The 72,089-nt window shown below is 38.0% G+C and overlaps 1 protein-coding gene and 1 pseudogene across 3 annotated transcripts; both read right to left on the bottom strand.

Annotated features, from left to right (window-relative positions):
* Window positions 1–3,951: 3,951 nt before the first annotated feature.
* On the bottom strand, window positions 3,952–20,017 carry LOC310923305 (DNA excision repair protein ERCC-6-like 2; annotated as a pseudogene). Its single transcript, XR_014592766.1, has 3 exons — window positions 19,938–20,017; window positions 6,781–6,968; window positions 3,952–5,188 (listed from the first exon to the last, which is right to left on the bottom strand). The product of XR_014592766.1 is annotated as a DNA excision repair protein ERCC-6-like 2 (transcript).
* A 4,900-nt stretch (window positions 20,018–24,917) lies between these two features.
* Window positions 24,918–66,412, bottom strand: ERCC6L2 (ERCC excision repair 6 like 2; the record flags this gene model as incomplete). Of its 2 annotated transcripts, XM_083884542.1 has the most annotated exons (14): window positions 66,305–66,412; window positions 63,517–63,941; window positions 59,098–59,217; window positions 57,394–57,587; window positions 54,755–54,916; window positions 53,401–53,608; window positions 51,878–52,018; window positions 50,201–50,314; window positions 48,638–48,757; window positions 36,357–36,428; window positions 34,363–34,508; window positions 29,484–29,579; window positions 28,028–28,127; window positions 24,918–25,076 (listed from the first exon to the last, which is right to left on the bottom strand). In XM_083884542.1, the coding sequence occupies exons 1-14, from the start codon at window positions 66,324–66,326 to the stop codon at window positions 24,918–24,920; spliced, it is 2,079 nt and encodes a 692-aa protein (XP_083740668.1). In that variant the 5' UTR covers window positions 66,327–66,412. The 2 variants fall into 2 exon arrangements, 1 of the variants encoding a protein (XP_083740668.1); XR_014592576.1 differs by lacking the exon at window positions 24,918–25,076 and having other exon boundaries at window positions 34,416–34,508.
* Between the last annotated feature and the right edge of the window lie 5,677 nt (window positions 66,413–72,089).

The raw sequence follows: 72,089 nt of genomic DNA, 5'->3' as shown, positions 1-72,089 counted from the left end.
CTCATGCAAACTCAGAGAACAAGACAATCTGTCCTTGAGTATCATGCATATACATCATGCTTACATGCAATTACGTATTTTATTTTAGAGCAAATTCTTCACTTGGTTTTTGAAAAGGAAATTCAGCTTCCTGATGGCAGCTAAACAAAGGTTAGGATGCCAAGCAAACAACTCTGAAGCCCTCCAATCATCCATTTAGATGTACTTTCTTCCCCTTTCAGATTTAGCTGTCAGAATCACACAAGATACAGACTCACAAGGACACTACGATCCACACACAACCTACAGGACAAGAGGCACACCTATCAAATGTTCTGAATCGCTGCCTACTCTCTCATCTGCAATCTAGGCATCCAGTGCCAACAGCAGAAATTGCATCTTTTTAATCATCCCTAGCCAATTATCTACTTTTCAGGTTCCCTCATAAGGAAGGTAGATTCTGACATGATATCTACTTAAGTGGTAATTACTCTCTTTTTATCAAATGGACCAAGTCAAGATGTACTGAACTGTGCAATGTGCAAAAGCAAGGAGAAAGAGTATTTCTAACACTAATACCTCATTTGTTGCATAAGCTGGAAGTTATGCAGTGAATAAGGTATGCAGGATACAAAAAAAAAAATAGCAGCCAAGGCAGTTAAATGTTTCCTTGGAAGGACAAAATTCTCTCCTCCTTCTGCAGTTGAGATTTCTAAGGAAGTAACTTAAGTCATCTTTTTCTTATGCAGTAACTGTATTAACACTTTTGAATTATCCAGTGATACTTTGATTATGTTCTTCTCAATCACCCTTTCCTCTTCCTAATGCTGGTTTTTACTCACTGTGCTGAAGCCATGGCACTGGCATCAGTCTGCCTTCTGGTGCTCGAAGTCATGACCTGCTATAGCTAAGTAAATTTATCCTTTCAAACAGTCTTAATGTGTTGACAAATGTTTGCATCCACACCCTGACTTTCTCAAACATATTCATTACCTGAAATTAAATTTAGTCTCCCTCCCCCAGACCAAATATGAAATCTGTGTACCACACAGCTACTGCCAAATGCAGTTCTAAGTATAGCCCTAGTTTGCAAAACAACTTTTGATCCAAACTACACTACAAATCAAACTCAGAAAATACAGTGTCTTTAACTAGGTCTTGTAAGGTGGTTGTTGGGGTAGCTGTGTTTGTTAGCATAGACAGGGCCAATTTTCTTATGATTTCACTGGCAACCTGGTTTTTTTCCAAAGAATTTCCATTGAAGGCAATACTGGAAATACTGACACCACCTGCAAGGTCATGGACCCATAGCCATGGGAACTCCAATGAGTAAAAAAACCAAAGGAACTACAATAAAGAATAGTAAAACCTACCAAGTCATTTCCATGTGAAAGCAATGACACTCCATTTCCTGCATGATTTATATTCAGATCAGGTGACAACTACCATGAAGCTATTTCCTTATGTCAAGAGGCTGTTAAAAGTTTTCCTATAGTCCACGCCTCCCTGCATGGAACCTGTACATGGCAGTATGAACTCCATGCTATCGTTTTTGTTTTTAAAGCCAAACAAAATGATAACCACAGATTTCTAAGACAGAACTGATCTCTTCAGTTCTAATATTTGAAGACTATGTCTTCAAATGCAGGTAAAATTCTTTTTAAGATTTGTTCAGGTTCATTTTTTAAAATTATACAGACATCTTCACAACAAAAATATTTTACAGACTGATCCCTAGGACACTAAGTTGCAATATTTATGGCTTAAGTGATATTTCCTTGTAAAATACATTACATTTGTAGGAAGCTACAGAGCAACATAAATCTTACTTCAAGACATGTTCCTATAGCTCAGTTCAACTGCATATAACAAATAGACTTCCACAAATATACTGTCAGTATTTGGCATACATGTGAATAAAACATGCACATCTATGTAAGTTTTGATCTATGCATACCATCACCCTGTAAGAAAAACAAAATTTCCTGATTACTTCAGGAAAACAATGACAGCTTTGCACTCGGGAATCAATAGAAACCTTACCTATCCCAAAGAGATTTTGCCCTCTCTAGTACCTGATTCACACCATGACTGACAAACATGGTGCAAAGGTGAAGCCTCCCTTCAGTACACCGAAATCAGCTGAACTCAACAATGTTATTTAGCTGCTTCTGGCCTTCAGGTGGAGGTTATCAGTCCCTCCTTCTGGCCTAAAACAAGGACAGTTTCATCTATGCAGCTTTTAGCAGGTACTTTTCTCTCCTATGCTTGATTATGTCAGATACTGGCACTACTCAACTTACTAACTCCTTACAGAGTTTCTTTCCCTATTATCTAACTTCAATTATCTTTGGTGCAATTTAAGCCACTTAACTCCTCTTTTTGTTGTAGATGCAAAAGGGTTATTCCCTTCCTCTCTTTGAATGTATTTGATGAACATATTTTTTATTCCACTAAACTTTCTCTTTCTTACCTAAGGAGCAGTTTGGCTCTCTAAGCATAAGAACACTAACTTGTAAAGAAAATCAACACTGATGTCACGAACAAAAGGCCTTAATTTATCTTGTATTTATTAACATCAAAGAGGGCATAGGTATTACCTGGCTTAGGCTGGCTTCCTTTAGCTGTACATAATTCAAATGTACAAATGACTAACAGTTCATGGCTTCTTTTACTTTCTTAGTTCATACTTTTTCTTGAAAAACTGTTCCAACTGACCATTATACCATCCAGTAAAATAAAGTGGTAACAGCATAGATTTAGAGCAAGAAGAAGTTAAAGAACACATTAATCTTACTTATGTTAGCAATCTGTAAAAGTCAAGGCTTTTATTACTTAACATTTATGTTAAATACTCAGCTCCTTGTTTCAGGTAGTTAAGTCAGATTCAAAACCAATAGATGGTTTCCACTTATAATATGTGCACAATGGTTACCACAGAGACAGAGTTGTGGTAAGACAGATCCAATTCTGTAGTCTACAACAACTTCCCATAACCTAAAGTAGAAGCTGCTCCAGCTCAAATTTAAGCTTATTTTCCAGTCGGTAGTCTTCCAGACCACAAAAACTACCACCATTCACAGACTGCTGCCATGCAGGTTCAGTGTCCAGGGTTTTAAAATTTTGTAACATTTACCCTTCACATAAAACAATTTATTCAGTATACTCAATGTAAACCTGTATACTAATGCTTATAAAAATCAAAAATTAGGGTTAAGGTTTCCAGAGCAACATGAAGCCCTGGTCTCTTCTTGTTATGTGTTACAATGTACTCTTCACATGGTCCTGTAGCACTGAAAAATGTGACAGACTACTTGGCAAATGAGATATGACACTGAATATCTTACACTCTTCCAATCTGTGATGATTAGTTTTCATTTGGAAGTTTTATTACATCCAGCATTCCACATTTAAGATGATAACCTGTTACAAAGTTGAAATTCCTTACTACAGATACAGTGTACTGCATATTTCCAACACACATACTGTGCTGCATATTCCCTGACAAAGACATGACAGAAGTCTATAAAAATTAAAAAAAAAAAAAAAAAAGAAGATGATAGTGTAATGAGATGAAATTTGACATCTAACATCATTTAATGAGAAAGATCCAATAAAAAAACCTATGTGGTTCTTCATATCAAATAAGCTGAGAAACCCACTTTTATACGACACCATGAAGATTTGAAATAGCTATAGAGGCTGAGTAAAATCATGGAGGATGGGAATCCTCCATGATTTTAAAAAATGAACGCAAACAAAAGATACTAGACACAAAGACATCATCCCTGTCTCAGGAAGTCCTCCAGTCTCTAGCACCTCAGAAAATATATGAAATATTATTGTCAAATCCTTTATCTCTAAACTGTGTTGAGATGACCGACAATGTCCAAATTTAAGTAAATGGAAAAAATTACTTAGTACTTCCACTGAGCCTAGGAAAATAATCAAAATAAAAGAAAGCAAAGTGCACACAGAAAATTTTAGAAAAGTTTAATATAAAATCATTATGTATCATAGGTTAAAATATTACATATGCACAACTATGCACATATATACTATACACTGCATATGTAATTGCATACATATTTGCAATTGTAAAATGTAGTTCTGTATCACTATAAATACAAATTCATCATTTTACCTTTAATTTCATGGAATTACCATGTATTATGGCACAATGCTCTCAAAGTTCAAATAAAATAGTTACAGTGCAAATTACATAGAAAACTTTCATTTTACTACATTACAAGATTTAGCAGTGGATAGTTCATCTCAATCATCTGCACTGTATTTTTTCCACAAAAAAGTTTCATTTCTTTTCCAAAGTGAACTTTCACACACTTTTCTCTCTTCTGTCACTGTGGAATGAGGGGCTCTTTCACAAAGCTTCTCTATTACTGCTATATCTGTGAGCTTTCTGATGCTCTCCTCATTCTGTTCATTCAGCATATCCCAGAAATCTTTTGGTCTCCCCTTTGATTTTTCTGCTTGTCCTGAAGAGAATCTTCTTGGTGATCCTGTAGACCCATTTCCATCACTTCTGAAGATTTCATTGAGAATAGAGGTATCTCCAAGTAAGTCCACAAAAGAATTTTTCTTGCAAATCTGAGCTTTACTTTCCCCATTTTCTGACTGAGACAGGGATCTTTTTTTTGGCAGCTGCGTTCCTTCTGAGACTGGCTGTCCTTCACAGCTTTTTACAGGCAGCACCTCAATAATTTCTGATTTACTGCTTAATGAGCCAGATGCCATAAAATCCTTGAATGCCTGACTGTTTCTTCTTTGGATATGTTGAGTAGCAACAGTGGGTGATTGTTTATATTTTGCATCAACAAACATATCTTGCAAGTAGAAGTCCTTGTGAAGCTGTTCTGCTTCTCCTTTATGGCTCTCCCGGGTCCGTGTTTCTGTAGTTCCACTCAGAAGTAGTCTGCTAGCTGACAAAGGTCTAGACTTAGATCTTCCAAAATTAACAATGGATTTTCTTTTTCTGGAGTGTGTTGTAGCCATTTCTCTTTCCTCACAGTAATGTGAAGCTTCTGTTGGTACTTCAAGTGAGAAGAAAGACTCCATCTCTGGATGCTTGGAAACATAGAAGTCCTTCAACATCTTCTGCCTGGTCTCTGATGTAGCTTTTGCAATATGTTCTGCAAGGTCTTTTACTGATTCCATATTGAAGTGGGGTACCATTTCCTCAAATTGTCTCCTGTAATTATCAAGAAGGAAAAATATGTTATACTGACATCCTTAACCAAGCGGTGTGAGAAATGGAGAGGAAACAGTTTTTCCAAGTCCTTTTAAAGAAGACTTGAGAAACAAAAATTGGATAAATGCATGCACAGGAGACAAGCATTGTCTACCTACCCAGACCATCCTACCCGGACAGTTACAGAATATTTGTTTCTGCTAAAAAGCCAAGCTCTCATTAAAATAGATCACTCTAGTTGAGGTAATCCTAGTCTGAGATCAGGGAACCTCACTGGAAGGCTGGGGAGGTACGTTTCATATCTTTTCTCCAACAATCCCAAGTTGGAGAAAGGGTATGAAACATTGCCTTTCCTGTATGAGGGCTCCAAAAGCCAGTAAGATTTAACCCTGTCTGCCTCAAATACCACTTGACTGGCTAGCTCCAATTATTTGAGCATGGTGACTCCCGACAACTTCCCACTCTGCCCTACAATTACAACAAACTGAGGCATGCAATTATCCTCATTCACCCTGTGGCATGTCCATGTGTACTTCTAAAGTCTAACTGCATGCCAGGTGCTAACAGATAATCTGCTCAATGGTAAAGCATTGTTAAAAGCTTTTTGCTAGATATAGCTTTAGGATCATGGAATAACAGCCTTAGTCACTTCACTGCCCTTGAAAATTTTACCTCAATGAATTTTTCATAACTAATTACAATTTTGAACATTTTTATAATGAAAGGCTATCCTTTACCTGCCTCATAAATATTTATTCAGTGTTTATAACAGTAAACAAACCCAACAATTACTGGCACTTTGACAATAACAGTATGGATAACTGAGAACCAGCTAGCTAGCTGATATGACAGCTTCTGAATGCTTACAGCATTACCTAAATACCAACTTTCATATAGTAATTTACTTGTCTCGAGGCAAATTAAAAATATATACCAAATATCTGTTCTGTAGGTTTTCTTAGCTAGCTACAGCTTTTCACTCTCTATTTCCACAAACCACCAGGCTATTTTTACTGAACTTACATCTACATAACATAGGAATTTAATATTCATATTAATAATACAATCATCTGGGAAAAAAGAAAACAAGGAAACAAAAAATTATTATCCCTCCAAAAATAAGAGGGGAAAACCCCTAAAAGAGGTATCGAAAAATATTGAGCCCCAAACTAAAAAAGAAACATGAAGCCCAGTTTTTTTAATAGCAGTACAATGAAATCTGGGCAAAATCAGTCGGCAGTCAGAAACTAACACCACAAAATGCCTCCTTTCTGTACAGTTTAAACACTGTTTTGTAGTAGCCTATGATGCAAATACTACAAACACTCATGGTGATGACATCTACACAGTTATGACAATTGAATCAACATGTTCAAGTAATTTGTGGGTTTAATTCATGTTATTTATCAATTACAGTACTCATAGAGTAGTGTGAGTTGAAGTTTCCCACTAGCTTCCCACTAGTTCCACTCTTCCCATAGAAAGTAACAGCGTTCCCTGAGTAGGGTTGAAACAAAGATAAATGCAACTACTCAAAGGGAAGTTTGTTTCAACCTTAGAATTTTACTTCCAACTCATGAAAATAATCTCACCTGCGTATTCCTTTGGGTGTCTTTCCAATCAAGAAGGTGGTTGAACCTACTCTGTGTACTTTTTTGTTTCTCTGGGTCACAGGGTGCGTAAGATACAGATGATGCTGCTTACTGTTCATCAACACTTCTTGCTTTTCCTTAACAACTTTCTTCTGTGAAGTATTGTCTTCTGGGACATCATAATTTTTCTAGTAAAATGAGACATTGAAATCATTAGAACAGCTGTGCCTCTGATGTAACAATGCACCCAACTGCACCCAATTCTGTCCCTTATAATGAGCATTACTGGACTGAACAACTAGGATTGGGATTCAGAGCTGAAACGCAGACTCCTTACTCAGTCACAAACCTCCAGGAACATTGAAGGGAAGACTTGGCTCTCTGATATCTTGCACAAAAATATGATCCCATTTAAACCTGGATTAGTTTTCTGAAATTCTCACAAATTCTCATCAAAATTTCCCCTTTGCCAAAATATAGCTGCTTAATGATATCCTCAGTCTCCATACTAACACTACCTTAGAGATGAAATCACAAATTGCATTCACACCTTGTCATTGGCTGTTCAAAATTTGGTTTCAGATCTACACTGTTTCTTTCCAATGTTTTTCCAAATTGATCTGTGTCCATTTCCTTTATTTTCATGGGCTGTTCACAATGTTCTTGAGCTTTAGATTCCCACAGGCGTTCTCACCCCACTACTGTGGTAAGCAACCTCAAGCTAGCACACAGAGAGAGATGTTAATATTACAGAACCTACATGCATATATTTTCACTTAAGACAAATGTACAGCTCCAAAGATTAAAATTTTACTTCAGTATTATGTTACTCTACGCAATACTGAAACCCATCCCAACTGAGATAAAAAAACCTATTTTCCCAATAATAGTATAATACTAGTAACAAAATTAAGATTGAACTAGTAGATGTTACCTACAGCATAAATATTCTACAGTTATCTTGCTGGTTCTGTATACATTTGTTAACCTATTTTTTTTTAAAGTATGATGGGTAATACAGAATTTTACTTAGAAAATGTATTTTCAGGGAAGAAAGAAATCATAGTTTTTAAAAATATTCATTTTTATGTATTTTTTGCATGAAAAATACTCATAGTATTCTGATCTCACAATAAGACAGCACTGGCAGGAAATCAGGGCTGTATATTTTAGTTCAAGGAAGTATAACTTGAATAGAACAAAAAACTAACCACGTCAATGCTTGTCTTAAAGTTATGTTAAACCCCCATAAATAAGCACCAATCTACCTCTCATTAAACAAGACGAAAATATAAGAGGCAGTAATACACATCTGTTCAAACATAGAAGATTTTTAAAATCTTTGGGAAAAAAGCCAAGTGTTGCAAACACACTGGGAGTTATAAAAACGCTTGTCTTTGCAGAGAACCACATTTAATGTTAGAAGTATTGCTAATTGCATATAAATGCACAAAAGGCAATTATTTAGTTCTGGAAGTATAAAATTTTAGGTACACTGCACCACCCAAAATAACAACATCAAAACACCACCAAATACATTCAAAGAACATCTTTTCCTCTATTTAAATAAGTTGTTTAAAGGTGGGGTTTTTTTAACTCAAGGCAGAAGAAGTTATTGTAAAAAAAGTTATTTCAAGAACCACAGGAGCTAATTCCAGTGAAAGTCTACAGCCATTGTGAATTCCTCCTGAAAAACTTCCCAGCTCTCCAGAGCAAAGGCAGTTCATTACATGATACCCAGTTAGGCTGAAAGACAACAACTGACTCTGCTGAACTGGTGAACATTTTAGAAAGCCCAACACCCAGCGCCTAAATCCAGGAACTTCTTTGTTTAAGAAATAAACATTTTTAAAATAAACCTGAAACACTTAGGTTTTTTGGATGTCTCCATGTTTCTTAAAGGTCAAATCTGATGTTTATTACTCTGGATGATACAATGGATGACAGGGTCTATGTACAAGTAAGATTTGCAAAATGAGATGAAAATATTCTTTCCATTAGCATTACTATCAAAAAAGTAAAACTTCAGTCAATATTCCAGTACTGTCAACATTCTACGCTATTTTGCTTTCTTTTGACTTCCTGTATTGCCCTCCTAAATTCATCTCTCTCATGGCCAGTATCTTTTAAATTATCTTTCAATATATGCCCTCTAAATCACTGATCTCATAATGAAAATTTCTTTTCAACAGCTATATATATATATATATATGTTTCTGTCCCTCAAGCCCTTTCACTGACAAATTACTGTGTCCACACTCCTCGCTTCTACATGAAATGCCATGTTGACTGTGTAGGGCTGGTCATGTTTGCACAAATTATCTATCAAACTTATCACATGCATAAAACACAAAGAAAGACTGAAATTAAGACAACTTGATTTAGCTAGGAGCTTCTGATTCCCATAATTCTACAGACATCAGCACATTTAATCTGTTTATATTATTGAATGTCACACTCCATGTGACATTCAATATGTCATATTTGGATACTGTACAATGGAATAATAAAAGAAACAAAAATACTGTATGCTATAGCATACAGTGTCTGCTGTATGTTAAAAGAATATCAACAGAAACACATCAATGAAGAAAGTCTTTACTAAGTATTTAAATACTTTAATATGCCTTTGCAGTGCACGTTCTAAAATTTTTACAGATCAAAGTGGAGAAGTTTCACTTAAACTTGACCAATACTTGTTGGTCATCTGACAAATTATGTTTGTCTATATTGAATTATCAGTAACACCATTATACATTTCTGTTTTCATAAACTTGGCAGGGAGGGATAGGAGGTGCAGCAAAATAATTACATTGACATCAAAGATAAAAAAAATTTGACTGAATTATTGAATGCAGTATTTTTATTACTTCATTAAACTTTGCGCATTTCCATTATGTCAAGAAAACTTTCACAGCAAGTTCAAAAGAAATGCACATTTTATTTACTTTCAAAGGCATACATACAAGACAAAGACTACGCAAGTGGTTTAGTAGAAAGCAGTATTTTTTACCCGAAAAAACTAAATGAGAAAAAGTTGCACTCCAGAAATATCCCACTAAATGCAAAGAAAAAGTTAATGAAAGTACAATAAAATGAAGTTATGAAGTGCTATTGTGAACTACGGAAAACCCTACAAAATTGTAGCCAGTCCTTCCTGTCTTATCCTTGTTTTCTTCTCCTATTGCCCCTTGATCTACTACACTTACTCTTAAGACATTTTTTTTATATTGCAATGGGAAGGAAGACAGATAATTAAGTAGTTGTGCAGAAAATGCTTTCTAAAGTATTCACAAATCCCAGGAACTCTTAGTACAACTGAAAAATACCTTTCATGTTCCATTTAATCTATGATGGTTTCAATCCCTTCTTTCGTTACATACTTCCCTTACTCTTGAAAGTATATTGGATACCAATAATGAGTTTTGATTTCTTTGAATTATATATTATCTAAGAGGATGCAGCAATCAAGAGTCTAGCAAAAAATGCTAGACTATCTTCACATTTAGTGTCACACAACTCATTTAAGGGTAACACTCTTCAAGAAGAATGAACATTAGGCACCAAGCAAAAACTTGTTACAATGCAGCAGTAACTTCCACTTCAAGATTCCATCTTGAATCTACAATTCTTGGACCTGTTAGCTCTGTACAGCAATCTGTCTCCTGATGCCTAGTGACAGCCGTTATTTAAAAACAGTATATACCTACCAAACTAAATTTTCGTCTATCTGACAGTACGAAACTTCAGTATCTGTCCTTCCTATAACAGGCATAAAGAGGCAGCTCTATACTCTGGAACAACGAATGCTAATCCATGTATATGCATCACCAGACACGACTGAGACAACTGGAGACCTTTAGGCAGTAACTTCCTTTTCTTTAGTCCCTTCAAGCAAGGCAAAAGTCCACAATGTTTCACCTTTTTAAATACAGAAAGATGAAAAGATATGGGAGAGTTAGTGGCCAGAAGCTGGGAGTAAGATGAGTAGAAAAGAAAGGGAAACAGAGATTCATGGATACTTGTTTTTCAAGCTGTCTCATGTCTGTGGCAGTTTGTTAAGAAACCCGACTTGGAAGATAACGAACATCCTTCAGAAGCCTGAATCTGAAAATGTCTGCAGATTTATTCTTCAGCCATAGCTGCACTGTGTTCAAGCACGTTCCTTTTTTTAGTGCCTCATTACCCAAAGTATCCCTACAATAACCATCGTGCCAGATACTGAATTCCAGTCATCAATAATCCCTCTGACTTGCACCCAATGTTGAAACACCTTTCTCCTTAGGTGTGTACGTAACCACTGCTGCCAGATATCCAGGATACTTATCTTTGCACAGTTTCATTGTTTACATTTCTATAATAAACAAGAACAGCCTTCTAAAATGTCTAGTTGCTTTGCAGTCACTCCATAAATATAAAAGAAAGAAACACAGTAAATTCAGTATGATTGACTTCTTAAAATGCATCTTACAAGCAAATAACAAACCACTATGCCACATGCAAATTGTTATTTTTCCACTTCCCGCAAAACCTGAGAAAACTCAAGACTTTCCCAATATACTGTGGCTTGAAGTTGGTTTTGCATTATTGCTATTAATTTGATGATTTGATACTGCATTCCAATGCCTTTATCTGCACAAGCTAAAATTTTAAATTATTTCAAATAATCTTTTTCCCCTTTGCAGTTTTCTTTGTGGTTTTTTTGGTCTGGTTTGGAGGTTTTTATTGGTTTGGGTTTTTTTCCCCCTGGCAGCTTTTCCGATTCTATATTAATGATTATGATCCTTCTATATGCTATCGCTACATACTGGCTTCATTTTACCATGGATCTCTGCTGTCAGGACATACACAAAATATCAAGAAATGTTTGATAGCTGACTGTCCATTCTTGGTGTTGCTTCCTTCTTTTTTCTATACAGACTGATAGAATAGTTTGAGTTGGAAGGGACTTCTTAAAGGCAATCTAGAACATGGTCATGTCACACAAGAACTCCTTCCTAAATTATTTTGTATGTCAAGGAAGATAAATTGTAATAGTGTCTACATAAAATTTTATGCAGTTTCTTTAAAAAATGAGGTCTACATGGTGAAGACAATGAATACCATTAGCAGAAAATGCATCCTGGCCTGTATCAGGAATGGTGTGTCCAGCAGGAGCAGGGAGGTCATTCTTCCCCTGTACTCAGCACTGGTGAGGCGACACCTCGAGTGCTGTGTCCAGTTCTGGCCCCTCAGTTCAGGAAGGATGTTGAGATATTTGAGTGCATCTAGAGGAGGCAACAAGGCTGGTGTGGAACTTGGAACACAAACCCTGTGAGGAACAGCTGAGGGAGCTGGAGTTGTTTCGCCTGGAAAAGGAGACTCAGAGGTGACCTTATCACTCTCTACAACTCCCTGAAAGGTGGTTGTAGCCAGGTGGGGATTGGTCTCTTTCTCTAGGCAGCAATGAGAGGACACAGTCTCAAGCTTCACCAAGGGAAATGTAAGTTGGATATCAGGAAGAAGTTTTTAATGGAAAGAGTGATAAAGTACTGGAATTGTCTGTCTGTGGAAGTGGTGTAGTTACCATCCCTGGATGTGTTTAAAAAACGACTGGATATGGAACACGGTGCCATGGTTTAATTGAGGTGTTAGGGCTGGTTTGCACCCGATGGTCTTGAAGGTCTCTTCCAACCTAATGGTTCTGTGATTTATTACGAATCCAAATCACTCCTCCAAAGTATTTTGCGAACTCCAAGAGAACAGTAAAATTAAAGCTGATAAAATTACATAAATTTTAGAGTAAAATGTAGTCATTTCCCCATGTATGTTACATGCAGCTTTACTGCATAAACAGACAAAACGACTTTGCATAAACTCTAATCTTTTGCTTGGCACTGGGGAATTGACTACTATATCATGAGATCAGATTGCATCCTCTCTATTTCACATTTACTTCTGAGTCTGTTTCTTCTACTCTCAGGTAATCTTCTAAATCAGGCAAGAATTTTTCATTAGGAGCAATCTTACTTAAGTTTTTGAAACTTTACATGAAGTAACTCCTGTAAGGCATATCATTGTCTTTCACCAAAAAGCTGACCTTGCATCAACAGAGTTATTAGTACTAGTGAGAATGAGAGGAGGTACACAGTCTGTCTCAGAATTCAAAGCTTAAGGTAACTGCTGTTCCAGCAGACGCTGTGGACTTGCACCCATCTTCCTTCACCCTCTCATCCTTCCATCAAAGAGTAGCAAAACCAAAGGCCATGCACATACATCATAATGAAAACTCCACTACAAGCTTCAAAGAATGACACATATTAACTCACTACATTATAAAAACACAACCAAAAGCAGAACAGTGGAATGGTGAATTCCACTGCAAATTGAACCAGTAAACTCAATAAAGCAGCATTACAGGGCAATTATTTGGGAACAATTACTTTAAAGCTGAGTATTTCCCCATCCTAGAAGAGCAAGGACAAAGGCATGTTATCTCCCAAAAGCCTACTCTTTGTAAACAACTATCTAAACTTGTTGAATCTAAAAGCTGTGCAAACACACTGCAATCAGAGTTCCTACAATTGACAGAAAGTCTTTGTTTAAATAATCTACAAAACGTCAATGTAATACAAATAAGATAAAACAGAGTTCTTAATGACACAACTTTTGTATTTACAGTATTCTCAACAGTACTTAAATCTGCATTGGATATACAAAGGGCATGTTTTTTCCTAGGCTGACAGCATGCTTAGTTTTCTCATTTACACCACATTGCAATAACATAAAGAAGGGTTTACCATTAATCCAGGTTTTACTACAAAGCATCTCGTTATTTCTCTGTCAAACACTGGCAATAGTGCCAAATGTCTGTCATCCAATTCAGGGGATTAAGCCTTCCTTTATAGTGCAATTCTTGTACAAATTTATAAAAATACAGATAAAGTTTCTTAGAGCTGGTCACAGTCTATATTTTGGCCTGAATTCATGCCGCAGAGGTTGAATATGACAGCTGGCAGGAAGCTGAGGGGAGAATACATCCTCCCCCTTTTCAGTCACCACATTTCTGTTGCCATAGTGATTAATCCTCAATTGAATGGCTGTCTTTGTACATTTCTTTTCAGTAAAACTTAAAGTAAACTTAAGTTGAAAACATGCAGTTGACAGAAAAAAAGTCTTCACGTACTAAACAGGAATAGTACAAAGTCTTGCAACTAATACTTTTCCAGATATTAAAAAGTGCAAACTTGCTCTAATGTGGGACATCATCACTTTTTCAAATTACTTAGTATGTCCTGTTCTCATCTTGTGTCTTTTTTTGTGAAAAGACAGAAGCCTTCTCCAAAGACTTCCCCATGATCACACAGTCCCCCCTCCACACCCTGGACTCCTATTGAAGAAATACTGCACAAATTCAGCTCTATAAGAACTAGAGAAAGACTATCCCAGACTTCCATACTGTGCAAAACATTTCACATAAGCTGGTTTTGCCAATTAACACATAAATTAATCAGGAAATTCTTTAAGAAATGCAGTCATTTAGTTCAGAATAGACTAGAAACATTAGAATAAGATATTTAAATCTTGCCTCTGGGAGGTTTCTCTTTCTTACAGTAGCTAAGAAGAAGTTTCACAAATAAAAGTTTCAGTGCAACTTACCAAAAAACCTAAAGAAGTAAAAACCTTCTGCACTGAAAATCAGGTTGCTTTGGAACCTGGAGTCCACCAAGAAAAAAAAAGACCACAAATTCAAAACCTCTAAAAATACTTAGTAGATGACTAAGGCCTTGCAGAGTTTGCTAACACTTTCATTCTTTCCCCAAAATTAATGTCAGAATAATTTTGAGCAAAATATCACATGAATTACTCAAGACTTTTTTTTTCCTCTCTGAAAGGCTGAAGTAAATATAAGTCTGCTCGGAAAATTACAGTCTGGCTTTGCACTATGCACAGTCTACAAGTTCATTTCACATGTTTGCTTTAAGAAGCTTTTGTTTTCCATATTCTTTCTGTGGTTACACAAGATAGCTCTTTTTGGTTTTCATCTATGTTCTTAACATATGGTGACAGCAATATAATATATATAGAGACAGCAATCTTCCACTTGTTTAATGAAAATAAAATGTTTAAAAAGTCCATTTGCACAACACTTGAATTTCAGCGCAAGTGCAGAACACAGATTGCCCAATGTCATCAAATCAGGCTAAACCCAACAAAAAAAAATCCTGGAAAAAACCAAGTTTTTTATTCCAGTAGACTAACTTGCAAAATAACCTTCCTCCCTCACACATGTATACAGTAGACTGGAAAACCCTTCCTATGAATAACCTTCAGTGAAGCAGCACATCAAGTGTGTTTTGTTGTCATATAACAGCTCTCAGTAATTTTTACTGGACTGGCCAAGTGCCACACTGAATGACACACATTTTCTACCTCAAGGTGTTTACTATAGCCTTGTGTGATTCTCCCTGCATCACAAATAGAAATGAAACTCATGCTTTAACACTCATGAGTTCTTAGTAAAGATTATAAGTAGCATGAGATCTCAAACTGCAGAGACACATCTGACTACTTTCTGTGTCACTTAGGCTCTGGGGCATGCAAGCAAAGTTTATAACTATAAAGGAAGATGAGATGTACTATTATACACCCTAATCTGTATCTCCACTTCTTCAAAAACAGCTGTCTGCCACACTTCTGCATGGAACAGAAATCCCCAGATTTGTTTTGATTACTGAGGCTCTAAGCACCTCCAAGTATTGACACATGAGTTCCTTCTGCATAAAAAGTACTCTCAGAAACATCAACTCTTTGAGGGAAGGTTATCCTACTGTTCCGTGCTGCATCAAAAGAAGTGTGACCACAGCTCAAGACAGGTGATTCTGTCCCTCTGCTCTTAGTGCAGAGGAAGGCCACAAAAATGACTGGAGGGATGGAACACCTCTCCTACCAGGAAAGGCTGAGAGACTTGGGATTATTTAGCCTGGAGAAGAGAAGACTCTGGAGATAACTTCCTGTGACCCTTCAGTACTTAACAGGAGTCTCTAAGAAAGATGGAGAAAGGCTTCTTAGCAGGGCCTGGGTTTGATCTAGATAAGACACAAGGAAGGTGACTTTTTGCAGTGAAGATCACAAAACACTGCACCACATTGTCCAGAGAGGTGGTGGATGCCTGTATTGGGTCTGACTGAGGTAAAGTTTACAGCCCTTACAGTGCTGTGCTCTGCACTGGTAGCTGAATGGGTGTTGATAACAGACCAGTGTTTTGGCTACCGTTGAGCAGAGCTATCCCTCTGACATTCCTTCCCCCACCAAAGGGAATGGGAATGGGCAAGATCCTGGGAAGGGACACAAGAAGGGCAGCTGACCCAAATTAGACAAAGTGATATTCCACACCATATGATGTCAGCTCAGATATATAAGCTAAGAGAGAGAGGAAGGAGGGTGGGCATTTGTGAGTCTTCAATGTTCGCCTTCTTCCCAGCTTCCCAGGTAGTGTATGAACATCACTGCTGCTGGGAAGTAGAGACTGATCTTTATCCTCTCTAGCTCTTGAGCATGCAGATCTCTGCTTCTTTCTTTCTTTTGCTGTAATAAAACTGCTTCATCTCATCCTGGTGGTCATTCTCCATCTTATTCTCTCCCCTGTCCCAGTGGGAAAGCGAGTGATAGAGTGACTGAGTGGGCACCTGGCATCCAGCCACAGTCAACCCACCACAATGCCCCACCCCTGGAAACAGTCAAGGTCAGGTTGGATATGGCTCTAAGCAACCTTATCTAGCTGATGATGTCTCTACCAATTCCAGGGAGTTTGAACCAGATGAACTTTGAGAGTCATAGTCTATCGTTCTTATGTATTTTCTTCTCAAAATCTATGGCAATCCAATACTGACAGTCGTGGGCCATGGTGAGAATACAGACAATATTCACACAAAGGGTAATTACATTCAATACAGGAACTATTAATATTACAGTATTTTTATTATAGTTCTAATTCTAACCATTCTACATTTAGGAGGTATCATGCCACGTCTGTCAAAAAACTCTAGTTAATTCTAGTCCTTCAAGTACTTCCCTCATCACATTTGCAAAATAAACTATAAATGAATCTCCACCGCTGTAGATGACTACATATGAAAACCCATTCTGTAACAACTTGACAATGTCTTTCTTCACTGAGAATGCTGCTTCAACTCACTTGATAGGCAGAATATATTCTATTTTTATGCAATCACATGGACTTCTGTGATAAAACGAGTATGTTCCACAATTTATCTTCCTTTACTCAGGATGATGTGATAAAATACCTTTCCACATATGTTTGTTACTACTATTGTCATACACAAACTTTCTTTAATTCAGGTGCTGGACAGCAGTTATTTTGACTAATCATATACAATCAAATTATGGTTTTCTTGCTTGTAAAATTAATGCATAGGTTATACTGTTACATTTATTACTTCTGGATTTTATCTCACCTTTCATAGCTGCTACATTGTGAGAGAGTTGTGATTTCTTGTTTTTGTTTCTTGATGGCGTACCTTATATTCTGGTTACCAAACTGTTTTCCAGAGTCATACAGTACTTGTAGAAATACAGACTAAAAACTCAGTATACTATAAATGCGAACATTCTAGCTAAACTAGCCAGTTAGCAAAATTCCTTTAAAAACCATATATAGATAATATGTCTGCACTCCCCGTCAGCTCTGGGGAAAGAAGAGTAAAGGGCTCTGCAGTCTTGAATCCAGGATTGTTATGGAACCTGGAGAACAAAGCAAGCAAGAAAAAAGAAATAGTAGCAAGATCTATTTCTCATAAAAAGCATCAAAATTTTATTTCATTAGGCCTTTAAAGGGACAGAGCAATAGCAGATTAAAATAGTATGTTCCACCTGTTCAGAGAAAACGTAGCTAATACTAGACCAGGTAAAATTAAGGATAGACTGAATACTTATTCCTGGATAAAAAAATAAGCTTGATTGAAGCCTACAGTTTAAAAGATTAAGAGAGACTTGACTGAGAATTACACTAGTGCCAACTGTGCAGATCTAAACTCAAGGAAGGAAAAGATCACCAAGGTGAAATTTGAGGTAAGAAAAGGTGTTCAAATATTACACTTTTTTTATAACCAATTTAAATACAAGCTTGTTAGTCCCTCATGTTCTTACGATGTTCTACATACCTTCAGTTATCTTTTGAGCAACCGGACTTGCTGCCTCCTATCCCTTCTAACTTGAGTCTCAAGGATCTCCTTTCCATGGAACCTCTCTCACTTTCAAAGAAGAAATATCACAGGTTTTGCAGCCTGCTCCAGCTTTAAGCAGCTACTACAACTTAAGGAACTACATTAGTCTCCATGATTCAACAATAAATGAAACACTAATAAACCTAATTTATACTTTTAGCTACTATCGGTAGACAACTAGGAAAAGAAATTCTTTTGCAGTGCTTTCCAGCAACTTTTTTCTGTTACTCGTACTTAAATAATTTTCATAAATTGGCTACTGAAACTAAAGACCTTCACCTAAGCTCTAAAAGTTCAAGAGAAATACTGAATCCAAAATGTGATTAGATTGCTAGTCAATAACAAGAAATCAACATGTCAATGTTCTTACAAGGGGTTTTCTTTATTAATTACTTTAGCTTACTATACTGCTTATTATCCCTGTCATTCCAGATTTCTATGTAAGCTTGAAACAGAAATGTCATTTTCCAGCAGGATTTGTAGGAATTTTCTATTTCCCAATTTACAACTCATCCAATTCAACAGAATACTTCTAGTTTTTCAGAATTCTTGAACCCCTTTCACAGAGATTTAAAAATTGCTTGAAAAATGTATTTAAAATTTATTAAGTCAGAAATGTATTATTACAGACTGCTTACTGAGCGAAATTGTAAGGTAGGAAGACAGAGTTGGCATAAGTAAAATGAACAGCACAAAGGACATTATACTTTTTGGTCCTTAGCAGACCTGTCTATGAAATGAAAATCACCTTACTTGATCGCTTCTAATTAGAAATTAAACAATTCAATTAACTGTGCTTAAGAAGGGACATATATATTATCAGAGCATAAATATAATTCAGGTGCCTACACGATGTTATCACATAAAGCTTCAACATAAATACTTTGTAAAAAAAGCTTCTAATTAAGAATCTAATACAACTGATACCCACAGCCAACAGAAAGAGCTACACAACAATTTCTGAGAAACTGCTAGACTAATGACACTTGAAATCTACATCAATAGGAAATTTAAAAATTTCTCACTAAACTTCATATTTCTTTCAATAACGATCAGTTTCCAATTAACATTCCAACATTCAAAACTGTAATTTTATTTACCTGAAACAATATTGGAAATTTAAGTGACTCAGCTGTATTTTTAATATTACACATGATGCTACTTTAATCTACTGATTTTTTTTAAAGTAGCATTGTTTGTGATAAAACAAGTAGATGCTCAGACAGTGAACATCCTAACTTCATTTGATGGCAAGTAAGTGAAAAATGACCAGCAAAGCCTGATGGCCAGAAGCTTAACAGTGACCACATTTTTCTACCAAATGCCTTCTAAGAAAATACAAAGTAATGAATAAAGACTGTCAGTAGCAGTAAAATTCTAAGTAGAGAACCTTTCAAAGTTGTCTAGAAAGCTCTCTTTTTAAGCAGAGCGCAAAAAGCTCAACATGCCACATGTAAGATTAGGCTGTCATCTAGATTTTATCTCTACATTAGTGCCTTCACACAAATGAATAACAGGAAGTGAAAAAAGAGGCAGCCTTCTCCATAATTTTTTATGTTGTTCTTCCTACTTAGCCCTCCAAGAGGAGTGATACTACTGTTGCTTCTGCACGAAAAGTGCATACCTTAAAAAAACTGACTGACAAGTTAATCACGAGAAGTTAATTTGCATACTTGCAGTCACATAATTCTACATAGCAAGCTCTAAGTTACATAAACACCACAAACTAGTTTTGAACAGAGACGGCTCAATAGACACTTAGTCAAAGTACTCTCTTCAAAGTTTTCTTTCATTTTTATTTGGTTTTAATAATGTTGTCAGCCATTGCCAATTAATAAGTACCTTCTTACGGTACTCTTGAGTATTTTTGACCAACTTTTCTGCTAATGAGGGACATTCTAATCAAACGTGTTACAATTGAAAAGGCCTTACTTTTACTGGTTTGCCTGTTTTGATCTTCCCAGTATAAAAATTCTTGGCAGCTCTGCTACTGGCTTAATTAAATACAGTTCAACAAAGCACTGGAAGAAACTCTTCTACCCACTGCGGATGTTCAAAACCCCAGAACAACACAGTCATATGTCTACAATTTCTGTAATGATAGCTAACATGCCTGTAAAGACTAAGCTGCACATTAATCAATTACTTATTCTGTCCTTGTGGCTAATCTTGAAAATCAGTCTAGAAACTGCAAATGTTTATTACAAAGCAAGCAACCAAGTACCCAGATAATGAGAGCAGATTAAAACCACTGTGTAATAAGAACAAAAACCTGGAAGCTGTACCTGAATTTATTCCAGATTTGCATGTATACCAAATGCAATTAAACAAGCTACAGGACCAATAAAAAGCATTAAACGTATCTGTTGCTGCAAATAAGAATTCCTAGTAAACTCTAGTTCTATATTTAACACATTAAACATAGATAGTTTGACTCAACTATAGCAACTGCAAATGTTCACCTCCCCAAGAGAGTCTGCAAAACTGATTTGTGTTCAAATATTTATGCTACAGAGTTTCCAGAATGCACTGTGACAACTGGATTTTTATTAACTGGATCCAGGACAAACTGAAGATTTTTTCAAGGCTTGAATCAGAAAAACATGGCACAGAATTTGATTTTAAAACCCCAATCTTTCATCTTACCATTTCTTTCACGGAAAAACCCCACAGAGGGTGCTGTTTAACTCCCAACTCTTTCAAAGCTGGCTAATGGAAAAGCCACCCCAAAAACACCAAGTAATTCATCAGACTTCCAACTGAGCATTCTCTTCCTCTCATCCTCAGTGTCTTTGATCATTCATGGTGGCCAGTAACAGAAAAGCAAGTTTTTTAGACCTTTTAAGATGAAAAATGAGGATAAAAAAAGTTCAAATGACATTTCCAAAAATATCTCTTTACCTTGGCACTACAGACAGCTACATTAGCAGGGAGCTGGGAAAATTGCTTCAACTCAAATACGTCTCGCACTGCCCACCGGCTCAAGTGATTTTCAGCCTTGCTGGATCCAACCACATTCTGATTTGAATGAATATACGCCACTTCTTGAACACCATCTGATACGTTATGAGAAAAATACAAAGTTATTCCAACCAACAGTTATTCCAAAACTCTCAAGGTACACATTTGCACTGAAGGATACCATAATTAAAAGAAAAGTTTACATTAAATTTGTAAAATTTGTTATGATTTCACTCAGCACCAAATTTCTCAGTTCTGTAAAATTAAAAACAATCATTAGACTTATCTGGATTTATCCAGATGGTTTAATACAACAATTTCAGTGTGGTTATTTTCAGATGGACAAAGACGTTCCAAAGCATCTATGGCTTAATAGCTGCAGCATCAGTGGTCAAAATTAAAACTTTAGGAATCAAGTCAACCACATGGTGTTTATAACTCCCACACCACTTCTTTTTCTGTACCTTTACCAGCCCTGTCAAGACTTTAAGATTTTACAGTTCAAATATTTAATCTGTGAACTCTTAATAAATCTTCAATCTCAGCGTATTTCAAGAGATGGTAAGAGTTTAACCAAGAATTACAAAGCAGCCTGTCACTCTCTAAGGCAGAGGAGTAAGACTAATAAAGAGAAAGATATAGAATGATATTACTAAATAATAACTTAGCAGAGCATTTACTACAAGATTTACTACATCTTGTAACAGAAAAACATGTACAGCAAGAAGAACTTAAAACCAGATGATAATGGTAAATTAGACATATGTTATTACTTTAGTTGAAATAAAAGATAATTAACTTAATAGTTACCTAAGTATTTGTCCATTGATTCCACTTCTTTCTCTTGATGATTAAATTCAGTTTTATTTGCATAATTTCTATGCATAGCATCATTGCTAGACTTCATTTGTGCACCAGAGGTATCCTGAACAGGACACAGCATTTTAGACCCAAACTGAACTCTGCCTCTCTGTTGTTTACACCTATAGCTTTGCTTCCTGGCATGAATTTTCTCAGCCGGAAAGTTATCTTCAGAGGATGAGAATTCATCTATATTCTGAGAACCACTTTCCTTCCTCAAAGTTCCTAGCTTTCTTGATCCAGAATTATGGGGAAGTTCAATATCATCAGACTCATCACTTATATCGCTTGCTCCTTTCAAATCTATGTCATTCTTGACATCTTCAAAGGACATGGCATTGCTAAAATTTGACTCAGTACAGTGGAATCCAAACTGTCTACTGTTTCCCTTAAATACACACCCAGCTTTTTCTTTTGTTAACTCTTTACAATTTTCAGATATTGAGCTATGTTTTTCAACTTCTTCAGTTAGCACTGGTTGCTGGCAGACTTGAACTTGGGTAGGAAAGATGACATCATCATCATCATCATCTGCTTCAGAACTACTTTCAGTTTCCATGACTATATCACATTGTTTTGAAATGCCTTGATACTCATTTTTTCTGTCTCCTTTCTCCTCAGAGCCTGATGGACCAAGCCAGTCTGTACTATGCATATCTTGTTTATCAGTTCCATTTGGAGACAGAATGGCTTTCTCCTGCTCCAAAACAGGCACACTGGTTTGACATTTTTGAAAACCACTATGCTTGCTATTTACATTTTTTCTTGGAGTGTGATCATCAGAACTTGAATAATGAGAGCTATAATTATCATCCCCTTCTTTGGTAGTTTCAATTTCTCTCTGCAACAACTTAGAGAATCCACACTGCATTAAGGAAAGCTGTCCTTTTTTCACTCTACAATTATTTTCATTGTGTGGCTTTCTGCCATCACATTTTTTCACAGAACTCTCCAGAATATCATCATCACTGAAATCATCCCAAAACTCAGTTTCTTCTCTTTTTAATTGTGCCTGAATGCTTTGGGGATCTCCATCTTCTTGACAGTCTGGTTGTTCATACTAAAAAAAAAGAAAACACATATTATTTAACATTAATAGTAATACACAACATGTCTAATTCCTAAGCAGTGTAAAAAAAAAAGTGGATTTGCCATTACTCAAGCAAAAAGATACGCAAAATAGTATTACGAAATGCAAAATAATTCATAATGAGAAATTAGTGAAGTCTCTGGCAGCAGAATATTTGTAGCAGAACAACACTGAAAATAACCAATAGTATTATGGACTTGAGACAACATATGCTTGCACACTGCTAAAACAACATATGCCTTCCTAATCCACATCCATATTTTACAAGTTTGTACTAACCTCATTGCTACTTTTCATCTTTCAAGGGTATTTGGAAGGTGACTTTATGATTCGAACCTTAATATTGTGTATAATGAGACTCATAACAAAAATAAGTATCAGTGCAGTGGTTAATCTTCTTGTATATGGGGGCTAACATTCCACTCTAAAATTCATCAAGGCCTATTGTAATCAAATAAAATTATGCCCAGCTAATCTTAAAATATTTTTAAGATTAACTAAAATCCAGAACATAGCTCTGAAACTGCATAATACTGAGGTAAGTATTATGACAGCATGTAAATGGAAGTCAGAACAGTAAATACCAAAATGTTGCACTCAGAGAGACATTTTAAAATTTATATATTAATGCTGATATAATTCTGCTTATCAAAAACCATTTAACATAAGCTTAAAAAGTTGTTGTTTGTCAGCAAGTCATATTTGAGATCAGGACCATCCACTAATGTATTATCGATATGAGACTGAAATCAATGTAAGGGCACACATTAAATATTGACATTTACTCACAGAATTTACTTCAGTGCAATCTAATCTAATGATAACTTTACTTTAAATACCTGAACATGGTGCTCAGTCAAAAACATTCCTACAAATGCAATGCTCCTATTAAAAGTGACCTTTGCTGGAGAAAAATGATAAAATAAGATCCTATTCCAGAAGAAAACCATAAGATAATTACATCTATTAAAAATAAAAAAGACAGTATTGAACAGACCACTGGTCTCTGATTGTCTGACTACAACAACTAAATAACGCATGTCTTCTAGGGTTCCACAACACCTGAAGCTTCAATCATCTAAACCATCTAATCCTTTCCACAATTCCCTAAACAAAATCTTCAGAGCAACAAGGCAAATGTATTATCAGCCTAATGACAGACTGCCCACATTTGCCACTGCAATACTGGGAACTAGAAGCCTGCCATGCTCTGTTCTACAGTCCACAAAGACATCTCACCTTTTCTGAGCTGCCTGAACGATTCTCTTCCTTCAGCCATGTAGTTGCAGTCATGACTCCTGCTTCTACCTGTCCTTCCCTCTAAAACAATCAAATATGTTAACATAAACAGATACAGTTTCTATTACACACAACAGGAAGCACAAGAAAAAGACATTTGCTTCTCTTTTCAGACGTGTAAGCACCAAAAGTAGAATCAGCAAGATCCAGACCAAATTCACAGCAGAGGAAAAATAACAAAATATAGGGAAGGATGGAAAAAAAAGAAACATGGAATAAAGCTGCAGTAAATCTGAAGATGTAAGCTAGCTGCAGGAAACATATTTTTAAACAGTTATTGACACCCCGGAAAGTACTCTAAAGAGGTTAATGTGATCATAAAAAATAATTTTATGATAAAAATTCTGCCTTAAAAGATCAGTCTGAGTAACTGATGAATAAAAGATATTATCTGTGCACAAGGCTGCATGAACACATCAAATAACAAGTTATGTAGTTTTTATAAAAAAAATATATATACTAAGCAATTTATGAAAAATATAATCCAACCTTTTTCCTTTCTTGGAGTTTGAGACATTTTTCTGGTCTGTTATCAGAATGAGAAATTAGCATGCCTATTTCATTCAAGTTATTGCACACAAACAAGAATTGATTAAGTTTCACCATTGTTTTATAGTGTTTCCATTAAAAATTATGACTAAAAAGTCTCATGAAGAAAGGAAAAATGTAAAACTAATATCCAGAAGTAAAAGGGCAGTACTTCATACCTCCAGTATGTCTTTGGTAAGACAGGACCCATGAGTCCTAAGTTTGAAAAGGTTATGAATCCCGAAAAGCTCTCCTTGATGTTCCTTTGATCCTTGCACTGCCTCGAAATACCGCCTGGCATTTTCAGTTCCGATCACTGCACAGTGAAGTTGCTAAAACAGAACAACACAAGAGATTTCAGAAGTGTTTGCTACAACAACATGTCAGAATTTCCTGGCACACACATTATATACACAGCTTTAGCTGGAACAAGCAGAAACTCCTAAGAGAGGATACTTTGTTTTAATTTCTCTGGCAGAGATGTTGGTGTAATAGATTGTGATATAATATGAACCTGCTTGGCTTTACTGAATAAAAAAGAAAATTGACTATTTGAAGACTTTTACTGCACTGTTGCCTACTATCAGACATCTACTATATGTATTACTAACACTCCTCTGTATCTTGACAGCTCAGCTTCCACTATATTAAATAGTATTTTTTGCACCTTCCTTTGCACTATATATTTACTTGCTGAGGGAAAGCAATCCAACTACAGCAAAAAAAACCTCCAATCATCAGACTTCTAATTACTTTGTTTATTGCTGCTTATTCAACTTAAGAAACACAAATCAATTTAAAAAAAAAAAAGAAAGAAAAAGGAGAAAAAAAAGGAGAAAGGAGGAGGAGAAAGGAGGAGGAGAAAGGAGGAGGAGAAAGGAGGAGGAGAAAGGAGGAGGAGAAAGGAGGAGGAGAAAGGAGGAGGAGAAAGGAGGAGGAGAAAGGAAAAAAAGGGAAAGGAAAAGAAAGAAAAAAAAACCCCATTTATACATCCTTTCAGGACTCATAAATGCATTTTGGAAATTCAAACAGACAATATCCAGGTCTTCCTTTTCTATGAGATCACCAACTCCCAAGAGCAGGCTCCCCTTCTTTAGGATTTTAGTGAATATAGTTGGTTTTAATCTTCTATTGCTCATTTTGTTAGCCTGCGACTTTCCGAAACTTCTCCTATTGATACTTGCTGCTTAAAGGAATTCTCAAAAGTACTTTGCACAATAGAACAGGATCTCTCTAAGCTTTTCCATGAATGTGCATGTAAACAATTAATAAAGTTTAGAGGTGTTTTTGCAATGTACACTCTTTTAAACCTTATTAATGTCCACAGAGCAGTACAGTTTAACAGTTTATGCTTGTGATGTATTAAAGAAATAAACTATCAGCTTTCATGTTTTTAGATCACTGTCACTCAAATATCGTTTTAGGACTTATCATGAATTATATTTAACTTGCCTTTCTAGTATATTATTTCAACTACTAAAGGTCTTACTCTCAGCTTTCAATATAGAATCTCTGAAAATTTCCCAATTACCTGTACAGTCCATCACCTACTTCTTTTAATTTTTCCATAAGTCTCCTCTTTCTTATTTAGATAATTTTGTCAAAAATAAACAGAACTCTAATGGCTTTTTGGCTTTTACAAAACACTGACTTTAAGTGAGATAAAAGTCACTGTTACATTTCCAAAAGTAGCATTACAAACCATACACATTATTTAACAGCAGCTCAAGATTTGATCTTCCTGAGGATAAATTCTCTTTTATGAGACTACTGCTCTCTGAAATCAGATGATCTTAGAACCGTTTTTTAATTTGTCACTTATTCAGATCTGACGAGTCTAATGACAATCTCTTTACTGCTACATTTCCCACTCATTCAGCCTCCAATTTCCTCCTTGTAAATAACTCAGCTACAAGAGCTTGTCACTGAAGACTCATTAACTTTTCATTTTTATAGACAAAATTTCAAATTTTTAGGTTAATTCCTCAAGTCTAATGAAGTTTTCTCCAATGTATATCATCATTACCCCACTGAGTCGACCTACTATTATCTTTTCTATGCAATGCATTCTTCGTGACAACTATAACCTGATGGCTTTCATCCCTTTCTCCAAGTTTACATGCCTGTAACATCAGAATGGAAAAAAATCAATCATCTCATTTCTTAACTTGTAACTTTTGTTGAGAGAAACATGTTCATTATTTCTTCTAATTTCTTACTATTCTGCAGACTGCTCTTTGTTGATCATGTTTGAGTTTGCTTATTTTTTGTTTCAATTCTGATGTCATCAGGAAACAGTTCCTAGGTTGTGTTCCTCAAACCCCACACTCTTCTTTCCCTACTCTTAAATACTTAACCCTGTCATGGTTTAGGAATGATATTCCCCCATTTAGATATTCTGCCTCCCCCTGCAGCAGTCTGAACAAGCTAATTGGAGGTTCAGGGTGCAGATCAGGGGTTGTGAGAAGAACAATTTACCGGAAACAACAATGAAGTAAGAACCGAAAAGTAACAGCAACTATACGAGTAACAGAGTGTACAGAGAGGTGAACAATTTGTACACAATTGCTCACCACTTGGAAACCCCCAGTACACCCAACCTCTCCTTCCACCACAGCACACAACCCAGGAGACCACTTCTCCAGTTCTCAAAAAATGACGGGAGGTGTTATGGAAAAACTTTCAGGCCCTGGCCATACCCCCTTCTGGCTACGGCAAAAATTAGTCCTGGCATGGCTGTAACAAGAACAAAGCCTATCAGTACAAGTCAAAAAATCTGAAAAGTGCAAGTGATCCAGGCTGAGTGTTCCAGCAAGCAGCATCACTTCTCATCTCCGTAACAGAACCAAAAATGTTCCTTCTCTTTTACACACAAATTTACAGAATCAGAAAAGTTGTAATGCTTCTTGCTTTTCTTCTATAGCATCAGCAAGATTTCTGCTTTACTTTCTACAGACTTTCGTGACAAAAAGCTGCCTGAATCACATGGCTGCAGATACTAACTACAACTATCACAGTTGTATTTCACAAGTCTTCAAATGAAAAGTTCTCTATATAACCTGAATATTGCATAATTAAATTGCATAATGTTAACTGCATAACATTGCATAATTAAACTGTCAATAGTTACAGAAAAACTTGAATACCAATATAATTCTGTTCCATTCTTTAACAATACACCATAATCACAAGGTAAACTACAATTTTACTATAGGCTAGATTAGCTTTCAGTCCCTGAAACTGCTAGTAAGAGCTCCCCATTTAAACAGTTTGTGAGCTTTACCTGTTTATAAACTTGTCGCAAGTACATCATCTCTTCCACAGTTCCCAAGGATATCAATCTAAACACTTTAACAGCTCTGTGTTGGCCAATTCTATAAGCTCTGCAAGGACATGACACATCAAAAACATTTTAAGAAATGAGAGCTCTTAGGTCTGGTAATAAACAACAAACAAACTAAATATATAAAAGCATTCTAATAAAACAGGACTATTGTAAATCATGCATATGTTGATTGTGTTGTTTTCCTTACTTTTCTAAATTTTCCTCAGTAATTCATTTCCTTTTCCTTTACTATTCCATATTTCTCCCCAGGTCTATCCAGTTTAAAAAGCTTTCTCCTTGTTTTTTATCACAAGAACTGTCTCCCACCTCTTGAGAAAACATATCCACTCTGTTTATCTCAGGTTTAGGGGTTTTTTTCCCCCATCTGCGTCTCCACCTACTTTTGGTTCAAGTATTCTCCTATTTCCATTATACAGGAATTAACTCATGGATTACTTGGAGCAGTCTGTTCTTTCTTAACTTTATAAATCACTTTACAAGACATAACATAATAAGAACAGCTAATGAACTGGTAGTGTTCTCTTCAAATGGTAAATTCTGAGACTTCTAATGGACTATATTCCACAAAATTCACAGGAGGCTAAAACAATTCATAGTAATCTTACAAGATAGTCACCAATACGTGTTTCTGATACATTTCTCTAGAAAAGGTGATCATAAACACATCCTAGAAATCAGTAAGACTTTTAAAACAGAATTACTTAATTGCATGAGATAAGAGAAACAGGTATACTTTGGCATGAATATATATAAATCAACTGAATCTTTAATATTCTTTTATATATTTTTAATACTCTTTATAGGTTTTTAATATTTTTTACTTCGGTTACTAAAAGGTCTGCCCTGGATTCCTTGGGAAATATTCTACAGTCAAAAAACCTTGAAAGGAAAATCTGTATTACTGGAAATACTCCAGTATACTGTGATATCAGAGATAGATGTGAGTGCTAAAAAGACACTAATCTCCACAATGATGAAGCAGAAGAGAACATAAAGCACTGTTGGCTTTTAGGGTTTTGGAATTCAAAACATCATTTGAACTAGCGTCAACTACAATGTACTCTTCATGGAAAACAGAAGAAAAATGTCATCAACATACACATATTCTAGAGATGACAGGAAGTTATAGTAACCACAAGGAATTTTTGTTGAGTTTTTGTTTGGCCCACTGCGGCCAAAAAGAAATAAAAGAAAATAAATTGTAAAATGGAGGATTAAAAATAATCACATCAAAGCTACAAACTAATTTAGTTGGACTTTTCCTATTGTCTTGTGGATGAATCAGACAATGTAATTTTTTTTTTACTTGAGGAAATGTTTTAGTTGGACAATCAGATTACAGAATGAATTGAAGACTGCAACATGGATCAAGTTCTGTATTTTGAGAGTGTACCTGTCAATCGCTTGAAGATCATTTGCTGGATTCCATGTGGGATCAAACAGTATAACAACATTGGCACCAACAAAATTAAGACCTAGTCCACCAGCCCTGAAAACATAAAAACGAAAAACCAGAACTATATGATAGTAAGAAAAAACTGCAACTAGATTGTTCTGTATTAGGTCCATACTTGCCTACCATTCCCCAACTTAAAAAAAAAGAAAACATTTAAAGATACTGAAAACAGTGCAGTACAGCTTTGTGTTACTGCTGTATTAAAATAACCACCAAGTACTCAAATAACCTCTGTCACAAAATGCAGTTTTCTCATGTAAATCTCAAGATCGTTACGAATAGTTGAGTCATAAGCAACTGCTATCAACTTACTTAGTAAAAATCCCTGTTGCTACTACATTCCCATTAAGTCTTACATAAGACAACCTTCCCAAATACTATAACGAAATTCATAACCAGTTTTATGCCAGTTAACATTATAGAAACAGGAAAATTACAGGTGAAATTTTACTTCCTCTAGTCCCGGTACATAGTTTTTGACAATAAAGCTATGCAGCTTCCACTAAAATGGTCACAATCTCAGGTAAGTCATACCTGTAAGCATTAACAACTAGCACAAGTGTTATTTGTACAGCAAGTTACTCCACTATTAAAAACACATTTGGCCACACAGCTGCATATGAGCAAATTTTGTATCAGTTATTAAAAGGAAAAAAGTCATACTCAAAAATTTGTCTGCTCTGCAGGTTAAGCATCACAAGGGTACCAGCTGCATCATCTTATAACACTCAACAGCTGTAGAGTGTTTTCAGGTAAAATCTGCAAGCCAGGGAAGAAATTGAGCATGTATTTAACCTGTGGCAACTAACTGCTGAGCCCTACAAAACTGCTCAATTATTTGGAGTTTGGCATGTGCAGAGATAAATGACTTGATAGGAGCAAAGTGAAGAAAATACTACTTCTACTCCAGCTGCAAAGCAGGCAAACACTGAAATTATTTTTTCACTGGCTCAACCAACTATCATACAAGGGACACAAGTTCCTACACAAGCACATGCTAAATACTACAATTAATAAAGTATTATAACAATTATTCACACTGGCATAGGCATCACTAATTCCAAGTGTGCTGTTTCTCTGAAAGAGGTACTGCAAAATTGAAAAAGTCAATCCCATTTAATTTATCAAGTGCCTGGTTTAACAGATTACTTTAAATTTTGCTTGTTTGAAGTAGACAAGATAGATAAAGTTTTCAGGTATAAGAGTGAATGGAGACAGAAAAATCTCATGGAGCCCCATCACTTTTTGGTTTTCATGGAATCCATGTCAAAGTAAATGTAGTTGTGGCCCCTACCTTTTAAGTTAGTTATATGTGGAAAGGGAGGGAATATGGAAACCTACCAACATTAATGGATGTTCCTAGATGATTTGCATTCTCAAACTCTGAAATACTGAATAATAATATTTGGGTTGGGTTTTTCTTTCAGAATACATTATGGTATTTTTGAAATTTACTGTGTTTCAGCCTCTCATCTTTCCCAACTAGCTCGGCAGTTGGACTGAAACATAAGTCAAGATGTAAAACCAACTGTCCATAAAAATTAACAAAACAGGATACCTAGCTTTATAATAATTTAACCTTTCAATGTTTTTAGGTATGACCCGAAAATTCAGTTATTCCAAAACAGAAAAGAATGGCTCCTATATCCTTCATAGACAGAACAAATGCAACAGTTTATGCACTGTAAGTTGTCTTCCATTTTACCTTTCATTTTAACTAGATGTTAGTCATTAATGCAATTTGGTCCAGGCAAATGAGTATGATATAGTTTAAATAAAGAGTATTATTAAAAAGGATAGTTTTCAGAAGATACTCTTACTTAAAACTTCACAACCTAATACCTCAAAAGGTACAGAACAATACTACATGAGGAAAGGTTCTATGAAAGCTTTGATTATGTAGTTCTGTTTACCAAGATAGGTTTTCTACAATTTCGAAGCTCTTTTTCAGAGAGATTTTGTGGCTGAAAGTTCTTTGAATGTTATCATATGCACACATAAAAGTTGTTCAAAACACTGCTGTGAAAGAATTAAAGCTAAATGGAGCCCTGTAAAAGTAAAAAGTAATGAACAGCAGTCCACTAAACAGTAACAGAGAATGCTGCAGGTAGAATGGAAGTGGATATGTAACTTTCCATGATAAAAACTACCTACAAATTTATCTAGATACTTCTCTTTACATAAAAAGAAAACTGAGAAGCAGAAATGGATTGTCTCTAGCAATTAATTCTGACAGAATTAATCTAGAGAAGACTAGCATAGAAAAATCCAGAAACAGTGATTTAAAGGCAGGCATATTTGCCACCTTTATTTAATCCAGAACACTAAGATGGAATAGAACTGTGCTGACTCTGGTACTGTACATACAAAATTTTTCTTCTTCTGGCTAAGCAGCATCACTGGAATTGAAAGCTTTGACATTCTCCTATCAAGTTACAGCAACTCCAGAAATTATTTTAATGTTTCTAAGCATGACTAAAAATCTTCTTCTCTTCTTCTAAATAATCATAAGTATTTTCAAACAGGTATTACTTCATGAGACTTTTAAGTTCCAACAGGTGTATACCTATTTTTTCCTAGTGCTAAACCTGAAATTCATGATCTAATGGTCTGATGAAATGTACAAGCTCTGAATAAATCAATTACATTTTTTCTCAACACCTATAAAACATATTTATCCATAAAGCTGTATTAGTCACAGCTGTCAATAAAAGCATTAGGGATAGCCACAGGACTATGCTTGGTCAATTAACTTAACCAATATTAACTGCAAGACTTGAGGTCAAATCTACAGATAAACAAACTTTTATTTTTTAATCTTCAATTATTCTATTTTCTTTTTTAAGGTGCCATTTCTCAAAAAACTTCATTGATCAATTAACACCAGGATTTTCAAAGCTCTACGGGACACTGCAAATTTAAAAGATGATGAAATTATTATCACTGCTGCACCATAATTCTTTGATTGTTGCTTTATGTTTTATAAGTTGCATGCTAATTGTACCAGTGAAAATAATGACAATCTCAAGATTATTGTGCAGAGAATTCATCCTTTGCAGAATGCATTTACACATCCAAAAGACCGTGCAAGTATTTTCAGTGAAAATCAGTGTTTGGCTCTCTGAACAATGAGACTTTCAGAACACACAAGTTGACTACACAAAACAGTCAGCCAGAAACTTTGCAGGAAAGTACATACAGAAGAGTATAAACCAATTCTGTTAATGTACTCTGTACTGAAAAATATAGATTATACATATATGCTCTAAAGCGTATTATTATTGTATGACTGAAATCTGAGTGAGAGGAGAGATTAATCTCTTGTACAGTAGAACTGTAAATCACTTTCTAATTTCCAAAGGATTACAAATGTAAAGATGCTTTTATTACTGTGTACCAAGGAAAAAATATCACTTCCTGTTATCTGTAATAAACTAGGCAAACAATTGCACCCTCCGTTTTGCTTACAACATACTAGTTATATTGACTATAATTCCATTACAGCTTGCTCCTTTCACTTGTTTCTTAAGATAAGTAAAATGAGAAACAACAGAATCAAGACACTTCTCCAGCACCATCAGCAGGCAGAGAAGGCTCACTAGTCTCTATACACAAGCTCTCAAAACAGAGAGGAGAAAGTCCATCTCCGTTTAGTTGACAATAATTTTTATTTTGATGTAAATTCATGAAAGCAAACTAATAGAGCTATGATTACAGTACTGACGTAAACAAAAATTAGTCCTTCCTAATGATACAGATTCTGAAATTTCCCTCTGTCTTCAGGGACAAGGGGTATGGACTCATGAAGATCTTCGAGAAGCTGATGACCAGATCCCACAGTTGACAGAGATTACAAGCCAATGTATATGACCAGTATCACAGATCCCTTCACAATGCTGTATGTAAGCACCAGAGCATTTGAAGACTGCTCTGATATCCACCTGCAATAGTCTTAAAGACAACATCTGACTCCTAGTTAAATAGTGGTAGTGTGGATCCTCCTAACTCAAAGACACCCATTTCCAGTAAATAAGAACTACAGTTACTATATACTCAACAATATTTCATTAAGTTTCACTGAGTTTTCCCCTCTGGGTGGGAGGCAAAAGAAACAAAGCTACTCTTTGCTTCTTTTCTGCCTTTGCCCAGCAAAAAACTTCAACCAAGATGAAGCATGGAAGTAGCCTGAATAAAACAAACAAATAGTCATTGCAGTAACAATAACTTTAGTTGAACATAATAATCTTTTTCAAAATAATTCATTATCCATCATAAAATGATAAGCAAATCTGATAGGCAAATCCATTTTAAAAAGACAATCAAAGATCATCTTCTTTCTTCTTTTGAAATGCTTTAAACAGACATGCTAGCTAGTTAACGTGATTAATAGTGAGAGAATTTTTCAGTTTAATATGGCATTTCATGTTCATACTCACTTGCTAGTTCTATTAGTATAACACAAGAAACTGAGTCTGTCTACAATAAAATTAAAAACCTTTTGTAGATAATGACATAATAATAGTGTTTTAATAATAGTGTTTAAAATTGTTTCCTCAACCCTACGACAACCAGAAATTTAAAACTAGGATCCAGAAGACACATTTCTTTCTGATCTTAGAAATCCTCATGAAGAAGGAAGGGGGGAGGGAGAAGGTGTCCATTTATTTTAAGAAGCTTCAGACCAAAGCAGTAAGTCTATACTTTCACTTTCTCAAAAAGTAATCCCTCACAAGCTCAGCAAGAAAAATGCAGAGTAACCAATTTACTGAACACTAGACAGATATATTGAAGCAAACTACAAGTTAAATTTTCTTACATTGTAGATACAAGACATATGTTAATTTCCTGAATGCTGTTGAACTCTCTTACAATTCTGATCCTATCTTCTGATTTTGTATTTCCATCAAGCCTTCGGTAATCTAGCCCAGATGCCATGCAGTACTGTTCCAGCACATCTAGCAACTGAGTAGAAAAATGAAGAAAAAAGGAAAAGAAAAAGTTAAGTATTTAATAGTATCTTTTTAATTAAATGATCACAGGGACCATGTTTATTGAATATAATTTCAGTATACCACCCATTGCTAACGACAGTAAACCTTTGCCATTTTGGTATCAACATTCATGATTCCCTCTGGCCATGACTTTACAGCACTCAAGGTGACTAAATATTGGTCTGCTGTGGTCTGACTCCATCATCCAACGCTGGCTGCCTGTTTCGTCTCCTACTGACACTCAATCCAACCCAATCCGCAAGCATCCCCCATCATTCCATCCCATGTTAGCAAGCTGCAACTACTTGAAATACGGTAAGTGAGCACCACAGCCAGCACAGAGTGCACAGAGTTTCAGGAGTGAAAGAGACTGCAGCAACCAGCACTCAGTCTGGTACTGGGCACTATAAAACACAGCCAAAGACACATGAATAATTCACTACTGCATCTAAACATTAAACTTGCATTCTTTCTTAAAAAAATGACGTATTTAAGACTCCTGAACTACCATTCAAATTACTATTTTTAAAAATACTTTTTAGTGTTATTATTACAAATATTTATATTTACAAATATTTATTTACAATACTATATGTTGGGGAAGATGAATCAGGGAAACCTTAGAAATATGATTGCTTAGCAGAAGATTCTGAAAATATGAAACCTATAATTGACATAGAAATGAAAGCTTACTTTGAGTTGTAGGATACTGAGTCTTAGTTACTATATAACCTAAAGACAATAGCCTAGCCAGCTGAAGGAGAATCCCTTTTGATTGAACAATACCTTTCTGCTGGCTAAGGGATCCAAAGGTCAATCTAGCAAAACAGAAAAGTCTAAAGAGTAGTTTTTAGAGTTTAAAATATAACACAGTATGGTAATGTAGTAGTTCTTATAGGCTGTATGTAGATTCTACAGGATTTTGTGTCTTGTACTGGTTGGTCACTGTAAATTAGAATATTCATCACAAAAGGAGATATAATGTATTGTAACAAAGACCTTGCTCTCTTGCTCTTTTCGCTGCTCTCATACCTCTGCTCTCTTCCCCCTGCACTCTTACCCCCACCACCTTGCCCTCTCACTCCCTTCTTAGCTCCTACCATCTTGCTCTTTCTCCCTCTCTCTTTGCGACTTCCCTTCAGCAGAGGCTGGTGGCTGAAGGTAAGGCCCTTTCTACCCACAACCCTTGCAATAAAACCACGTATTCTAGAATATCTCAGGTCAGTAGAGTTCCTTGTCCCTGTAATCCAAAGATGCTCCTACAACTATAGAGTGCACTATTTTAGGAAAAATGTTATGCTCTAGTAAGGCAACCAAGGAGCAAGTACCTTAAAAATAAAATGTACATATATGTCTTCATATATGGCTCCAACTAGACAGTTTTAAATTCAAATCAACTAGTGTAGTAAGAATTGAAGTTTCATTGCTGCTGATGATCAAAAGTCAATAGAATGAGGAAACAACAACTTTCAGTGCTAACACAAAGGTTTTATGATTATGGCAGTGATACTGAGCGGTGACAGTGCTCTAACTCAAGACATTCCAGCTGAATCAGCTATCTGCACCTGAAGTGACACAACTATTTCAAAAAGCTCCAGGGAAGGGAGAAGAGTGTTATACTTCTTTTTCTATTACCATTTTTATCATGAGGTAACATAATGTTTCAATATGCTTGTGGAGCACAGCACACCGTCCTCGTAATTATTCCTCACAACAAAGTAGAAGCAATAAGAAAATGTGGCTGACAAGATGTCAACTTTCAGATTCATGCTCAGAATTTACTGCTGTGCTTAACTGATAAAAATCACATGGAGCTCACCTTTGTTGAAAAGGAGAAAAGAAGAACTTTATCCTTATTTTTTTGGAAGTGATTTAAAAGCTGCTGAAGGACCTGTAAATGAACCACAGGAGAAAAAGAAACTTTTATCTACAGGTCATCTCACATACACTTACTCCCATTTTCAACCGCCGAAGAGGCTACACTGTACTTAATTATTTGCAAAGCCAAACAGAGCCATAACAAAATTCATTGCTAACATATTAAATGGGCCAAAGGTAATGGAGATGCTGGAACTTCACATTTTTCAATGATGTACATGGAAATCCTACTGTGAAAAAGTCATCAGACCAATAAAAGGTAGATTCAGAAGCTACCTCTGTCAGTGCGTAGACTGCAACAGAAAGTTACTTATGTCACACACTAGCTCAGATTCTGAGTTTTTTCATTTAAAAAATGTCCACATTTATCCTGAAAACTCCAAGGTCTGTTTAAACTTTCTGTCCTACATCTGAGTTCAGAGCTTCTTGGAACTTGTCTTCTTAAAATAATCAGTGAGATGTATGCCCCTCCCTGCTCCTACTCTCATCTGTTGCTCTGTTTACAGTAGGATCCAGCTTCCCAGACTCTGCACAGACCTTGAAATGCCAATAATCCGCCCACACACAACGTTCTTCTGATGGGGAAGCAAATAATCCCAAGCTTTGTGTATAATAGTGATACTGTTATTTTCAAAAGAAGCGTGTCCACATCTGGCAATGGCAGCTCCAGAGCACTGTGCAGAAGCCATACAAAATGGGAAAAGAGGAATTCTCTGTGCCATGACTTTAGCTGTTTCCCAGTGGGCAATAAATATTTTGAAATTGTATTCATTCACTGATAAACAGATAAACTGTTAATCAAGAGTTATTTCACTCCAAGCCCAACAAATCTTTGACAATCAAATAATGATGAATGTTTGTATTAATGTTACAATTCTGGACAATATCTAAAACATAAAATGGTAATTATATGTCACTTACCATCTCCTTAGTAAATGTTAACCAGCTTGTTACAAGTGAAAACAAGGTACTAATAACAGATTTTTGGCCTTGTTTCATTGTACATGAACATATAAACTAGGATTTATTTTATTGTGGAAAAAATACTCAACAAGTAATTTAACAAGAGCTATATTACCTATATTTGCATTTATTAAGCTACATTAAGAAAATAAATAGAAGTGCCATTCTTTTAAACTAGAAGGAATTAGCTTCTGTGTTTTTGTTGTTATTATTAAAGTACAGGTCAAATAATGAATTTCCTACAGAAGAATAAAAAAATAAATCCACACAATTCACTTAAATAAAATGGATTAATTTCATGCCCATTGGGAATTTAGGTATTTTGGAGTAAGAAACAACTCTAACACAGAAAAGTAATGAATGCTTTTGCAACGAAGAGAAGTAAATTCTAAACTTGCATATCAGAATATTATCCTGTATGTTTTTAGTCTGAAACAGAAATACTTGACCAAATTCAACCAGAGGTCACATGCTCTTTGTGAGATCCACATAGATTTAAACATACATCTCCCCCTTGCTACACACTGGGAGTAGTCTGTATGTGATGAAATTTTACCTCTTGCTTTTGAGAGTTGTTTTTTTCTGTAGAGATGTTCAAGTTACCCTATAGTATTTTTTAACCCTTCAAAGACAGGTCTGCCTTGGTCAGGCTTACGTTTCATGCTAGAGGTTACAATTTCTAGCAAAGTGCTCCAATAGACTTCCATTTTCCTACTGAATGATGAAATCCCAAAAAATAATTAAATCAATACAACAGTTACTCCTAAGACATTTGTATTAAAAACAGTATTCCAAAACCCCACAAATGGATGTCTGTGTGCAGTTAAAAAAAAAAAAATCTTTAGTAACCCTTTACTCTTAGAAAGCTTATAGAGTCTCTCTGAGACACAATTTTAACAAAACTGTAAAAATAATCAAAGAAGGTAGTCTGAATAAGAATTACTGCAGGATTGTAAAGCTATTATTCTCACTTGTCTTTTTTTCCAAGCAGTCCCCAATACTTCTGCGTGGACAATCTGAAATCATGGCATTTCAAAAGCAATGAACCACTTGTGCTTACACTTTGCAGGTCCCCAGTATCTTACGTCGACAGAAAAACAGTGGTTTCTAAACAAAGCAGGACGCTCCTTTCACTCAGTTCTCATATATTCAACTGCTTCTATTTAAAAACCTAAACATGAAATTCACCTTGTAATAAAATGCGTCAGCAAAGCTTGCAAATCCTATGTTCTGCAGTATGAGTGAAAAGGAGGGGATAATATCACAAAAAAAGCTGAAGCTTTTAATCACTGTGTATTACCCACCTCCCGCTATAACAAAAATATATTAATGTCCTTGTTATACCATATTTGGTACACCATCAATGATTATACATACATTTTGATTGTAGGGACTGTTTTTTCCAGGCTCTTGTTGTAATCCAAAATTAAGAACAGAAAACCTGGGGTGGCATGTTGTTAATGCTACAGCTTACCAAACAGAGAGATGACTGCAGCCACAGCAACAGGTAGGACACAAACACCACATACAGGCAACTCTTTAACCCCTGTGCACAAGCAAATCTAGTTTTACTGGTGGAAGGAATCTATATCCCATAATAGAATGATTCCCTGAGTGTTTTATCTCTGGTTGGAGAACAGATACACTAAGCAGATGGAACCTTTTCAACTCAGCAAAACAGTTACAGCTGCTTAGCTAATAAACTTCATTAAAAAAAAAAATCACAGCCTTTCCCCCTCCATGAACAAATTTTTTAAAAATACCACAAACTATTCCTTTGCAACTAAGATTATCTACAAAAGCATAATCATCTGTACCAAAATTTGTGTTGTCTGTACTGAATTTTAAGTTAACAAAGTAATATTTATTCAGTCTACACTACCACATGAATATTACAAAAGAATTTCACTTAGTTTCTAGAATTTATTTATGAAACAGGAAAAGCAAAGTAGTACAGTGCAACAAGCTTATTAACTGATTTTACTACCAGTTGTCTCAGTTATTTCCAAATAAACATCTTAAAAACTGATAAAGCCATTTCCAAGCTCTAGTACCAGTTGACTCTTCTGTGATTACTTTCTTATGGTAAGATAACTTTCTAAATTAAACACCTCCTGAATGATTTTTCTTTTCTACTATAAAATGCAAAATCATGACAAAGAGCTTCCATTTTATAATTAAGAATACAAAACAAAAAAGCAAGTCACCACACGAAAAAGGTACAAACCAGAAGTTTTTGGCACCATGAAGTTAAAATTAATAGACTCAAACCCCAGGTTATTTTCAATGATAGCTATATAGCCCCTTATCCTCCTTCCAGGCACAAAGAGCACTGAATCGTACAAGAGTTTTAGTTAAAGATCATTTAGTTTCATATCATGCCATCATGGGCAGGGATGCCACCTACTAGATTCGAAGTCCCATCCTAACTGGCCTTGAACACTTCCATGGATGGGACATCTACAGCTTCCACAGGGAACGTACTCCAGTGCCTCACTACCCGCAGTGAAGAATTTCTTCCTATTATCCAATCTAAACTTATTCTTGTTCACTTTGAAGCCACTATTCCTTGTCCCATCACTGTAAAAACTCCCCCTCCAGATTTCTTTAGATTTCCTTCATCGGTGAAAGGTGGCAGTAAGATTACCCAAGAGCCTCAACTCTCTCAGCCTTTCCCGATAGAGGAGGTGTTCCACCCACCTAATTATCTTCATGGCTCCCTTCTGGACTTGTTCCAACATGTCCATATACTTTTTGTGCTGAGAAAAGTGGATACAGTACACTGTAAAAGTGGAGCAGAGAGAAAAATTAACCTCTCTTACCCTGCTTGCCATACCTCATTTGATGCACTCCAGGACACATTTGGCTTTCTGGGCTGTATAAAACAACCCCTTGGCCATACCTGCACCACTCCAGGCACTGCCTCCTCACAGCTACTCTGTCCAGAAAATTAACTCTGGCCAGGATCAGGATAGCATTTTACCACAACCTCATTTCAGGCAATTGTACAGAGTACTAAGGAGCCTCAGGGGAGACCTTTTCTCCAGGCTAAACAATCCTAGCTCTCTCAGCTGCTCCTCATAAACCTGACACTCCAGATCCTTTGCTCTTCTCTGGACATGCTCCAGCAGCATATCAGCCTCCTCCATGCGCAGTGGGGCCCAGAACTGGATACAGCACTCAAGGTGTGGCCTCACTAATGCCAGGCACAGGGGAAGAACCACTTCCCTGATACTGCTGGACACAAAATTCCTAACACAAGAAATTCTTCTTGGCCACCTGAGCAAACTGCTGGCTCACGTCAAGTCATCGTTGACCAGCACCTCCACATCCCCTGTCACCTGGCAGCTTTCCAGTCTATAGTACTGCAGGGGCTGAGGCCAAATGCAAGACCTGACATTTGGTCTTGTTGAACCTCATACAATTGGTCTCAGCCCACTGATCTCTCTGCAGAGCCTTCCTAAACTCCAGCAGACCAACAATACCACCCATCTTAAGTGTACAAACCTACTGAGAGTGCACTTGATCCCCTCATCCAGATCATCAGTAAAGATACTACACAGGACTGGCCCCAACACTGAGTCCTGGGAGACACTTCTGGTGACTGGTCAACTGGATGTGGCAACATCCATCACCACTCTCTGGGCTCAGCTACCCAGCCAGTTTTTAATCTGGCAAAGGGTACACATGTCCAAGCCATGGGCTGCCAGTTTTTCCAGGAGAATGTCATGGAAAATTTTTTAAAAAAAATTAAAAAAAAAATGATAATAACAAAAAAGTAAAATATTAACATGAATAATATCATGGTAAAATAATCCCTAACAGAATTGCTTCATAAGCAATTCTTCAGCTCCTAAAGATGATGGACTTAGTTTTTAAAGCTATGTATTAAAAATTTGCTGGTAGCTCATTTAACTAAATTCACCTTATCAAAATAATTAAGTGTATACAACAAAGTTAATACACAGGCATTTCATACATATGTATCAACAGTAAAGAAAGATGTTGCTTACATGGTAACAAATCAGTGAAATGATAATGGCCATTCCTATTACAGTAAGGTAGTCCTCTCACTGCCACCAGTCCCAAGAAGAAAATGTGAGTATCCAGGTTTACGGAGAGCCAAAATTCTGTATAGCTTCTAAGCCTCCCCCAGTAACTCTCAGCTCCAGAGCACTACTAAAACTAGTATGGTTTTTTTTTTTGTAATTAGCTATATTACACATACTTTCATCTACATTAAAAAACATCATCACCATCATCATCTACACTATGTCATCATGTCACCTTTTGTTCCTCTCTGAAACCGGAGAAAGACAGTTTCTGAGATGAGGAGTTTTGTAGATTCACACTAAACACATTTATTTTGGTGATCTGTAGCACAACTACTATTATTTTCATTTAATATCCAAAGGGTTCAAGAAGTTAGTGTGGACTCAGTACATCTTCACCAGGCCCATTTGTCGTGGTTTGAAAGCAAAACGAGTGAGAGGCTCCAAGTCAGAAATACAATTCAATAAGAAGAAAGGTAAAAAGGTAAGAATAAAATAAATGCAATAATACAAAAGACCACTGACAGAGTCAGAATACAACTTGAGCAGGATGGTGGAAACAGTCCAGATGAGGTAGTCTTCCTGAAACAGTGATCCTGTAGAAAGGTCTGGTAGCTCTGGTCCTCTGGGAATCCAGTGGGTAAGGGCTGCTTGTACTGTCCCAAATTGCAGATTATATCCGGGTGAGAACGCTTGGCTCCTCCCCCTGGGTGGAGCATATCACAACGGGATGATGAGCTGTGAAGTGAGTCTTTGATGGCCCATTAAACAGAGATAACTCCTGGAGAGAGTTACCTGTGAGTCATGGGCAAGGCACTGATGACAGCCCAAAGGCAGGGGGCCTGGGAAAATACTGCCCCATTTGATTTCAACAGTTCATGAAGATGGTGATAGAATAAATACTTTGTGTACATCCTACACTACAACTCAAGATATAATCCACCCCTTACAACCCAAGACATAATCCACCCCTTATTCTATTACCATCTACATCATATCCAAATCAATACATTCTTATAATGATATACATATACATACATAGATATAGGTAGACATACAGAATAAAACCTTACACGCTGTTCTCACTTAAAATTGTCTCCCTGTGGTACACAATGGGCTTCCCCATCTTTCTGCATTACCCACCAAGTGTGACCAGGTCTTTGAGCAGAGACAATCCCACGGACGGGTCTGCCTTTTCCTGAGGTGGGTTTAATCCAAACAGTCTTCCCTAAAACGCCTTACACCTTTTATATGTACTGCAGGGACTTTGTCTCCATCTACTGTGTGCAAGGGTTTAGACTGGGCAGGACCACCTCGACTGATAGACCCTCGGGTGTTGACCATCCAGGTGGCTTTGGCTAAGTTTATTTCCCAATTCTTGAAGATCCCCCCACCAAGTGCCTTCAGGGCAGTCTTTAGTAGTCTATTGCATCGTTCAACTTTCCTGGCAGCTGGTACATGATAAGGAATGTGATATATCCATTCAATACCGTGTTCTCTAGCCCAGGTGTTTATAAGGCTGTTTTTGAAATGGGTCCCACTGTCCGACTAAATTCTCTCAGGGGTGCCTTGTCTCCACAGGACTTGTTTTTCCAGGCTCAGGATGGTGCTCCGGGCAGCGGCATGAGGCACAGGGTAGGTTTCCAGCCATCCAGTGGTGGCTTCCACCACGTAGCGCTTTCCTTGGCGGGTTTGGGGAAGGGTGATATAGTCAATTTGCCAGGCTTCCCCATACCTGTACTTCAGCCATCGTCCACCATACCACAGAGGCTTCACTTGCTTGGCCTGTTTGATTGCAGCGCAGGTCTCACAGTTGTGGATGACCTGGGAGATGCTGTCCATAGTAAGGTCCACCCCTCGGTCACGGGCCCATCGGTATGTCGCATCTCTTCCTTGATGACCAGAGGCATCATGGGCCCAACGAGCTAGGAACAGTTCTCCCTTGTGCTGCCAGTCCAGATCCACCTGTGATACTTTCACCTTGGCAGCTTTGTCCACCTGCTCGTTGTTGCGATGCTCCTCATTAGCCCGGCTCTTGGGTACGTGTGCGTCCACGTGTCGAACCTTCACGGTCAGTCTCTCTACTCAGGCAGCGATGTCGTGCCAAATGTCAGCGGCCCAGATGGGTTTTCCTCTGCGCTGCCAGTTGGCCTTTTTCCAGCGATTCAGCCATCCCCACAGAGCATTAGCTACCATCCATGAGTCAGTGTAGAGATAGAGCCTCGGCCATTCCTCTCGTTCAGCAATATCCAAAGCCAGCTGGACAGCTTTAAGCTCTGCAACCTGACTCGACCCATCTTGTCCCTCGGTAGCCTGTGCAACTTGTCGTGTGGGGCTCCAACTTGCAGCCTTCCATTTCTGGTTAGCGCCTACAATTCGGCAGGAGCCATCAGTGAAGAGAGCGTATCGTCTTTCAGTCTCCAGTAGCCCATTATATGGGGGTGCTTCTTCGGCACGTGTTACTTGCTTCTCTTCTTCTTCAGACGATAATCCAAAAGTCTCACCTTCTGGCCAGTTTGTCATAACTTCCAGAATCCCAGGGCGATTTGGGTTTCCAATATGGGCACGCTGTGTAATGACAGCAATCCATTTTCTCCATGTGGTGTCCGTGGCTTGATGCGTGGAAGGAACTTTTCCCTTGAACATCCACCCCAGCACTGATAATCGGGGTGCCAGAAGCAGCTGTGTTTCAGTACCAATCACTTCTGAGATAGCTTGAACTCCTTCATAGGTGGCCAAGATCTCCTTCTCTGTGGGAGTGTAGTTGGCTTCGGAGCCTCTGTAACTTCGGCTACAGAATCCCAACGGTCGGCCTCGAGTCTCCCCAGGCACCTTCTGCCAAAGGCTCCAGGACAGACCGTTGTTCCCGGCTGCAGAGTAAAGCACATTCTTCACATCTGGTCCCGTCCTGACTGGGCTAAGGGCTACTGCATGAACATCTCTTGCTTGATCTGAACAAAGGCTTGATGCCATTCAGGGCCACAGTGGAAATCGTTCTTCTTGCGGGTAACCAGGTAGAGAGGGCTCACGATCTGACTGTACTCAGGAATGTGCATCCTCCAGAAGCCTATGGCACCTAGGAAAGCTTGTGCTTCCTTCTTGTTGGTAGGTGGGGACATGGCAGTGATCTTGTTTATTATCTCTGTGGGGATTTGGTGATGTCCATCTTGCCACTTGACTCCCAGGAACTGGATTTCTTGAGCCGGTCCTTTAACCTTACTTCATTTAATGGCAAAACCAGCTTTCAGCAGAATTTGGATAATCTTCTCTCCTTTCTCAAAGATCTCCCCTGGGGTGTTCCCCCATACGATGATGTTGTCGATGTACTGCAGATGGTCCGGAGCCTCACCCTTCTCCAGTGCAGCCTGGATCAGCCCATGGCAGATGGTGGGGCTGTGTTTCCACCCCTGGGGCAGTCGGTTGCAGGTGTACTGCACGCCCCTCCAGGTGAAAGCAAACTGGAGCCTGCACTGTGCTGCCAAAGGAATGGAGAAGGCAGCATTGGAAATATCAATGGTCACATACCATGTTGCTGCCTCCGACTCCAGCTCATATTGAAGCTCTAACATGTCTGGCACGGCAGCGCTCAGTGGTGGCATGACTTCATTCAGAGCACGGTAAACCACTGTCAGTCTTTATTCTCTACTGGACTTATGCACGGGCCATATTGGGCTGTTGAAAGGTGAATGAGCCTTACTGACCACCCCTTGGCTCTCCAGTTTATGGATCATCTCGTGTATGGGAATCACAGAGTCTCTGTCAGTGCGGTATTGGCGGCGGTGTACTGTTGTTGTGGCAGTTGGTACTTGTTGTCCTTTGACTCTCAGCAGTCTCACAGCAGAGGGGTCATCTGAGAGAGCAGGCAAAGTATTCAACTGTCTGATGTTTTCTTTCTCAACTGTGGCTATCCCAAAAGCCCAATGATATCCTTTTGGGTCTTTGAAATATCCATTCCTGAGACAGTCTGTGCCGAGGATGCATGGGGCCTCTGGGCCAGTCGCAATGGTGTGTTTTTGCCACCCCTTCCCAGTTAAACTCACTTCAGCCTCTAATACAGTCAGTTCCTGGGACCCTCCTGTCATCCCAGAAATAGAGACGGATTCTGTTCCTACATACCTTGATGGCATCATGGTACATTGGGCCCCAGTGTCAACCAATGCCGTATATTCTTGTGGGTCAGATGTGCCAGGCCATCGGATCCACACAGTCCAGTAGATCCGATTGTCCCTTTCCTCTTCCTGGCTAGAGGCAGGGCACCCCTGTTCCTGGTCATGGCATACATCATTCTCCTCCTGTACGTATGTTTCTGAGGTCCCTTCCAGAGGATCAGTCATATCATCATTCCTGTACCGTCTGGAGTTCTGAGAGACTGGGGCAACCTTGATTCTAGATGGGCTTCTTGTGGTAGGTGTTCCTCTTTTCAGTTCACATACCCGGGCTGCTAAGGAGGAGGTGGGTTTTCCATCCCACTTCTTCATGTCTTCTCCATGCTCTCGAAGAAAAGACCAGAGGTTACCCTGTGGTGTGTATCCTCTCTCCCTGGCTGGGGGACGCCTGCTCCTAATGGCAGAGACTCTCGTTGGCTCTGGTGAGATATGATAAATTTCTTCCTTAAGTTCTTTTAATTTCTGATGGCCTTCTTCAATCAAGCTCCGGACTTGCTCAGCCAGTCTTGTTTCCACAGATGAGACATGGGTACGAACTGGGGCAGTGACAGTGTCCTCGTAAATTCTTAATTTATTAGCCAAGACACCCACCTTGTTCTCACCTTCCCTCCATTGCAGTGTTGCCAGGTAACGTGAGTGCATCTCTGGTCCAAGCTGTGCAATTCTCAACCACATCCGTGATGTGCACTGGACATCATCTGGGCTTTTAGGAAACCTCTCGTCTTCTGAAAAAATGATCTCCAGCACAGCCAATTCTCTCAGGCATCGGATATCTTGTTCTATTGTGCTCCATTTTCCTTGGTGTACTTGGAGGTCTTCTTTACAAAGGTATCTGTCTTTCACACTTGTTAGCAGTCGCTGCCAGAGGCTGAGAGGTTCTTTGGTTTTCCCGATCCCCTGGTCAATGACCACATCCCGGGACAGCGATCCCAGTTCCCCGGCCTCAATTCCATCCAGAATGGTGTCATTGGCTGCAGCGTCCCAGATGCGGAGTAGCCAGGTCAGGATGGACTCGTTGGTCTGGCGGGTGAATTCCCTTTGCAGGTCACGCAACTCACCCAGGAATAAAGAGCGAGTGATGATCTCTATCTCTGTTTCTTCTGCTGGCTGCGAAGGTCCTGCTGCATCCTCATCAGTCACTACGCGGACTGATTTGCTCCTTGACTTCTTTTTCTGAGTGGTGGCAACTGCTACTGGTTTAGGTGGTTCCAGTTCAGTGACGGTTTGTGTGGAAATGCTGCCGGCACCTTTGGTTCCCTTCTCCTCTGTGACAGTCTGCACAGATGTGGACACTGTTGATTCACTTTTGGCTTCTTTCTCCTCTGTGACAGTCTGTGTACATGCTGATGCTGTTGCTTTGCTTCTCTTTCTCTCTTCCTCTTCCTTAAGAAGATGCTGCATCACACCATGTAGTGTTTTGATCCTAAGCATGGTATGGGCTGTGCAGAGAAGACAAAGCAGGACTAACAACAACATCACACTGTCCTTGGCATCCAGAGGGTACTCAATATTTTCAAAAACTGCTGTGTTATGCCTGAAAAGCTGGAAAAAATCATTCTTTACTCCTCCCCACAGGGGCTGGGTAAGATTGTTGAGGCCCCAGATGTAGCATCCTAGACCAGAAAACGAATCCAAAACTGGGTATATATTCTGAATGCTGTTCATTGCCTCGGAGTTTATCAAGCAATGGACATAACAGACCAATAAGGCAATTTTAGTACCACACCCTGGTCTATGCAGGAGCATTAAGACCGGCAGACAGTGCCCCATGTGTGGAAAAATATAGAGAGATAGATATAAGACACATGTAAGCATGTTGAGCATCATAGCAAACAGGTGTCTTCTTCAATGTAAGATTGGAATTCTGACTATTCTCAGTGCCTCTGCCCCACATTGGGCACCAAAAATATGTCATGGTTTGAAAGCAAAATGAGTGAGAGGCTCCAAGTCAGAAATACAATTTAATAAGAAGAAAGGTAAAAAGGTAAAAATTAAATAAAATTAAATAAATGCAATAACACAAAAGACCACTGACAGAGTCAGAATACAACTTGAGCAGGGTGGTGGAAGCAGTCCAGATGAGGTGGTCTTCCTGAAACAGTGATCCTGTAGAAAGGTCTGGTAGCTCTGGTCCTCTGGGAATCCAGTATGTAAAGGCTGCTTGTACTGTCCCAAATCCTAGATTATATCCAGGTGAGAATGCTTGGCTCCTCCCCCTGGGCGGAGCATCTCACAATGGGACGATGAGTCATGAAGTGGGTCCTTGATGGCCCATTAAACAGAGATAACTCCTGGAGGGAGTTACCTGTGAGTCATGGGCCAGGCGTTGATGGGCCATGAGCAGAAGAGCCCAAAGGCAAGGGGCCTGGGAAGACACTGCCCCACTTGGTTTCAACAGTTCATGACGATGGTGATAGAATAAATACTTTGTGTACATCCTACACTACAACCCAGGACACCATTCTATTAATGATTGTGTAGATCCCACTTACATTTATCCTTTGACATTCTTTACAGTCTGGAGTGTCCCAGCCTACTTGGCTGCTTCTGAAACACATTTACTAATCACCCTTGTGGCCCTTCTCTGAACCATCCTCTGAGCCTCTTCAAAGTCTAGCATATGCTTTTTGAGAGGAGAGACTGGAACTACACACAAAATTGAAGCTGTGCACAAACCATTAAGCCCATAATGATTTTGTTTTGCTTCCTTTTCTTTGCCAAGTATTTCCAACTGTCACTGGAATCCATGGTTTCATGAAACAATAGTTCTGTTGACTTATACTGGTAATTTCCATGCTTACCATCAAACACGTGAAGCTAAAATCACAGAAAATTTTAGCATCACAGATTACTCTTATTCAGTCTTTGCCCGGATAAATACTGATCCATGACAGGAGACACCTTCTGTTGTATGATCAACCATAAACAGAATAATTAAAACCTCCAAAACTATTAGGTGTGTATTTTCTTATATCCATATAATATAAGCCAAATCTATTACTATTAACAATATTTATTTTTCTTCTAAGGAATGGGTTTACCTTCATTTTTCCACTATATTTTGGATCTGAAATTGTTTCAAAGGCTGCATCCTTGCTTAACTGCACAAAATCTGGAAAACTGGAAAATACCTGGCTGCAAACTCGTTTGATATGCGCTTCCTGGAAGAAAAGCAGAAAGATTTAACAGGTGTTAAAAATCAGAGCTATATTAAGGCATGCAAGGAGTTAAACAGGTTGAAACATGATCTGGCAAAGTATCTCAAGCAGAGTTATGCAGTTTTCAATTTAGTTTACTATAAAAAGTGCCGGATAAAAAACTGATAAAATATATCCTGTGTGTTTTGCTTTGTTTCATTTAGAAACAGAAGATATTCTTAATGTAAAATTATGGCTCATATTCAGAATTTCTTCTCCTGGCCAGAATTGTCAGTTTCAAAAAATTCTGTTGCCTTGAGGTTTGCATTACCCAACAGTTGTGCACCACCATTTCTCTTGACCCTCTGGTGTAACAAGCCAGTATGGGAATTACATATTGTTCCATAACAAAAACTGTACAAGAAAAGCACTTAAGCTCTTCAAAAGCCATATAAAGCTCCACTGCTAAATTTAGTTCTGAACTTAAACATGACCTCACAAAGTCCACTTTTCCAGAGAGAAAGAAAAGATCACATCTCTCACCTAAGAATAACACATGTAAGGGCCTTCAACACCCAAGGTAAAAACCACTACCAAATATTAGTTTATTTAGTAGATGTTGGCAAAAAATAATAATTATGCATCATGCAGAAAACTGTAACTCACAAAATATTTGTATTCTGTTATTTCAGATGTTATTTAAATATCAAATGTTATTACAACAAAAACTACATATGCAATACACAAAAAAGCCCACTGAAAACATCAGGGTGGGTTTTTTTGGGTTTTTTTTGGGTTTTTTTGGTTTTTTTGGGTTTTTTTTGCTGTATGCAAAACTGCTTTAATGGAACAAATTTGCAAAATTAACTAGGACATTCTGATTTCTCTTCTTTCACAGATTCTAAGAGAAAGTGGTAACATCCCTAAATTCTTTTCTGCACTCCTGGGTCTTAAGGCTCACAAACTAATATTTCTAAAACTGTTTTCTCTTGGTCTTGTTGCTTGACATAGTAATAAGATAAGCTGATACTGACCTTTCATTGAGTAATTTCTTCTAAAACATGTTTCTCATTATTTAAACAAACTCAGCTCTAATATAAAGTACAAGAGAAAAAAAATCTAATTATCTATTATTTGTTTATTTGCACAAAGACATTCCTCTTACAGGCACTCTTCCTAAATGTAACAAAAATGGCACTATTAGAAATCATTAAAAATTACTCTCCCTCCTAATCTCTTCAACGTTTTATAATCCTTACTTTCAGTTATGAATCAACTAAATGAACATGTTGTTTTGTATAACATCTTTATAAGGTACGCATTCTGTATGCCTGAATGGGAAAGGAATTTCACAAAATATCTTAACTGCGGTTAGTTAAGACTTATAAAGGATGCCAGTAGCAATTTTCATCGAAAAGATTTCACCCCATTCGTTTTCCACAAGTCAATTTTTAGATAGAAACTAACCTGCAGCTGGCTAGTGTTGTCTGTCTGCAGCAGTGCAGCATGATTTGCAACCTTTTGCAGGATCATTAGGTAACTGAAGCGCAACGACTTAATTGTTTCACCATGTGCATTTACCTATGAAAAGAACCTCCAGTTTATGCAAACAAATACTACTGAAAAGAAGTAATAATTTTAAATAAATGCTATTCTTACCAGGCTAAATGCATTAACAATTCTTAGTACAATAACTGATCCCCAAGAAATGAATACTGCATTTGTGATAAAAATGAACCAAGTTTTGTTTTTCCTGAAGCTTTGCGACCCTGTTAATAGAAACATCTTCTCAATAAGAAAAAACCCTACAGCTAGGCTTATTGCTTGCTAAACATTTCAGATAGTAACTTCTACAGACTTCACACAGAGATAACCAAGAACTCTCCAGTAAACAAGAAAATGGTAACTTTTTAACTAACTAAATCAAGCAAGAGTAGTCAGAATGACCTCTTACCTTTCAACTGCTAAGTTTGCTTTTCTCTCCAGCAAAAGCTTTACAAACATCTCAAATAGCATAATTCAAGCTTCAGACATTCTACAGTGTAGCAGGACCTCATCAGCTTATCTTCCTAGTTATGGTTGCTGGCTTGATCAGTATTTGTCTTCCTTTGCCTTCTCAAAGGCAAAAAATTAAATAAAACTAAATAAAAATTAAATAAAACTAAATAATAATGAAACTAAATTTTACAGTTAACTTCGGAATAAGACAGTCCATCAGAGCATTCAGCTATTTGCAGGCCTGCCTCCTACCCTTTTGTGAATCAAGTTCACCAACATTTATTATTTTCTACAAAACATCACTAGAAACAAAAGCCTGCAAAGAGGACTAGTATCCATGGAATATTAAACAAAACTGAAAAAGGGATTGCCCATAAAGAAAGATACAGGGAACTGAAGAAGCTACATCATCTGGAAAAACCCCCAAAACACTACACCAGAATCAGAGCAGGCCAGAGAGATAAAAGGAAGAAACAAGCATGTGACACATGCTTCTAAATGTTTAAAAGTTACACTTAATCTGAGCCTACTGAGTGATGTAGGAAGAACAAATACAAAGCTAGACTAATCAAATCTAGCTTCTTTTAAGAAGTCCAAAGAAGACTGAAAAATTCTGCAAAGCTGTTACTCATGGACAAAGTTCAGCTTGTGCTCTCTGGCTGCTGTTACAGTTCTCCCCTCATGAAGCAAGGCAAAGTAAATGTTTAACAGCACAGAAAGACACAACTGCAGTTAGAAGACAACAAACTGTCTAGGCAATCTGCTGAGTTCAGGGCGCCTCTCATTTGCAGCTCCTGCACAAACCACCTGAGCCACCTGGGAGCAGTATGCCTGACACACATACTGAACATCTCAATGCAGTTCCCTTGCCAATATTAACTAAATCACAGATGCATTTATGAATACAAAAGATCCAGAATTTACTGCATAGGTAACAATCACCTGCTCAGGGCATGCAAAGTAGCTTTACAGTAACCCCAAAGTGTCTAACTCCATCATGTTGGTGATGCAGCTCTCCATGTTTCCTGTTGGAATTTCCCAAACAGATGGGCTACAAGTAGGCAAACAGTTCAATCAGCGCTTAATCAGCAGAGAGCCTCTTGAGAAATTCAGAAGACTATCCTCTAAAATCCAAACAGTTCTTACTTTGTAACAACAGTTCTTCCTTTTCCGACCACTGTTACAGCTACAGGGCTCTCCTGCTCTTAAGACCAAGGTTACATCATCTGTCTCTAGCACCGCCTGGTACACTGCTTTCTGGAATTCAGTTAGGGAACAAAACACCATCTGCCAAAGAGAAAACACAAGAAACACTATCATGAGCAGCATACAATGAAAGGCAAAAAACCACTGCATCAAAAAACATAAGTCACAGATCACTGAAAATAAAGTAGAAATTACAGGAAATTATTCTATCACCAAATGAAAAAACTGTGGATCTTGACACCAAAAGAGCATGAAACTATAGTCAAAATGTATGCATACTTATTTTATTCCACCCCAAAATTCTACAAAGAATATCAGTATCATTCTACAGGAATGTGCTGTTATTTTGCTTGAAACCTTTAAATATGGCTTTTGTGACAGAAAAGGAAGAGGAAATAAAAGTGAAAGAAGTAAACACATAATGTTAATTACAGATTTCTCTCTGTTTTGCAAAGTGCTTAATTTGCCCCTTCTTTCCCCTTTTTAGGCATTAGCTGTTGTAGGGCACTACCACAAGCGGGACAAACAGAATAAACAACAAGAAGGCAAGGATCTACACAGTGCTGTGGCCAAAACTCTGATCCCTCTTCTTTAAGACCATGGGTGGCATCTCCATGACATCCTCAGTCTTAAGCAGCAGGAGACAGAAATCCCAAGATCGTTCCTTAACCTATGCTATCCACACAGTAGCAGCACCATGCTGAGCTATAATAATACAGCAGTAACTTGAACATATACTCACATTAACAAGATAATGAAAAGAATAAAACCTGCTAGATTCAAAAAAGGAACTGACTGATGTTTGTGTTAATCCTTCCTTCAGAAGACAGCCTAGATGACATTATTATAAACTAAGGATGAAGAAAAAAACCCAAATTTTGAAAATAAAACCAGCTGCAAACTTATGTGTTTGTCTACACAAAAGAAAAAAATCAGCAGAACTCTTAGCTATATCAATAAAGTATTATCACTTCATATAATATTTACAATTTCATCAGATGAACAGGATTACAGACCTATCACAGAATCAGCTTGTCTGAGATTTTTCTTTTATTTCAGGATCAAAAATGAGGGAGTTAAAAGCCTACTGTTCCATACACAAAGTGTCAAGATGCAAATTAAGAAGTTCTGCATAGAATTTCAAGAAATTTACACACATTGCTTTGGGCTTGCAGAGATAAAGACAAAAACACACATAAAACAGACATGTAAATCACTAGTCAGAAGACTAGCTAAGCATTTTCATGCTTGATTAACTCTATTTCAATGTGCAATCATAGTAATTATGTGAACAAAGCACACTACTTCAAGCGCACTTTTTCCAAGGCTATGGATTCTTCTTAATAAGATGAAGAGAAAACCATAAACTACAGATATGATGCAAGGGGAAAAGTACAATAAGAAAACAAAAAAGAAGAGATACATTCATTAGCATTGTATTTGAAATGTGAGGGCAGTCTTACTCTGTCTTCCTTTTTTGGCAACTGATCACTGATAAGCACTTTGGTACGTCTCAGAAACCAGCCAGTCATTTTTCTTGCTAGCTTCACCATGGCCTTACGACCTGTTGCTAGCTCTCTTTTAGTTGCAGTGTGCCTCTGGCCATGCTCCACTGGATCAGAAAATTTCTTCTTGAAATGTACTCTGCTACCTAAAAGTCCTGGTACAGCCCTATTAAAAAACAAAAGGGGATGAGGGATCAATTCACTGATTTAAAGCATACCATAATTTTCTTTTCCGGCTAACAGCAAAACACCTTAAGGTAGCAGTCACTAGAGAAACTACTAAAAATTTTAAGTACAAATAGAAACATATACTATTTTAAGACATGCCATTTTTCATTTGTTTTCTGTAATTCTCAAATGCTAAGATATATCCCTTAGGAAAAGGGTTGTAATCTCAAGAAAAAAAAAATTTAGCATAACAACAGAAATCACAAGTATATAGAACCTCTAAACTACAAGGCTGCTAATGTTGAGGAGCCTAAACTGGAAGTAGTCATGATTTCAATTTTTACTGGCTTTATGAAATCAGAATATGCAGATACTACAATTAACTAAATAACTTTTTCAGAAACCCAACAGTGAAAAGAATTTAGTAATTATTGGCAGCATTACACATTGGAACAATTTACTAACAACATCAGCATAGTTTTAATGAACCAAATGCAACACTAAGCTTAAAAATTCTTCCAGCTATTTCTGTTCTGTATATTATATTTAAAGTATGTTTGCTTTGTTCTTCCTCTGCAAAGCACTCCCAGGAGGTTTAGATTTGTATCTACAGTCAGTTGCCCCTCTCTTTGACCACTAAAAGTTTTTCTGGAGAAGACTGTTACTTTTCAAATAAGTGCACTTGTGCATTTTGGGAAAAAAAAAAAAAAAAACAAAATATTATTACTTTCATCCTCCAAGTAGGTCAGAATGACCTGCACATACAGGACAGACCAAAGACAGTATGTTGGTTAAGGCTGTGTGATTCCTTATCTACTGGGCAAAGGACAGAAGAAAAAAGAAACAAACAAACAAACAAAAAAGGTAATATGGGAGGTGGAGGAAGAATAATTTTAACTACTTCCCAAATTCCCTAAAGAAGCAAGCTGGGATGAACTCCAAATGTATTAGGTAACTGTAAAATATCAGGAGCTTACCTTCCCAGTAAGTTATATTCTCAAAAAAGCAGGTGTTTTGAGGTTGAGAATTGTGTTTTGTTGCTGTTTTTTTATAACAAAGATGGGTCCAAATCATCCAGTCCTGCCCCAACCCCACTGCACAGTTAACACACAGAGGCATTTAACCATAAAAGAAAATACTTTACCAGTCCATAACACACCAAAGCTCCTTCATATTGTTTTGAAGAATGGTTCCAGTAAGACCTATTCGAACACTGCATTTTAATGACTTCATGGTTTGAGTTATTTGAGCCTTTGGATTCTTGATTCTGTGTGCTTCATCCACTATCACAGCAGACCACTCTATACTGCAGATCAAAAAGATTTCATTAATTGACATTACTTGTCCCACCATCCCACATACACGCAAAAAGTGAAGTCAGCCACACAAACAGCTGTGATTGTATGATAACACATTATTACTTTTTTATTTCCCTGTTTTTCGTATTATATTACTCTATTTCTTTATATTGTTTGCTTAGTAAATTAATTAGCATAGTGAACATAATGGCTAAACTACACCGCCAAAAAATGAGCTACTGTTACCCGTATCAAACGCTTTCTGTGAAGAAAGCAGCTTTCAATCTGTGGACCAATGAATCCAGAACATCCCACTAAAATTAACTCCACTCATAATTAAGATTTACAAAAAATAAATAAGTCTCTGAAGGTACACGACTGAAATATGCTTAACATAGGTGTGCTTCATTTTCCCAACAAAAATTTTCCAATGCAACTACCAGTGAACAGAAAACATTTCAATCTGCATGGTTTTCTACAAGAAAGTATCACCCGAGCAGCTATACAATACCAATATAACAGAGAAAGTTTAATATTTTGCGATTGTGATGAGAAGCTACAAGCAGTGACCAAAAGATATTGTGTAGTCAGTTTAAGAATAAAACTTATGGGTAGAATGACCTGTATATTTTGATAATAAATCTTCAAGTCCCTTGGAAGAGATTTACTAACTTTAGAAGTTCATTTAATATATATGAATATTTCAGAACACAACCATATCCAGTCTGATATGCTGCAAAAAGCTGAAACAGACATGTATGTTTAGAGATGCTTAGTAGAAAGCCTAGTCCTGAGCGAGCCACATTTAGTTCACTAATGAAGGTTGATCTTGTGGCATTTTTGCTACCCACTAAAAACATTCATTCATATTCAGGTAACTACATTCTCAAAATATGCTAAAAACTGGAATTTCTGAAAAGTCTATCAGATGTTCCTATCCTGGCTCCTACCACTTAAATCTCTCATACTGTTTTGCATGCATAACTGAGCATATGTATTCTTACAGCTGATAGCTAGTTATTTAAGAGCAGCTTTTGAAGCCAATCCATCACGGTAGTGAAGCAAGACATAAAGCTTCTTCTGGTATTAAGATCATAGGCCCATCCAGTCACATCATCTGCAGTTTGGTAAATCTGCACACTGAAGAAATGCATTTGCAGGCAGTCACACATCAGATCTGCTCCACACATGCATCTATTTCCTGACCACAGTCTATTCCATCATCAGGCATGAAGAGTTCCTCAGAAAGAACACAAATAGTTAGGGGGCTGATAACAAAACTACTTTTCCATCTGTACTTCTCTACTCTCTGTACTTCAGACCTGAGCACAGAGATGAAGATCTGATTGTTTTGACGAAGGATCTCCAGACAACTAAGGTACTCTCTGGGGCCTGGGCCTTTCCAATGCCTGAAATGCCAAGATCCACTTATATCAGCTGCTGAGGGCAGGCTGCTACCACCAACCATTGTCACAACTCTTACCCTACACTTCTAAGACAACATAAGGGAAAAGGACCTCTAGGATTGATGAGAAATGTGTAGGTTTAAATCTCAGTGTTCTCCTTACACTGTACTAGAAGTAAAAGACAGAAATACCTTCTACATCTCTTTTAGCTATTATCAGTTTTCAGGCACGCAATTCCTGCACCTTTCAGAGAACATTTTGTAACTGCGTTACCAGCAAAGACTGGTTTTATGAGAACTATTCAAAAACTTACTGCTATCAAGTGTCCCATTACAAAGATAGTTATATTGAGTCTGGCTGAGATGGAGTTAATTTTCCCCCTGCAGCTCTCACAGGTCTCTGGGTAGCTGGAAAGGTGTTGTTAACACACCAGGGCTTTGGCTCCTGCTGAGCAGCACTGGCAGAGCATCAGCGCTGTCTCTCAACATTCCTCCCACATCCATCAGTAGACTGAGAATGAGTAAGATCCAGGGAAGGAACAAAACTCGGCCAGCTGACCCAAACTGACCAAAGGGATAACTCATCCTACATGGTAAGCTCAGATAAAAAAGCTAAGGAAAGGAGGAGGAATGGGACATTTGTTATTTACAGCCTTTGCCTTCCAGAGCAACCGCTACGTATACAGAAACCTTGCTTCCTGGGAAGTGGCTCAACACTGCTAGCTGATGAGAAAAAAAAAATTAACCTTTTTTTTCCCCCCTCTTTGCATGCCTAAATTTTTGCTTTTGTTTTAGTAAACTGCCTTACCTCAACTAAAGAGCTGGTTTTTATTTTAATATCTCCTCCTTGTTCAGCTGAGAAGGGGACTGATAAGAGTGACTTGATAGGCACCTGGTGTCCAGCCAAGGCTGACCGACCACAATTGTACAGGTTAAATTCAGTAGCACAAAATAAATTCAATAATACAGGGATTCTTCTCTGCAGCACAGTGAGTCAATGAATTTAACAGTAAATATAAACAGAAAAAAGTCCTTGAAAAGAACAATGCACAATCAGACAGTTAACATTGAAACCATTACCTGTTAAATTCATCCAAATAAAGTCGAAGTATCTCGTATGTTGTAAGAGCAACTTCACATTTCCCTTGTTTGATGCGACTCATGTCATCATCTTTTTTACTCCCATGTAAGACAGAGACTTTAAAGTATCCCCAAGTGTCTAACTCATCCTTCCAGTTGTACAGTACTGAAAGAGGGGCCACTATGAGGAAAGTCTGAAAACAAATATATAATATAGTATCCCTCGAAAAACTACAACAGCAACTTCTTAATAACAGAAGTCAAGATCTTGACTGTTTTACTGCTCTGAGCAATTTGACTGCTTAATTCTTTCATTTCAAAGGATGTATGGAAAGTATCTAAAGTTAATATAAATTCAAAGTAATCAGTTTACTCTGAGTATGCATATAGTACAGCAGAAAAATACTGTTATACTAAAATTAAACACTAAAAAGCACTACTTACTCAAATTATCCTCTAATAACTGCAGTAAGATGTGAAACTATCATTTTGCTTTGTTATAGCATCTGTATACCATAAAAAAGTTTTACAAATGGAGAAAATAAAAGGATGAACAGCTTCCTCAAATCCACAAGCCTAGTCATCATGTGACTTGAAAACACATAGTCCTGAAAAGGGTTAAAAAATTAGGACAGCTCATACAATTCACTTAATATCACAGGATAATAAAATCAGTGAGGTAGGAAGTGACCTTGGGACATTTTCAGTCCAATGTTATAGTCAAAACAGTGACAACACTGACTTCAAACCCAGGCTTTCCCAACTGAGGTCTTCAAAACCTCATAAGGATGGATGGGGTCTACAATCTCTCTGTGACCTGTTTCAACATTAAACGTCCTCAAAGTGACATTCCTCTCTTATTCTTAGTCAGAAGCATACCTGTTTCTTTGCACATGAAGTGCTAACCCTTTTATCCCTTCCTCTCAGCCTGTATTTCCTGAGGAGCATGTATGCATTATTCACAGAGCTACAGTCCCATGACACATTATGCCAGTCAAATTCTCTAACTATCCCAGCAAAATAAAAATAACAATGGAAAATAAAAATCCCAAGGTTTCTGTAATGGATAAAATTAAAATGATCTGCACATTTATCTAATTCTCACAGAACTACTACATGTATCTTTTATTTGCTGTCACTGTATTTGATTACCTAGATTATCAGTCAGACTTACTCCCAACGTTATGACAGCCAATCAAGAATATACAGGATGTCACAAAACAATTTGCAATACATTTTCCAAATATATGGATTTCTTCTAATTAAATACCCTGTTATTATAAATATACTTTATACTATAGACTATATATATTATATATTACATGTATATATGAATATACTTTTTTTCTCATTTAAAAATATCGCACTCATTTTCTACTCACTATCATGGGCTTTTCAATGTACTCTAACCACAAATCTAACCCAGACACCTCCTTTCTTAGGTGTGTGAGCATGAACAGTATTAATAGACTACATAATAACAACTAGAGAGAGAGAGCACTATGACAGTCTGAAAACTGAAGGCTTTCCAAACACTACTAGGAAAGGCATGAAATCCTAGTTCAGCAGCTGAATTTTAAAAATTAATCCACATATACTCCTAGAACGAACAAACAAACAAACAAACAAACAAACAAACACACAAATAAATCCAAGTACTGCTTTTCATCAGAATCCTTAAGCTAGTATCACTAAAAGTTGTACCTTCTTGGGGTTACAATCTGAGCCCTTTTTCATCGTCCGCAGTAAAAATTCTGGCATATTATTTTCAATATCCTCACGTGTTCCCTTTTTGTGCAACACTGCAGCCAAAAATGAAATAACCTTGAGAAAGAAAACAATTCTCGGTGACTATGTACAATAAGGAATTGAATGAATTCCACAGAAAATAAACATTTAGGACAAAATCTTGGACAAGACTTCAGAAGGTGGTTTGGTTTGGTGGGGGGAGATTTTTTTTTCTGGGCGGTGCAGGCAGGGGGTGTTTGTTGGTTTTAAATAAATCTGGTTTTTAAATGGGACCCCTCCCTCCCTTGGATTCCCAAGAATTCCTTGAATAAATGATAGGTGCAATTAATTGCTTTCACTCTTTCATTCTTAAGTAGAAAAGTCACAAAAGTACACAAGAGGCTGAGTATGAATAAGCCAGGAAAAAACAGATATGAGACCTGTCTTGCAAGTTTCCTCCTTTCTAGGGTACTTGAATTTCATATGAGGAAACAGAAGGTTTTAGATATCCTCTAACTATTCTCTCAACATCATTTCTGCAAAAGGAAGAAGAGGATTATCCTAGAGGTTTGTTTTTATAAATATGCCTTTTTCTGTATGTTCCATTCCTTCAAATTCCTGTTTTTGACATCAAAAGCATTTTTTTCTTCTGTGCTATATTCTCCCATCTGCCTCAAACCACTCAAGGTAATTATGAGAACATATTTATTACAATACACCACAACAAGGACAAACATCCCAGCACAGGCTATTCCAAACTGCTCCTATCATAATCTAAAACAGGAAGAAGGCCGAGAAAGATCTGGCCAGAACATGCAAATCCCAAATCCACTTGGGATAAATGGTATCCATGGACTAAGCAGCAGCAAGGACCAGATGCATCACCAGAAAGGTACCCTTCTTTTGGAAACTCAACAGACCCTTTTTATTCAGAGCAGCCAGCTCCCACCACTTCCTTTTGCAGCTGCTACTCAGCTGCTCGTAGTGGGAGAGAGGTAAAGCTACCAACTGTTGATTTCCAAAAAGAGAACTTTCTCCCTCTCATGATAGGAAGAAAGAGCTGGTCAAGAGAGCAGAGTGCAGAAAAAATACCTGCTTGAAGAGCAGTTAGATATACAGAAAAGAGAAGAAATCCATCACATGTATGGCCACAAAGTGAAAGAAACGTATGTAGAATAAAAGTGACTCAAACACTTTATACATAGTATCTCATAAACTGAGGTTGAGATGAACTGCCAGTTTGTACATGTTGTTTAACTAATTTATTTTTTTTAATTCTTTGAGAATCAGAATCAAATTCAACTGAACAATATATCTCCATGTCTTTTCCACATTCTACATTCTTGGAGGAAATTGCATCATAAAGTTCTAAGAGCAGCAAAGGCAGTGGAACAGCAAATCATTATCAGAAATTTTTGGTTCTTCTAGATAAAGCAAGAAGTAAACCAAGTGTCTTGATAGCAAACTAGTCGACTGTAATCACACTAATAAACCATATTATTCTATTTGCCTTCACCTAAACTTCAGCTTTATATGAATGAACCATATGGCCAGGCCATTTAAAGCAAAAATCAGTTCAGATGTACAAAGAAAATTAAAATTTAAAGGATTTCCAGAAAAGTCTTTATCTCATGAATCATCCTCTAATTCAGAAACACTAAACCGTTGGCTCACGTCCAGCCCTTCACCCACAAGAATCCCCTAGTCCCTCTCCTCAGGGCTGATCTCTACAACTTCTCCCAGTTTGTGCTCATGTCTGGGAGTGCCCCAGCCCAGGTGCAGCACCTTGCACCTGGACTTGTTGAGCTCCACAAGATTCTCATGGGCCCAATTCTCAGGCTTGTCCAGGTCCCTTTGGATGGCATCCCATCCTTCTGCTGTGTCAACTGCACTGCTCAGATTTGTGTCATCTGCAAACTTGCTGAGGGTGCACTCGATCCCAGTGTCTGTGTTATTGAGGCAGACATTGCAGAGCAGTGCTCCCAAAACAGATCCTGAGGGACATCACTCATCACCAGCCTCCACCTCAACACAGAGGCATTGACCACAACTCTGGCTGCATCCAGAGAGACAGCCAACTCCTCATCCATTGCACTGTCCATCCATTAAATCCATCCAATCTCCAGAAGGTAAGGATGTCATCCGGAACTATATCAAAGACCCTACAGAAGCAGAGGCATGCGGCCATCTTCCCATATTGACCACTACCATCATGCCACCATATAAGGTCACCAGACCAGTCACACGAGAGTTTGTTTGCTGCCTCAGATTAGTCTCCTCAACCGTTCTTTTCTGACTTACGTACTTATAGAATCCCTTCTTGTCATTCTTCATATAGGTTATTCCTCACATAAGATATTCTTTACAATCTCTACCTTTCTTCTGGAAACTTGACACAGACTAAAAAGAAATAGCCATCAGACGTGCATTCCACATAGGAGCACACTGCCACTGTGTGATAAATGTGCCTGATAAATCAGCTCTGAGATTCAAAAATGCAAGATGCAATCAAGAGAACTAAATTTAGTTCCTCCACCCCAAGTTTACTATTATCTTTCACATATATATATGAATACTTCTTACTACATGAAATCACATTATCTGCAGTTCAGAGTAGAAATAGCCTTCCATAACTACTGAGTTCTTCAACTACCATGGGCGAGAAACATGGCCATGCTTAATGGAAAAGGAGAAAAGGGGGGAAAGAAAAGGGGGAGGCAAAAAAAAGCAAAAAAAAAAGGCAAAAAAAAAAGAGGGGGAAGAGGGGGAAGAGGGGGAAGAGGGGGAAGAGGGGGAAGAGGGGGAAGAGGGGGAAGAGGGGGAAGAGGGGGAAGAGGGGGAAGAGGGGGAAGAGGGGGAAGAGGGGGAAGAGGGGGAAGAGGGGGAAGAGGGGGAAGAGGGGGAAGAGGGGGAAGAGGGGGAAGAGGGGGAAGAGGGGGAAGAGGGGGAAGAGGGGGAAGAGGGGGAAGAGGGGGAAGAGGGGGAAGAGGGGGAAGAAGAAAAAAAAGGAAAAAAAAACCAAAAAGGGGAAAAATAAGGAAAAAATAAGGAAAAATAAGGAAAAAATAAGGAAAAATAAGGAAAAATAAGGAAAAATAAGGAAAAATAAGGAAAAATAAGGAAAAATAGGAAAAAAAAGGAAAATAAAGGAAAAAAGGAAAAAAAAGGAAAAAAAAGGAAAAAAAAGGAAAATAAAGGAAAAAAGGAAAAAAAAGGAAAAAAAAGGAAAAAAAGGAAAAAAAGGAAAAAAAGGGAAAAAAGGAAAAAAAAAGGAAAAAAAAAGGAAAAAAAAGGAAAAAAAGGAAAAAAAAGGAAAAAAAAGGAAAAAAAGGAAAAAAAAGGAAAAAAGGAAAAAAACGGAAAAAAACGGAAAAAAACGGAAAAAAACGGAAAAAAACGGAAAAAAACGGAAAAAAACGGAAAAAATAAGGAAAAAATAAGGAAAAAATAAGGAAAAAATAAGGAAAAAATAAGGAAAAAATAAGGAAAAAATAAGGAAAAAATAAGGAAAAAATAAGGAAAAAATAAGGAAAAAATAAGGAAAAAATAAGGAAAAGAAGTTTTGAAAAGTTTTGAAAAGTTTTGAAAAGTTTTGAAAAGTTTTGAAAAGTTTTGAAAAGTTTTGAAAAGTTTTGAAAAGTTTTGAAAAGTTTTGAAAAGTTGTTTAAAAAGTTAAAAAATGTTAAAAACATTAAAAAAATTAAAAAACATTTAAAAAACGTTTAAAAAAGGTAACAAAAGAGGTAACAAAAGAGGTAACAAAAAAGCTAACACAAAAGCTAACAAAAAAAGCTAACAAAAAATAAAAATTAGGCAAAAAAATAGGCAAAAATAGGCAAAAAATAAGTAATTTAGTTCACACAAATTCAAAGTATAATGAAAAAATCCAGCTACACTTTGTCCTCTCATCAATCAAAATCCATTTCCAAAAGAGTGATAGAAGTAGCATGGAATACCAAAGCACTATTTCCAGAGATGGGAGTAAAAGTGTAGGTTCTTTCGCATTCTCAGAACAGAGAAACTTTGTTGTCAGGAAAAAAGGAATTTTAAAAGCAACAGTCAGATAAGGCCTCAAGTTCTGTTAGTGTACTCCAGTGCAAATTGATTTCCTGATGGGCAGGTAGCAATCCTCAAGGTAAATCAAACACACTAACATTTTAACTATCATAATTACTCAAGCTTATACTAAAAGGAGCCACAGTTTTACAGCCTGTAAGGAGTGAGTCTTAAATCAGCAATGCGCTCCTGGCTCCAAGTGCTGTCCTGGACATCATGTCCTGCCTCATTCATCTCTGCAACAGCAGACGGAGGTTTAAACTTCAAAAATACAATGTTTTTAAAAAAAGATCCCAGAAAATACTATATTTGCCCACTGTAACAAACAAACAAAAATACCTGTATTGTCTTTCCAAGGCCCATATCATCTCCAAGAATACACCCTGTTTTATTAACATAGTGTCTGTATAGAAACTGGGCTCCTTCCCTCTGATAATCACGCAGGTATCTGTTAATTGTATAAGGGATGAAATCGCCATTGTCAGATAATTTAAAAGCAACTGCAGGAGATGGAAGATTTTGGTCAGGAAAATATGGCTTTTCTAGATCACCATCATCAAATATTAAGCTCTTCCAGGGTCCTCTGCTGTCTTTGACTTTACAAAGTTTTGTTATTAGTATTTTCCTTTCTTCAGACTCCAAGAATGACACAACAGCAAATGATTTTCCATTCTTGTCCCTTTCAAGAGAAGTTATTGTTCCTTCATGAAGTTTTCCATTTTCAAAACAAGGAGCAAGGCATTTCTCCCCAACATGCCAATGGTCTATAAAGAAAACCAAACACACATCATGATAAACTGGCCTGATGTACAAAGTACTTAATTTCTTCACTATTAAAACAATGGATGTAAATTTAGTTGACAAAATGCATACAACTTCATATGAAACACTTTACTGAAGGTAGCACTAGAATCAAAATAGCAGTTACTGTTTACAACCAAAACCTGAGCTAGACATAAAATTATAGCTTGCTCTAAACATCACTATTTTAAAAATAACAAAAGGTGTATAGGAAGAAAAAGCAACATCCAGACTCCAATGCTTTACACAGTGGCTTATACATATATATATATATAAGTTTATACAGCAGTATGTATAAAAGTGAAAAGACCCAACATCATACTGACAATGAAAAACAAAACAAAATACCTCTACTAGAAAAAACAAGGTCTTCAACTTCCACAGAAAAAAAAACCTTGCAAATAATGGCTGAGCACAGTTTTCCAACCTGAACTGAGAGGAAAATGGATGTTCTTCTGAGTTTGCAGAAACAATTTCTAATCTTCCCCTGCTCAGTCATTCCAAAACAAACGGATACATGATTCATTTCAGAACTTTGTTTATTATCTATTTGCAGGAATAAGTTTTGATACTTATAATAAAGTCATTATCAATTACCATGAGAGGCACCTTTTTTACAGAAAGGAGTGAGCCAGAGAGAATCTTGCACCAGAGCAAGTATTGATCATTCTGTGACCAGTGGTGGTATATGTTCCTGGACAATCAACCTAGACACTTTTCACAGATAAGGAAAAAAGTTCTGAAGGCCAGAAAATCCACCTTCACCCATTTTAATGTCTCTGTGTAAAAACTGCAAGAAGATCGGTTCTCTTCACCAAGTTCTGTATTAATTAAATCAAAGATAACTATAATTCCTTTACTAAATAGATTTAATTATATACACTTAGAGAAAACAAAAGCATCCATGTAGCCAAGCCCACTATTCTGCAGCCAGCATTGGCCCCAAGCTGACGTATGATTTACGTATGTACCAATAAAAATAGTAAAACCTACAGAACACCCCTATTCCAAAATTCTTTGCCCTCTAAAATATTCCTTTAGTTACAGAGATTTCATAGGCCATGGGTGTTTAGCAAACCCCAGCAGACTGCCCCCATTCAAGTAGCTCCATTCCCCTCTCAACACATGCAGATTCCTATAATTTGGTGACTTCTGACTAAAAATATTGTAGGTCTGCTCTCTATTTGATTCACTGTTTAGCAGATCTCTTCAATAATGCCCCCATCATCCTTATTTGGAGTTCAACCCCATACCCTGTGACCTGCTACAAGACCTTCAGCCATTCCAGATCTTCTCCAAGGCTTGAAGCTCAAATGTAACTTTTTGAGGCAAAGAGTGAAGTACAGGCTGAACATTCAATGTAATATACATAAATCATATGTAAGGAATCCTTGAAGTTCATGGCATTTGTACCTATGCATTTGTACTCAATACAAAAAGATGAGCACATTAACTTCTAGTAGCATCTAATTCTTTCTATAATTTCATGAAAACAGGAACCAAACTGAAAAACTGAAACCAGTCATGTACAGCACACTGCTAAATATGCAGATCGAAGTTTAAAATAGCAGAGCACTTCTGTAATTCCTTTTTTTCACAGTAATGAAGTAGTGAAGGGACATTCAATATGTTTAGAGACTCAAAACCATGATTTAAGACAACAGAGTTTTTGTTTTTAACAAAGCATTTACTTGAGGCTAAGGAGTTGCATATATCTCATCACAACTAGAGTTCAGGTGCAAAGTGGAATAAATTACACTGGGCAATAGTACTAGTGTTGGTAAGCTCCAAACCTAGTGAGAAGCAGGGAACAGAATGAGAAAAAGCCTAAGACATAAAATGGTATTAAGGACACCATTGCTACCAAAGGCCAGAAAATAATGCTGTTAAGGCCAAAGCATGAACTGCTTACTTTAACTACCCTGATTCACCAAGTTCTTGGCTTTTGAATTGGAACCGTAAGAACAAAAACATTTTATCTCGTATGGCTTCCTAGCATGGGCACAGGACATTGACACCAATGATGACAGGTGGTATTTAAGATGCTTGCCCCACTTACTCCTTTTACTACAGGCGGAAAAATGTGCCACTGTCAACATTAAGTGTACTAAATCATGGTGGTAATGGCCTCCTGTCATACACTAGTTCCCTTCAACACTACTCATGAAATTATGTCGAATGCTTTCTAACTAGTGAGGGTTGACCACTTAATGTAGAGTGCAAGGTTTTGTTTTCCTTTTTTTTTTTTTAATTTTATACTCTAATAAATTACTGCAAAAACAAAATTCGAGGATATTTTAGAGCAAAACACACGTAACACGCTTACCTGGGATACCATCATCACACATTTTAACTTTTGGCTGTGCAAAACCCGACGGGGCCCGCGGGCGGAGGCACTGGGAGTCGACGGGCACCGGCGCGCTGGGGACCCGCCGCCGCCCCTCCGCCGAGCGGGTCACGGCGGGGCGGGCGCCGAGGCAGCCCACGGGACGCCTGAGGGAAGGGCCCCGGGACGCCTGAGGGAAGGGCCCCGTGGCTGTAGGGAAGGGCCCCGTGGCTGTCCCCGCTCTGGGCACCGCGGCCCGCCCCGGAGAGGCGCGGCGGGAAAGCCCAGCCCGAACCCGACCCGCACCTCGGCCCCGCCCCGCCCCGGCGGGCACCGGCTGCGGGCGGCCGCGCGGGTATCGCGAGAAGTGCGTTGCCAAGGTGCTCCGTGCTTACTGGCGCCGGCGGGCAGGCGGCAAATATCGCGAGGTTTCGTGGTGGAGCCGTACGGGCTGCGGCGAGGCCCAATTGGCGTGGCTGCGTTCAGCCTGCCCGGTAATGTTGTGTCCTGTGCAGGGCTCCTTGGGAGAAGAGAGGCTTGGAGCAGAGAGCTAGGAGGATGACTGGAGCTTTGGGAGCATTTCTCTTGTGAGGACAGGCTGAGGGAGCTGGGCCTGTTCAATATCGAGAAGAGATGACTGAGAGGGGACCACATCAATGTGTATATATGTCTGAGGGGAGGGTATCAGAGGATGGAGCCAGGCTCTTCTCAGTGGTGCCAAGCAATAGGACAAACGCAATGGGCACAAACTGATGCACAGAAGTTCCACCTTAACGTGAGAAAAAACTTCTTTACTGTGGTGGGTGACCATACACTTGAACAGATTATCCAGAGAGGTGGTGGGGGTTCCTTCACTGGAGATATTCAAGAACTGACTGGACGATCCTGTGTGTACCTCCCTGTTCAAGGATGACCCTGCTTGAACAAGGAGGTTAGACCAGGTGACCCCCTGTGGTCCTATCTAACCTTACCTGTTCTGTGATTCTGGGCAGCAGGGGGAAAAAGATCTAAAATTGTTCTCTGTGAAAAAATTGCAGAGGTGAGGAAGCAGGGCAAAGAGCTGGTGCAACAAAGGCACAGCTGGGACAGTACAGAGCAGCCAGCTGCGTGGAGGTGATGGGTGCTGAGAGCCAAAGATCTGACATTTGGGAAGAGGAAAAATCAAGAGAGACCCATTTGCTTACAGCCATTCCACCTCCATCCATGAAAACGGCTCTGCTTTCAGGAAAGCTGAACTGGATACAGTTAGATTTTGCAGATTACAAAGACAGTCAGTAGTAATTATCCTGTTCTTGATGAAAAAAATTGGCCCCCACCAAGAAATCTATCCAGGTTGACTCATATCTCAATAGCAATACAATGAAGTATTACATGAAGGATATGGCTTCCCAGATCCTTGCTATTACTTTGACAAGATGCCTTTGCATGCATTTAATTGTTCTATATTAATTTCACTTCTGAAAGTTAAATGCAAAAGTGTAAGGAGCGTGCAAGATCTGTTTTTAAATTACCTTTAATTTTTAATGCAGAAGACAACAAATTTGGGATGATTTCTCCATTCTTTTTAATTATCTTTCAACTTACATAATTTTGGAGAACTTTTAGAAGGGATTGAACATTAGCAGTAAAAAAACCTGGATTCTTTTGGCAAATGCCACAAAATTCTGTACAATGAAGATGGATAGTTAAACTAGCTAATCAAAATTCTGCATCCTGCAGTATTTTCAGAAGGCAAGGCAGTGGATATAGGTATCCATGGTGTTTCCGCTTGCAGCAAACGTGCAAAAGACTGCCTGTCTGCTCTAAGAGTATATAGACTTGTGCAGCCTAGAGCAGCATTAAGTTGCTACTTTAAGTTGTCTGCTATTAACCAGAATTTTGTTTTACAAGAGGTTAATGAAAGATGGGTGGTGTTTGCTCAGCCATTTAAGTTAGACTAATAGGAATATAGCAAGCATGAAAGCACTAAAAACAGTTGCTGCAACTACGAACTACATGAATATTGAGCACCACATATATTGCAGGAGGTCATTCAGCAATAGAACATAATACAGTACCAATGTTACATTATTTTAAAAACACGCGTGTAGTCATGCATTCATTTCAAAGGAACATGACAAGAACTATGCCAACCACAAAAAAACCCAGAATTGAAAGGGGTGGCATGCCAGATTTTAAAATTCTCACCAAAGAAACCCATGTAAACTGAACATGACTTCAGGTACCTAATAGACCTTGATCCTGAGAGCATCTTTGAAAATGGAGCAAGAATGTAGGTTCTGATTCAAAGGAAGCTTTTGAACTGGATTGTGTTTGAAAATAAATGTGTGCTTATTCTACAAGTTGCATTTGATTTTTATAAAAGTGTTTGTGCTTAATAAAGCATAAACTCTGATACAGGGCTGAGCTGCTATTTTACAGTGACAAATTTGATATTATGACTTCACAATAGAAAAAATAAGAACCATCAAATTCTTTCTTAAGCACTTCAATTTCTCTGATAAAAAAAAAAGGGAGAAAAATTCTGCATACAGTTCAAGGATCCATTGTGCTTTTTTGTCAGTGATAAGACCTCAGTGGCTTAGCCGGAAACAGAATTCCACTTGAAAATCCTGATGAAGTCATTAGGATGAGTCTCCATTACAGTTAGGGACACTCTTGAAGCTTTTCCATTCAGGAGGGAGAGCAAATGGAGGAAAGCACCCTTAACAGTTGTTTGGCTGTGTGTGAATAGGTAGTTTTCTTTTTACGCTTAAAGTTTCTCTTGCCAACTACAAGCAGTTTCTGCATCTTCACTTTGAAGGAGAAGCTAGAAAACAAGCTGTTGTATTGAGATTAGGACTTCTCTCATGCAATACCCTCTTTGGACTGGGCCCATAATGAAAATGTTTCCCAAGACCAGAGAATACTTAGTCCTGTCATATATCTCGAAAAATTTTTGGACTCTGTTAAGTCCTTTCAGGGATCTTTCTACCACAAGTTAGAAGTTATTTTCTGGGATGTCAAAAATATCTCACATCGTGTTTCTTCAGGAAAAGATTTGTAAAAGATTTCAGTTTGAAAAGCTGTTGCTGTTACTGAAATGTTGAATATATCCAAACTCCATATTAAAATTTGAACTCTGCTCATATCTGACTTAGTTTAGATTTCATAAGAGAAGTGTTAGGCTCAGATAACAACCTAAGCAAATACCATAATGGGGATAAGCACTTTTTAAATATGTGCTATATCCCTGAAAGCATTTCACATGTAACATTGTGACCTTCCTGTTCACTCTTCTTTTGCAGAGGAAGGAGACAAATTAACTGATGTGCATCTAAAAAGGGCAGCTTAGTTACATTTACAGCATCTTCCACACCAGTATGTCAGAAAACAAAGCAAGACTGATTCTCAGCATTTGAAAGTATAACCAAAACCCACAGAAAATACAGGCACCTGGAATTCTTTTAAATGTCAGTTGTTTAACTCTATATTAGGAGAAAGAAGAGATGGGTTGATTAATTTGCATTAATTAGGCATGGCAGCATTAAAATTGCCACAAAGAGGAACTTCACAATATTATGTCCACCAAATTAACATTTTGGAAAGCCTTTTGTCTCTTCAACAATTTATTTGCCACAGTGTTTTAAACATTACCCATGAACAGTGTTGAAGAAGCTCTCAGAGTTCTTCATGAAAATGAGCCTGACTGGGTGCTCTGAATCACATCCATACAGAACAAAGAAAAGCTATTAGAGCCCCGATGTGCAGCTGCAGGGCCACAGCCTCCTTGGGATCACAGAGATGTGGAAGGATAGCTCACACAGCTGAATGCTAGCGTGAGCAGGATTTAGAAAGGACAGGTCAGGACAGTAGGGAGTAGATTTGGCCTTTTATGTCAGACAGCAGGAGGGATATGTGGAGCTCTGCCTGGTCTGTAGAGACCATGAGATGTCAGAGTCCAGGATCTTAAGAGAAGGGAACAAGGCAAATCAAATAGCAGGATCATGACCCTGAACTTCAGCAGTTTGCTGGCTTAGGGATTAGGGGAAGGCAGTATATGTTGTTTATCTTGCAATTATCAGCAATGCCTTCACTGTTTTCTCCTGTAATATCCTCAATATACAGGCTGATGAAAAATAGACTAGGTAAGCAGTGAGACAGGCTGATATTCTGGACTTAAAGGAGTGTTATCAGCAGCATAAAGTCCAGCTGCAGTCCCATTATTAGTGAATTATTTTGGAGTCTGATACTGAGGCTAGTACTGGTCATTAATGACTTGGATGGTGGGACAGTGTGTGTCCTCAAAAAGCTTACAGATGATACTCAGTTAGGAGGAGTGGTTAACAAACCAAATAGTCATGGTCCCACGCAAGAGGGGCAGTGACATGCTGGAAAATGGGTAGGGAATAATCTCATGAAGTTCAACGAAGTCCCACACCAGAGTCAAATCACCCTGTGCAGCACTGTAGGCTGAAGGTCGACTAGCTGGAAAGCGGCTTTGCAGAAAAGGCCTTAAGGGTCCCGATGGACATCAAATTGTACATGAACCAGTGGTGCATCCAGCAGCATGAAAGGCCAACAATATCTTAGGCTATGCCAGGAAGAGCATTGAAAGAAATAAAGTTTGAAAAACTCCTGAGTATATGTTAAAAGTTTAAAGTGTTAAAATCCTCTTAATTGTTGTATAGTAAGTGTATTAATGTTCTAAATAATTTGTAATTGTAAGTCCCTGTGGTGTAGCAGTGGGGGCGACTTCTGCAAAAGCAGGGGGCCTATTTGCTCGCTAGAAGCCAACAGCCCCAGTGACCCCCAAACCGCTGCGGAGCCACCGGGGCTGCCCACCGTCGGGGCCGTGTGCCCCCGCAGCCGCCGCTGCCGGCAGCCCTGTTCCTCCACCGCAGCCCCCGGCCTGCCGCTGCCGGGGCCGCCCGTCATCGGAGCCGCGGGACCCACAGCTACCGCCACTGCTGCCGCCGGAGCCCTGCCATGAGGCCGGGAGACGCCCGGGCCTGCACCCGGCCCCGCCGCTGCAGAGCGGCCCGGAGCCCGCGCCCCCACAGCCGCCGCAAAGCAGCCGCCACGCCGGCCCCGTGCCCAGCGCGGGTCTGCCCCGCCGCTGCCGCGGGCGTCCCACCGGTATGGAAATTAGAAAAGCCCCGCTGCAAACTGGGACATATTCGGCACCAAAAGACCCCCGCCAAAACAAACCAACGTAAAATCTGGACCAACAAAGGACAGTACTGAACTGGCTATGCCCTAAAGTGTTGATAAACGGTTTTTTTTGTATCTCGCTGTAACTTAAAAAGTGCTCGAGAGAAAGGATACCCCCGGATTGCCCCGGCAAAAGCGAGCTTTAGGCATGCCTGCGAGGGCGGGGCTCCAGCCCTGCAGTGACCTAAGGCTGCAAAGCCGAACAGACCCTCCTCCTCGAGGAGGAGAACCAGGGAGAGCTGACCATCCCTCGAGCCACCCCTTTGAGAGCTGGTCAATAAAGGCATCTTAAGGAGAAAAATATTATCTCCCACCCATTTTTAACAGCATTGCCTAAGGTAGGTGAGCCTTCTGCTCTTTTCAGCCCAGATTAGACCACATCTGAAGGGATGTGTATAGTTCCTGGTTCCCCACAACAAGAAAAACAGGAAGATAGTGGAGAAAATCCAAGGTTGTGAGGTTTAAGAGATTGTAGTTGGAATTGTATAGCCTTGAGAAAAGTCTTGAGAGATCTTGTCTGTGCACTAACACTTGATGAGAGGGTATTAAAAGGATAGGTCCATCCTTTGGTCCCCAGGACAAGAGGCAACAA

This window comes from Zosterops lateralis (assembly GCF_965231275.1).
Source record: "Zosterops lateralis genome assembly, chromosome: Z".
In the NCBI taxonomy this organism is placed as follows: Eukaryota; Metazoa; Chordata; class Aves; order Passeriformes; family Zosteropidae; genus Zosterops; species Zosterops lateralis.
Note: the sequence above shows the minus strand (reverse complement) of the source record. Positions and strands in the feature narration are given on the sequence as shown.